Source organism: Sceloporus undulatus, chromosome 1 (genome assembly GCF_019175285.1).
Source record: "Sceloporus undulatus isolate JIND9_A2432 ecotype Alabama chromosome 1, SceUnd_v1.1, whole genome shotgun sequence".
NCBI classification, from domain to species: domain Eukaryota; kingdom Metazoa; phylum Chordata; class Lepidosauria; order Squamata; family Phrynosomatidae; genus Sceloporus; species Sceloporus undulatus.
Window position 1 is genome coordinate 304,509,113 of NC_056522.1, and position 72,089 is coordinate 304,581,201.

Sequence of the window (72,089 nt, forward strand, 5' to 3'; positions counted from 1 at the left end):
AATTGCAAAAACATGGAGCAATGGGACTTTTTGAGTTTTCTTTAGGTGACTGTGGGTGACCTTCTGAGGTCTCCCGGGGTTGTCCTACCATCAGTATAATAGACATGCCTCCTAATGTTCTCCCAGATCTGCTTTGGAGTGAGGGACATGAGGAGGGGGCTGCAGGAGGTGGGAGCAGCAATTGAAATGCCCATTATGTGAGCACAAGTCTGGTTGTACAACTTTGGATTTAGCTTCAGATCACTTTATTAGGCAAGACAGTACTAAAAAGACTGGAACAGGTGGAAAGAGAGGGCGCAGTAGAGTCCCTGAACATGGTGCCATTCGGTGTGGTGCATGCGCCTTCCCCTGTGTCACCCTGCCCTTTCCTGGTGAAGAAAAGGAGGAGATGGCGCACAGCTGGGGGAGCGCGCAGGGGTGGCGTGCATGGGAATGGGGAGCATGCAAGGGGAGTGCGTGGGTGGTTCCTACTTTAGTTCACCCAGACCTTTTTTAAATTAATGTTTCCCCACAGAGCTATTGCTATTAGTGAAAGAAGCCCTGGCTAGTATTGAAGATCTGCTGGACTTATTATTCCCCTTCCCCACTGCCATTCCCTTCCACTTCTGTGTCTTGTCCTTTTAGATTGTAAGCCTGAGGGCAGGGAAATGGCTAATTAACCATTTGTATGCTGCTCTGATAGCCTTTTGGCCTAAAATGGTGAAGGGTCTGGAAACCATGAAACCCTATGAGGAACGCCTCAGGGAGCTGGGGATGTTTAGCCTGGAGAAGAGAAGGTTAAGAGGTGATAGGATAGCCCTGCTTAAATACTTGAAGGGATGTCATATTGAGGAGGGAGCAAACTTGTTTTCTGCTGCTCCAGAGAACAGGACCTGGAGGTCTTTAAGCAGAGGCTGGATGGCCCTCTGTCAGGGATGCTTTGACTGGGAGTTCCACATGGCAGAAGGGGGTTGGGCTGGATGGCCCTTGCGGCCTCTTCCGACTCGACCATTCTATGGTTCTATCATTGCACTGGGAAACCTATGGGTTCTTGAGTGATTGGCTGCACTACAGGCGTTCGGCCGCTGCGCCGCCCTCACAGATTCCAAGCCAAGCAGGAAGCGCGTGGAGGGGGCGGGGCCTCACCAGTCCCCGCCCCTTTGTTGTTGCTGTCCGTGCCGCAGCCCCGCCCCCTCGAGCTCGTTGTGATTGACGCGGGCCAAAGTTTATCCCGGAATAAAGTCAGCACGCATGTGCCGTCACACCGGATGTGAAGGGGCCTCTGCCTTCTCCGTCGCTCCGGGGCTGCCTTCGCCTCTTAACATCCCAACGTGTGTGTGTGTGTGTGTATATATATGTCTGTGTAGATATAGATATATATATAGCCATGACTATAAAGCTGTCTATATAGATGCGCCTCGCAAGGAGGAGCCGAGCCAAAGCGCTCTAAACGGAGGCCTTTGCAGAGAAGGCGCGGAATGGCGGCCCTGGCGACCCAGACCCTTGGAACGAAGGGCGCCACACGCGGGATCTAACCCGGGCCGAACCCGCTCCAAGCGCGCTCTCCCTTCCCTTCCCTTCCCTCCCTGAGGAAGGCAGGGGCCGATGGAGTTCCGCGGGAAGCGCTACGAGCGCGGGAGCAACTGGTCGGAGGCGGAGGTGTGGGCGCTGCTGGGGCTGTGGGCGGACGCGGCGGTGCAGGCGGAGCTGGAGAGCTGCCTCCGCAACCAGCACGTCTTCAACCGGATCGCGGAGGTGCTGCGCGGGAAGGGCGTCCACCGCACGGGCGACCAGTGCCGGGAGAAGATCAAGAAGATGAAGCTGGAGTACCGGCGGGTCAAGGACAACCCCAAGGCCGCCCCGAGAGGAGCGGGAGCAGGGGCCAGGGCCTGGAAGTTCTACGGCGCCATGGACCGCGTCCTCTCCGGCAGGCAGCCCTTGGCCCACAACGGCGGCGGCGGCGCCCTCCCTGCCGGGCCCCTTCCTCCTCCTCCTCAGCGGCCCTCGGGGCCCCCTGCCTCCGCCTCCTTGGCCTTCCAGGCCCCGCAGTCCCCCGTCCAGCTCATGGAGATCAAGTGCGAGGAGGTCGAGGAGGAGGAGGAGGGAGAGCAGGGACTCCGGCCCCAGCCCCCTTTCCCTCCTCCTCCTCCGGGGGACTCGGCCGAGGAGGAGCAGGAGGCGGAGAGGTCGCAGGAGGGCTCCCCGGCCTCCAGAGGGGAGGCCCCTCTCGACACAAGCGTCTCGCCCTCAGGTACGAAGGACAGCCCCTTCCTCAGACTTGGGGGGAAGGGGCTTCTGGGGACTACAGCTCCCAGAATCCCCTAGCTATCATGGTCACTGATAGGGCTTCTGGGAGATGTAGTCCCCCAGAGTCACTTTCCAAGCCTCTGGCCTTCAGGTGGGAGTGGCTCTTCCCTTCATGCCAAAGCCAGAGCTTGGGGAAGTGATTTCTGGGGACTACAGCTCCCAGAATCCCCTGGGGACTAAAGACCTAGTCCCCCAAAGCCACTTTCCCAAGCTTAGCAGAGCCTCTTCTCAAATCTTGAGTAGGCCAAGGTTTACACACCTTGTTGACATATCCCTGTTAGGCAAGTGAGGGGAAGGGAGGATACGAGTCTGTTGACTGAATGGTATTTTGGCACCACAAATTGTTTCACACACACACACCCTTTTTGTTTGGAGTAGATCTGGGTTCGGCCTCCAGTTTCTTGCAGCCAGTTGTTACGGTTCTTCAGCCAAGAAACTACCACTATTAACTGCATTTCCCAATGGAATAGTAGTCCTGTTTGGCTGTGGCAGCAAAAGGCACTGAAGAGTCCTGTGGTAATAAAGGTTAATAATAATAATAATAATAACACATGGCTTTTTCCGGACTGTAGCCTTCTTCGTGGCAGTTCAGGGCTGGGGATTTTGTAGCTCTCCAGAGGTTGAACTTCAGCTCTCAGCCACCTGCTACTTACTCAGTGGTGAGAAATTGCAGTACAACCTTTGGAGGGCTGAAGCGTTCCCACCCCTCAAATAGATGGTTACCTGTTGTCATCACTCACACAGCAACACCATAGCTTTTGGCCCTATGTCTGGTGGATGCAACAAAGAAGGAGAAATATACTGTGATGCCCAGGGGCCTCTTGGGCAGAGATGGACTGGGATTTCTCAGGGTTCAGCCCTGGAGGAAAATCTCTGAACTTGCTGGTTGTATTCTGCAGATAAGGACGAGAGAAATACACTCGATTTGCCTTACTAGTTTACTTGGCAGGTTGTGGTCTGATAGTTCCCATATTGAAATGGAAGTCCCATTATTCCTCATGTCTGTTCTCTTTTGTTTCTGCTGTCCTGTACAACTGGAATTCTGCTCATATTTGCATCTGGGATGAGGTGTAGTAAAAAGCATTATGTGAAACATAGGCTGAGACAGTCTTGACCTCTCTTTCAGCAGCAGGTATAACAGTAGTGGTAGAGGAAATCTTCAGGTTATAATCTGGCAGCCCTCTCTGCACCTTAGTCACTCTTGCTAGTTTGACATTGCAGTTTCATATTTTCCAACATTTCACTTATGAAAACTGGGAAATGTGTTTTGTCATAGTGACAGAATTTAGTGATGAGGAAGAACATACAAGGTAGGAGAGGCTGCAGCTATCTGCACAGTTCTGCCCTTTCTTTCCTCTCCCCTCTGTTGACTTAACTACTTTTTGGGGAAACTACTTTTGCACTTTGAACTCAGTCTGCAGCAAGAGAAGTAAGCTGAGGGAAAAGAGGGAGCATGAAACTGGGACATTTGAGAAACAGCTGAAAAGGGATAGAAGATTAATCAGGACTCTCCCTGCCAAATTGAAACAGTTGAAGGCATCTAGTTCTTTACCTTGAAAAGATGTATCACCTTAGAGTTTTAATTTTATTCAAGCATGAAAAGTGGGAGCTGTAAAACCAGAGAGTATCTAAAACTGAGCTTTTGGTTACTGCTTGAAATAGGTATGACAAGATAATTAATGCCTCAGCGGACATTATCTTAAAGATCTGTGATTTCTTTGGTACAGTAGCCCCTTCGTTGATGAAGTTTGCAACTATTGCACACAGTCATTTTATTTATAGTTGCTATGGTCATTTCATCGCCTTTAGTCTTGAGGTCAAATTAAATTAGATCAAATTAAAATATCCAGTTTTTACACACTGTGGCATGATTTCATTTTATATTCAAATCAGAAACATAGCAATATTGATCAAAACAATATCTATTACTCAGATTATAAAAATGATTTGATTGAGAGTTCCTGCATGGCAGAATGGGGTTGGACTGGATGGCCCTTGTGGTCTCTTCCAACTCTACGATTCTATGATTATATGAAACTCCTCAAACTGCCAATAGATTCCACTTACATTTTTACCTGTGAAGTGAAAGGGGAAGTATCTCAAAGTCACTTTTGAATTCTTCAATATTTATAATAATTTAATTTAAAAAGAAAAAAGAATAAGTACAACATAATCCATTATTTGGTATTGTCCATAACTATGACTAAAGACCTCTGGGACTGTAATATCTTTGAGTGTTAGAAGCACCTTCATGGCTGAGCCACTGCAGCCAGCCCCTGTAACTGAATTATGTGGGGGAGGGCTGCCACTTTGCAAAGTGGCAAAAAAGTTTTCCATTTGGGAGGTACACATCTTATCCTGTAGCATAAAAAGGAGGGGGGGGGAGAAATGTGGCAACACCTTTAAGACTAACTGGGTTTTATTTTAGTATGAGCTTTCATGGATATAAACTCACTTTTTCAGATGCAGTATTGCTGTTGTTATTGCTATAAATGGTTTCTTTTGTCTGTCTACTTTTAGGTTTCAGTGAGCCCAATATGGCTTCTTCCTCCCGGATCCAAAGTCTTGGGCCGCGACCTGGTTTTTCCACTTTGCACTACTTGAGGAAGAAGCGGAAAGCCCAGAGGCTGAGGGATCCCCTGGATGCACTCTTGCTGAAGACCCTAACTGCACAGAGGGAAATGGAAGAACGCTTTTTGCAAATGGAAGAACGTCGACTCCAGCGTGACCTGGAGGTAGAGGAGCGGCGGATGCAGCTGGAGCAGCGTCGTTTTGAACTGGAACGGGACCATGAATTCCGCATGTTCAATGTTTTTGCCCAGATGCTCAGCATCTTAAAACAGAGCAATACTGGTTCCTCTGCAAGTGGACAGCCTCAGGGTATGGAGCTTAACCAAACATTTTCAGAAAGCCCAGGAGCAGGAGAACGGGTACAGGAGGAAGGACAGACCTCACAGCTAGGGCGACCCACTTTGGACAGGACAACCAGTGTATACAGTTTCTACAACCATAATGATTTCCAAAGCAGCCCCTATCTCTCTGTCCGAGGCAGCATTGCTAGCATCTGCTGGGGCTCAACAGAAGAAGGTTATAATGCTTATCATGCTGACAAGTATGATGAAGACAAAAATCCCAACGTGAGTGCCAGTCTTTTTGCTACATGTTTGAAAAAAGTAATTATCACTTTGCTGATCATCCTTTTTAATTATTATTTACACACCAACAGAGGAAGCAACAAAAAAGGCAAGTCTCTCTTATCAGGCAACTATATTTCAACATTTGATTTAATGTTGGTGCAGGGGAGGGAAATGCAGTTATGAGTCTTGGCTCGAAATGGGCAGTGGGGTCCTAACTCAAAGATGTGGTGGCTGTAGGGGTTAGGAATAGGCAGAAGCCTCTTGTTTCAGTCAAACTTGCATTTTGGCAGCATAAACCCCCTCCTGCTGGATGATCTCAGAACTCAGCAAGCAGAAGGACTTACCTGCACAACCACTCTGCAGACTCTTGAGATCAGTCAGCAGAAGGAAAAAGAGTGGGGGGGGGGAGCAAGACACCAGCGAGGGAGAAGAGACGCGCCAAGCCCAAACCTCCCAAGACACAGCTAGTATGCTGGCACAAAGTTAGGCCAGAGTGATGATAGCCCTAAGTAAATTTTAGGAAAATCCGGGAAGAATTTGGATTCATCACAGCTTTAGCTGGTGCCAGTGTGTTCCAAGGCTGTTATTCTGTGTAAACTTAATAATAATAATAATAATAATAATAATAATAATTTGTTTTATTTATATACCGCTATTCCAAAGATCATAGCGGTGAACAGCAAGTAAGCTAATTAGCAAGTAAGCTAATTTGCCCCCAACAGTCTGGGTACTCATTTTAGCGACCTCGGAAGGATGCAAGCCTGAGTCGAGCTTGAGCCCTTTTGCTGGTCTTGGGAGCAAGCCTTATTGAAGTTGATGTCCTGTATTTCTCAGGAACTTTGCCTACTTTGGGGCTGTAAGGGATTAGATTTAAAGTTCCGTGGGGGGAAAGGATTTGCAGAGAGTGAAAAAAGAATGCCTTAACAAAAATGCTGTTTCTTAGTTCCTAGTTGGAGAATCCTAGGAGTCGTAGGAACATGGTTAGCAATCGTTTTTGTAAAATAAATAAAAGTGAGTAGGGGGATGATATTGTTTTCCCGGGAGCCTCAGATTCCCTCTCCCACAAGGTGAAAGTTAGTATTTCAGTATAACTCACATTGGTGCATCTGGTAGCTTCCCCCATGCCTGCTAACTGTCACAATTGGGAAGAATGTATTTTTGCCCATACAGTATTGTGTTTCAGGAGGTAATGATAAAACCTCTCTTCCCTGCACTTTGCAGTCCTGATAAAAACCAAGAGTAACCCCCAGGCATTGTTGCTAGCCACATAATTAAAGTAATACTTAGTTTGGCCCTAATTTTAAATAACATGTAGAATCATCCAAGATATTCAAGAAGAGTCTTAACTTTACCAGAAAATTTACAGTTACATATTCTTAGTTGTGTCTCTGAATAGTTAGCCCTAGTCCAGAAAGACCTCATTGTATGCTATGGCCTCCATTGCTACCTCCATTGCTGAAACTACCTGCTCAATTCTGATTGAAGGGTTGTTTGTTGTGGTCATGATGATAATGCCAGAAACATTTGTGTACACTTTCTATATTACAAAAACTTAGAGGTAATGTGTGCTGCAGAAATAATGCAGATTGATACTGCTTTAACTGCTATGGCTCAGTGCTATGAAATTCAGGGATTTGTAGTCTTCCCTGACACTTATGCCACAACAAACTACAAATCCCAGGATTCCATAGAATTGAGCCATGACAGTTAAAGCGGTGTCAGAATGCATTATTTCTGTAGTGCTGATGCAGCCTTAATCAAAGTAAGGTCCAAAACACATTACAGAAATAATCCAATTTGAGACTGCTTTAACTGTCCTGGCTCTGTACTAGGGAATCCTGGGAACTGTAATTTATTGTGGAAACAGAGCTCTCTAACAAAGGTGGGTTACAGACCGCCCGTTCGGGGTGGTCTGCACCCGCCCCTTTCCCCGGTGTATTGGGGCCTCAGCGGCTAGACCGGCAGCTGCTGAGGCCCCGATCCGCCGCTTTCCGGGCTGTGGGGAAGCGGCAAAAGGCTGGAAAGGGGTGTCCTTGGGGCTTCAAGCCCCAAGGACACCCCATGGCAGCGGGGAGGAGGAGAAAGGGGCTGCTTGGCCCCTTTCTCCTTTGCGCTGCTGGGCGCAGCCGTGTGAAGGCTGCGCCCAGCGGCGCAAACCAGGAAGGAGCCCGAAACGCCCTGGCGCGGAGCAACTAAGGGCCCTGGCGCGGAGCAACGACGTCACGTCCGCGCTGCCCCATATAGAGGCGGCGCGGTCGTGACGCCGTCATGGCAGCGGCCGTGTGGAACGGCTGCTGCCATTTTGTGCGCGCAGAGCACGCACTAGGGTTATGGGGGTGCGGAAGCTCCGCGCGTACTATATGGCCCATCTGTAATGGGCCAAAGAAGGCTAAATGTCTCACAAAACTACAGTTCCCAGGATTCTCTGGTATTGAGCCAGGGCAGGTAAAGCGGTCTCAAGCTGGTTTATCTCTGTAGTGTGTTTTGCATCCAAGTTTCTGCACTCCACTGAAGTTTGAAGGATCCCCCAATTTTCTCTCCAGAATAATATCAACAACATTTTCTCTCACTTCACATGTATTTTGCACATTTAGTTCTTCATTTTTCTGTTCTGAATAGCTCCCAGAGTAGCATGAAGAGGAAAAAACATCATCACCATTTTGCATCCTTCTGAGGTTGCTAAAATGAGTATCCAAATTGTTGGGGGCAGTTAGCTTACATTTTGTAAACCACTTAGGGAGTGCTTAAGTGCACTGATAAACAGTATAGAAATGTACTTGCTATTGCTATTTCCATGCTATTTTAAACTTATCACAGCATTAGTATTAGAGCTAAGGGGGTTTACTCTCATTTTTAGCACTATGTCCTTGAAAGTTCCTCTTTCCTTCACTAATAGCAACCCTGGGCACGTTACAGACGCGCCAAAGGGGCGTATTAGGGTTAGGAAGGGGTGTAGTAGGGTTGAGAACCCTAGTACGGACCGAGTCCGTACAAAATGGCGGTGCCCGTCCACACGGGGGCCACCATATTGACGTAGCGGATGCGTTGCGTCTGCACGTTGCACAGCGCAAATGATGCTGCGAGTGCGCCATTGGTGCCTCACGGCGTCATAACCGCAAAGAGGAGCACCATTTTGGGGCTTCTTTTTGCAGCGCGGAGGAGCCGCGCGATTTGTACGCTTGGGCTCCTCCGCACTGCAAATGGCGGCAGCAGCAGACCACCCGTTTTGGGCGGTCTGTAACGCGCCTTAGTTCAGTATTAATTTCTATTAATAGTTTTGTTATCTGTGATTTGTAATTTCATGATGGTTAGTGTATTTCATCATATTGAATTGGACAGGACAGTCTTGATTTCAAGTGATCTCCTAGCCATGAATCTTACTGGGTCCATTGGGCTGCTCATAATTTCTCCATCTATTCTGCCTCAACTGGGTTGTTGTAAGGAAACAATGGAATAAGCCCATGAACTTTATAGAGATAGGGTATAATATATCATAATACATAATGCTTGTATCTTGGTAAAAGCAGCATCTGGTCTAAGTTACTCTCTCAAAGGAAGATGCTATCTTGCATTTTCTTTTTATATTGTATGAAAAATGAGGCTGTTATGGATGATAATAAATCAGTGGCATGGCATAGCATTAATTGGGAAACATGCATCTGGGCTATATAAATATAGACAAATTAGAACTGAAGTCTCTCATATAATTTATGTAGTGGGATAAATTCTGGAACCCGCCATTGTGGAAAGCTCACTCTAAAACTGATAATAAGTCAGTTACATTCACAAATGACTTGCACAACAAATTACTGGCTATTTACTTTCATACTTGATATTTAAAAGATTCTTCTATGAAGTGCTAATTTGCTCTGCTCCTTTTCAAAAAAAAAAAACAAACCTCTCCTGTTCACACAGAGAATATTTATGAGAATGTTTACTCATTTTCTATGGAAATGACTTTTGAGATAACATTGTGTGATGCCAGCTAATACTGAAGACTTATATGTACAGAGATGGATTGTTTGCCTTCACAAAACCTCTGTGTCTGTCTCCAGGGTATCATTAATTTTGGCACAAGTGAGAATAAACTCTGCTTTGATCTGATGTCCAAGCGGGTAAGACCATTTTAAATGCATTTCAAGCTGTAATTGTAGCTTTCCAGATCACTCTTGTTCATTTGCACTTTAATTCTAATACTGGTTGGATCTTTACTCTTTTGCTCAGGTAGTTTATGAACTTCTCCCATTTTTTCGTTTGGTGGGGGGAAATGGCATCTTGATTGTTTGTTGTCTACCTATATATCCCCTATATCTCTGTCAAAGCTGTGAGACCACTTACTGCCCTGTTTCTCCTCCAAACCTCTACTGTCTCCCTTCTCCCCTGTAGTATGTATGTTTTCAGCTTTTCTTGGAGGAAGTGGGGGGAAACTGCAGGCAAAGGAAGCAGTGGAGAATTGAGAAAGGTGTCTTGACAACCTCCTCCTTTAAAAAAGAGCAGCAGGGATGTCTAGGTAAACATTATCTACTTCCAGAGCTCACATAAAATAGTTCTCAGTGACTGACCCAAATATTTTGAACTTCAGCTCCTCAAAATCCCCAGCCAGCATAGCCAGTGGTCTGGGATTCTGCAAGCTGAAGTCCATAACATCTGAGGACTAACAGTTGAAAAGTGCTGGAAGTGCAAAGGACTTTAAAAATAATCAAGTCCAACATCCTAGAATATTACTTAATCCTTATCCAGAATACAGTAAGGCTGACATCCATGGCTTGGAAATATATATTTTTTAAAATATCCCAAAAAGCAAACCTTGATTTTTCTGTTTTATATAAGAGACATTTTACTGTTTGGTTGTATTTAATGGGACTTGAGCATCCACAGATTTTGATATCCATGGGTGTGGGGGACAGTGTTCTAGAACTAAACGTTAGCAGATGCTAGGGCCCATTGTATCTCACCCTGTCAAAGAAAGGGAAGAGTATTTTTTGTTAACCTGGTAGTTTTTCTTTAAATGTCCAGGATTTGTGGGTGCTTTGATTCAAGGGTTTCAATCCATTGCTTATCCCACAAATTTAATGCTTACATAGCATTTGCCATTTGTAATGATATTCTTATTCCAATGAAATTAAATGGTATGGAGCACTTGATGGAGGTAAAATAGGCCCCATACAGACAAGCCAAAATAAAGCTGCTTCGGGTCACTTTGGAGGTATGCATGCATCCTAAAAGGCCAGATGCCATGCCAAAACCATGATCCAGTCCTAAGGGCTGGAGCACAGCTTTGGCACAGCTTCCGGACACATGCATAATTTAAACAGCATACCTCCAAAGTGACCTGAAGCAGCTTTATTTTGGCCTGTCTGTATGGGGCCATAGTGATTGTTTGGGGGCTTGGCAGGGTTGTGTGTGTGCCTTTTAAAAAATATGTAAGAATAAACCTCAGCTAAAGTCAGAAAGTATTGTCCTAAGTATTAGGTTCTGTTGGTTCATGGTTAGCTTTCCATTTCTGATTATTCCCTTAGTGATAATTTCTTCTCCTTCTCATTGCTGGTAGTTAACGCAAAGTGACATGAATGTCATGGAGCCTCCATGGCTGCAGTATCCAGACTGGAAGGGCCACATGTTGTAAGTATGCTGTGCTCTGAACCTTTGAGAATGTGTTCACCCTTTTTTCTCCATATGTGTTAACTAGGTAAGGAGAATTAGTATTATTGTTCTTGTTGAAGTTCCTTTAAAAATTAAGGGTGAAGATCAGTAGCACTACTTAGAAGCAACAAAGGAAATGTGGTTGTTTTGTTTTGGAAAGAAAACACAGGACATGAAGAGGATTGCAGAGTTTACTAAATTATGATATGTGAGAAAATAATTGACTATCAAAGGTTGACATATGGAGTATTTGACCTTTTGAAGTTTTATCAAATTAGTTTACCTGTTAATAATCATCTATATCTAAACCTTGGTCCTTATGAAGTCAAAACAGCACCACCCAAAAAAGAACTATCAGCTGGTTTGAAGTTCGCAAAAGTACAAGATAGCGCCTACCTCTACTTCCAGGACTTGACTAGTGGGAACACAAAAATAGCCCAGTAAAGACTGGACATACTCAGAACACTTAGCATCTTTTTGGTGGGGAGTGAATGGAAAACCAGTAGAGTAGGGCAATGGAATGGAGGGTATTGTTGTTATGTGGCTTCATGGCAACTCTGACTTATGGTGGCCCTTTCCTAGGCTTTGCTTAGCAAGATTTATTCAGAGGAAGTTTGCCGTTGCCCTCTGAGGCTAAGAAAGTAGGATTGGCCGAAGGTCACTCAGATGATTTCCATAGCTGAGCAAAATTTGAACCCTGGTTAACAATTTTACACAAACCACCACCAGTTTTATAGAGGTGTAATGTATAAAACATCAAAGTTCACTGTTTCCAGGCTAGAAAAATGTGCCAAATGCTCTCCAGAGGTACCAGAAGAGGCAGGAATTGCTGATCTCAAGAGGACTTGGCTGGGATGAGCTGGTTTGGCATTAGGCAATAGTTCCTCTTCAGAGGTGCATACAGACAGAGAGCAAATGGAAAGAACTATGCTCTTCTGCTTTACCTTCTCCAGCAGGCTTCCCAGATGGAGAGTGCACATCAGGAAACACAGAGAGGTAGCCCATCCCCTGCTGGACCTTCTGCAGCAGTTGCAGAGGGCACAATAGAAGAGGCACCACATCTCCAGTACAGCAATCAAATACACTAAAAAGGCCCCCTGCTCCCAAAAGTCATTTACAAAATGCCCACTGAGTTCTCTCTTACCACTCTGTCCTTGCCACAAGATTCTTTGTCATTTTTACTGCTGCAGCATGCTTAGCAAAGCTACCCATTTTGGCCTTGTTTCTATTACCCTTTTGTTTCCTTTCTATCAGAACCCCTCCACCTGAGCAGGCAAAGGAAACTCTTCCTTCCAGCTACATCAAAACACTAAGATTCCAGTTTCTTCTTCCCCCTCACAATACTATTCTAAGCAAGCAAAGGAAAGTCTTTCCTCCTGGCAGTGCCAAGACTGCAATTATTCTTCCCCTCCGCAACTGCCTCAACCTAGGCATGTAAAGAAACCCAATCCAGGCTGCTTATTTTCTTTTCTGATGAGTTGTGCCTTCTCATAATGTGCCCAAAGTATGACAGCCTCACTTTCATTATCTGGGCTTCCAGTGAGAGTTCAGACTTAATCTATTCAAGGACAGCCAAAAGACACAAATAAATGAATAGATCATACTTTGTCATACTTTGGGCACATCATGAGAAGGCACAACTCATCAGAAAATAAAATAATTCTAGGAAAGGTTGAAGATAGTAGAAAGAGAAGAAGACTACACATCAGAGGGCTAGATTCAATTAAGGAGGTCATGGGTATGGGTCTACAAAACCTAAGCAGAGCAGTGGAAGACATGGGGTCATGGAGATGTCTCATCCACAGGGTCACCATGACAACAAAAACCCACCAAACACTGATCCTTTTATCGGGTCAAGCAAAATGCACAATCCTTTGCAATCCAATATGTCTCCATGCTTTGTGAGGCCAGAGGCCCCTTTGTAGGCGGAGGACATTGAATTTCTCAAGAAGCCTTCATGCTTTTGCATCAGGAAAACTTTAGGTAATGTTGAGGTAAAACATGCCAATCCAGACCAAAATTTTGGGGAAAAATTGTTTTACAATTGCAAAAACATGAAGGCTTCTTGAGAAATTCAGTGTCTTCCACCTACAAAGGGTCATGTGGCCTCACAAAGGATGGAGACATATTGGATTGCTAATGAAGTATCCTTTTTGTGTTGCAAATGGATATTAATTTTCCTGGACTTTGAGACTCTCCCTGTAGCCACAGAAGGCTGAGGTTCCATCCTGCAAGAATACCATTCCATAATATCTGAACTAAGAACAAAGATAGCAAAATGCAGGTCTGTGACAAATATCTTCAATTTTTTTTCTTCCTGTATGGTTTTTAACACCTTACCTGCAGAAGAAGCCAGTGTAACTTTGAAAGCTTTCAACATGTATATTGTGCATTTTGGTTGGCCCAATACAGTATTACTGTTTGGTGGGTTTTGTCAACACGGCCACCCTTGATTGTTTTTAGGGTCACTATGAGTCGAGCCTGACTGAAGGGCAATGAACAACAACAATTTGTAAGCCACCTTAAATCCTGATTTGAGGGGAAAGACAAGGTTTGCATAGAGGAGGAAATGGTGATGATGATGAAAAAAACAACAAAAAGTTCTGATTTATAGACCCATGGAATACATCTCTTGTCACTCACTGAAACTGCTAAGAGTCATGCTTCAGGCTTTAAATTTAAGGGGGAAGTCAAAGAGGATAGGCTGACACTTGGCCAGAAGGAGACTGTCATTTCCAGTCACTACTATGTAAATGTGCCTTATATTGGGGAAAAACACACTCACTCTGACTTTAGCTGACTAGGTAGCCTAGTGGTATCTGTTTAAAGCCAATGAACATGTTTTCTGGTTGGTTCAGGAACGATATTTATCATAACCCCTTTTTGATCTTCTATAGTACAGCTTTAGAGCAGAGTCAAGTTTTGCAAAAAGTAATTCAATGGTTGCTTTTGTGTCTCTTTCAGCTTGCGAGAAGAAGTGGCTCGATTTTTGACCTATTACTGTAAAGCACCTGCACCTCTTAAAGCAGAAAATGTAGGTCAACTTACATCCTAGTTTGTTTGTTTGTTCCCAGAAATGTATTGATGTTCACTGTCAAACAGCTTTATCTAAAATAACTATCTGTCACACCAAACACTGAAAAGCTATATTGTAGCCATTAAATTGAATGTTGTGAGCTGAGGTGCTTTGTTTAAATTTATATATAATATACATTTACCTCTGCTCTGACTGCCTATCTACTGGCAAGGTGTAAAAAATAACCAGAGGTTATGTTCATGACCTGACTTATTGGGTTACATTATATTAATACTGGACTAGGTACATATTCTGTGTAATAAATTGTTCTTTTATAATGGGTATTTTTCATGATTATGTAATTAAATGCATTAATTTCTTTTTTAAATTGAATTTTCAAACTTATAACATTATACACAATGAATAATAATACGAATAACAATATTTGTTATTCTTTCTGATTGTCTTATTGACAAAAAAAGAAGTAAAAAATGTTACTTCAAATTGAACTGCCAGGTTTTAACTCTCACAAATTATTAACCTGCATCCCACAAATGTTACTACAGTGGGGAGACAAGCCATATATCCACACAGGTTGTGCTGGTGGGGTAGATGACTTTGTCCTCTTCCAGCTTTCTTGGTTACTGTGATGGACATAGAAGAGCAATGAAGCACTCTGTCTTTGAGAGTCATTCTATAAGTGAGAAATTAGCTCATGTGTAAAGTTTTTTCCCTTCCACTGTTGAGTCCTTGCTCTATTTGCCTTATTTACTCTACACCAGTTTGATTATCATCTCTAGCCTTTGATGAACTCCTGTCTTCCAAAATACTGTCTCCCTCCCCCCACATAACTCAGTTTTAAAACCTCCTGGTCAAGTTTGTGAGACTGTTGGCAAAAACGTTTCTGCCAACTGGTGTGAGGTGCAACCCATCCCTTGCCAGAAGACATCTTGTCAGGCTCACAAACCACTGATTCTGTTCCCCTCAGCAAAGAGTTCCTCACACCACCACCACACACTTCCTCAGAGGCTTGGCAGTGGCTATTCCATGTGGCGGTACTCCCATGGTCCCCTGCACTTTTCCCTGAGAAATGTCCCTGCTGCTCTTCCTGATCATTCCTGTTAAAGGAGAGGGCTTCAAATTGGTTCTATAGCTGCAAGCTCCCAGAACAATCCCTGGGTTCCCTACTACTTGTCACATTCCTCCAACTGTCTACCTCCTGTGTAGTGAAACTGATCTCCCCCCAGAAACTTCCTCTGTGTGTTCCCCATCCAGGACTGTCCATTATGTTCTGTCCTGGAAAACCTCTTGCTTCCTAATATGCTGAAGTGTACATACCTGAGCCTCCAGCTGCTGGACCTTCTCTTCCAACTTGCACTTGGTGCAGAGGAAGTTACCTACATCCATAGGCAAGAACACAAGCCTGCCACAACTGTTGCAGGTGACTGCAGCAGCTACCTCTATGTCCATATTCAGAAGACTTAAGTAGGCACTGAAACAGGACTCTGAAATCCCCCCTCAAAAACTCCCGCATTAAACACCCATGTAAAAGACCTATGTTGGCCTGGCTTTTTCACCAACTCTATCAGCGAGCTGAAGTGAGTGGGGCTATATAGAGAGCTACAATGTAGCTAACTCCTTCCCCAAGCAAGTCTCTGACTCACTTCCCATACTTGACCATGGTTAAACAGTAAATGCTGATGACAACAAGTGGCTTGTCCTCTCAAAATAACACCTTCCCAGTTTTTGAGTTGTTCATATGCTTCAACCAATTTCCTCATGCAGATTGGGGCTCTCTCTGGTTGAGCATTTAAATTTTGATCTGTATAATATGCTGAGTCATTTTCAAGGTTGATATCTCACCTGTAAAGGCTGATCTTGTGAGGGCAGCATTTTCAGTCCATAAGCAGACCAGCTCTTTATTTTAATTTATCTAATTGGAAGCCATGGATTTAAAAAAAAAAGATTTTTGTCCTTGCTTTTCACTGGGAATAACATCTGGCCCAACATCTCTTCTGCAGGTGATTGTGCAAAATGGCTGTGGCTCTCTGTTTTCTTCTTTGGCTACAGTTCTCTGTGATCCAGGAGGTAAGTGAAATTGTTTCAGCAATTTAATATATGTATCAGAAGATAACAAAGGAGGAGCTTTGCAGAGAATAATGATGAAAATTTTGATACTTTCTGTAGCATTTCTGTCAGACTTTGTCATGCATTTTTCTTGTGCATGAAACAACAGACTATTTGTTGTTGTGTGCCTTCAAGTCAGTTCTGCAAGATTTGTTCAGCGGAGGTTTGCCTTTGCCTTCCTTTGAGACTGAGAGAGTGTGACTTGCCCAAGGTCATACACTGGTTTTCCATGGCTGAGGGGACATTCAAACCATGGTCTCCAGAGTCATAATCCAATGCTCAAACCACTACACCACCATGTACTTTCACTAAATAGTTCCTGTTAATCGGAACAGGTTTGGAGAACCTTGATCCTATGAGATACAACTGCTGTAAAATATATTAAAAAGTGGAGGTAATCATATTGGCTCAAAGAGTAATGCCAAAATTTGTATTCTGGTACTACCTTTATTATTAGAAATCTGTATACAGTATGTTGTCCTTTGATCTTACACTCTGTTTTTGGCCTTCTGGGCTTGTAAATCTATCCTTTGTGTAACAATTTTGATAACCGTTAATTTTGTGATATCAAGTGTCTACGCCGATTGGAATTTCATGGAGAAAGTGTGGGTTGCAGGAATAGGTTTTATTGGACTGTGTAACAATAGAAACTCTCCCATTTTTGCTAGCAAATGATGTGTCAAAATTTGGTGATATTTGATCCGGCAGACAGTGGGAAGATAGGGAAGGAAGTTGTGTTCATTTAGATCTTGTTGAAACTGGTTTTGGATCTTTCAAGTTAGTTTTTTAACATCCATTTTATTCAATACATCTAGGGCACTTGAAGTGCTCTCCATCTCCAGAAATGATGGGCAAGGAAGCACTGGAGAGATATTCTTGTTTTCCCCACTGCATTTCTGGATTATGTTCAAATGGAGAACACTGTACATTTTCCTGACACTAAGGATGAATGCTCATCTCCTTATAGGAATTTACACTTCTCCCTTCTTCTGAAGAGACAAAGAATAAGGGGCTGATATTAATGAGTAATATGTCATCTCATTCAACTTTTAAAGAATGTCTAGAGTGCACTAGATATGATTTCCTTATTGCTATTGTTAACATGTTGATTGGATTACCCTTGCACAGCTCACTGTTATCTCTTTTCCAAAATTTCTCTATTTCCTCTTCACTCTTGCTTCATATTGGCTAATTTTGTTGTTTTCTTGAATGTACAACAAAAACTGATCACTTGTCTGAAATGGGATTTTGTGAAAAATATTGGTTCTGTTGCAACACTGTTTAACTGGCTTTATTCTTTTTCTTTCAGAAGCCTTCCTGATTCCCTCCCCTTTCTATGGAGGCATCACCCAAAGTGTGTTTCTGTATGGAAATGTCAAGCTGGTCTATGTCTATTTAGACAGTCAGGTGAGAAAGAGAGTAGATACTTGCCGCACTGTATAATCCTGTAATATTTTCTGCCTACAAATCTTCTAATTTGACAGTACAGTTGGCCCTCTGTATCCATGGATTCTTTATCCACAGATTCAAGCATTCACAGCTTGAAAATGTTTTTTTAAAAGTATAAATTCCAAATAGCAAACCTTGATTTTAACATTTTATGTAAGGGACACCATTTTCCTATGCCATTGTATTTAATGGAACTTGATGATTTTGGTATCCACGCAAGGTCCTAGAACCAAACCCCATCATTTAACAAGGGCCCATTATACACATGTTGGGTCTTCCACTCATGGGGAATATTGTGGTGGAGTTGCTGAACTGGCTAGCACAGGATGTTATAGGCACAGTGCACATATAGGTTGGCATCCTGTTAATGGCATATATAGGTGTAAATTCACCTTATACCTCTGTATGTCTTTTTTTAGTTGTTGCAAAGGCTGGTATTCACCCTCTGCAATGGCCAACCTCCACAACATACAGTTGAGCTGCTGCAGCCTCCACCCATGGCCATTCTGTGGCTGATGCAGAACAAAGAGGATTGGAGAAATGTCTTGCTATGTCCCTTTAGCCATATGCTAAATCAGGGGTAGGCAACCTTTTTGAGCCGGGGGCCGGGTTGCTGTCCCTCAGACAACTGGGGGGCTGAAGCCGGGGGTGGAGCTTCCACCCTCTGGGGCAGAGCCGCATACCGGGGGTGGAGCTTCCACCCTCCGGGGCGGGGCTTTCTCTGCTCCCTTTCCCAACGTCCAGCTGTCTGAGAGACAGCTAGAAGTGGGGGGGAATTGGGAGAGGCGGTGACAGGCGTGGGCCTGTTCCTCCTGCCCTTCTTTGGCCACCAGCTGCCTCTCAGAGATAGCTGGGGACCAGTAAGGGTCCATGAGGGGCAGGAGCAACAGGCGCGCGGCCCCTGCTCCTTTCCTCAGGTCTGCCGAAGCCCCGCAGGGAGGAGGAGACGTGCACGCCCTCTCCTCCTCGGTCCCTTCCTTCGGCTGAACGGGCTCCAAGGGGCCCTTCGGCCGAAGGGAAGGACTTGGGCACCCGTCCCAGGTCCTTCCCTTCGGCTCTTTCCTTTGGGCGAAAGGGCTCCCGGGGCCCTTTCGGCCGAAGGGAAGGGCTTGGGCAGGCTGCCTCCTGGGCTTCTCCACGGCTCTTGCAGCCCCAGGCCTCTCTCTCCGGAGGGAGGCCTGGGGCTGCATGGGCCGAGAAGGAGCCCGCGGAAGTCCTCCTCCTCCTCCTCTTCTTTTTCCTCCTCCTTCCTCCTCTTCCTCCTTCCTCCTCCTTCCTTCCTCCCTCCTCCTCCTGCTCCTTCCTTCCTCCCTCCTCTTCCTCTTCCCCCGCCCCCTTCCTTCCCTGCCTGCGGCTGCTTGGTAGCCGCGGGAATGGAAGGATGGGAAGGAGGAGGAGGACCCCCGCCCCCTTCCTTCCCTCACCGCAGCTGTCTGGCAGCCACGGTAAGGGAGGGAAGGAGGAGGAGGACCCCCGCCCCCCCCTCCCTCCCTGCTAGAGGAGGAGCTCCTCCTCTTGAGGCTAGCTGGCCAATGGGGGCAGGCTGGAGCTGCAACAGCCCGCCCCCTGCCAGCAGCCATTGGCCGGCCAGCCCCAGGAGGAGAAACTCCTCCTATTTAGCCCTGCGCGCAGCCCTGCAGGCGTGCGCAGGGCTACAGGAAGCTGTGGGCGGGTGGCAGTGGCGGCGGTGCACTGTGGGCAGCCCGCCCTCCTCGGCGCTGGGGCCAGTCCTGCTGCCTCGGGGTGCAGTGCTACACGTATTGCCGATGACACCCACATTCACTTCTCTATGTCTCCGACTGCTGCAGTGACTAAGGATGGCATTTCTCCTCTGAATGCCTGCCTTGAGTCAGTAATGGCTGGATGAGGGAAAACAAACTCAAGCTGAATCCAGAGAAAACGGAGGTGCTCGTGATAGGTGCCCCTGGTCTGGGGAAGGAGATTTCCCAACCCATCCTTGACAGGGTCACACTTCCCCTGAAGAATGAAGTTCGCAATTGGGAGTACTCCTGGACTCGTCTCTACAGTTGACATCTCAGGTGGAGATGATAGCCAAGAGTGCATGGTGTCAACTTCAGCTGATATGCCAAATGCATCGCTACCTGACTCAGGGGGACAGTAGTACATGCACTGGTAACCTCTTGTTTATATTTCTGTAATACGCTCTACATTGGGCTACCTTTGTACCAAGTTCGGAAGCTCCAGCTGATTCAGAATGCTGCAGCCAGACTGATCACCAGAACACCGAGATCAGAGCATATTACACTGGTGTTGAAATCTCTACATTGGCTGCCGATTAGCTTCCGGGCGCAATACAAAGTGTCGGTTATTACCTATAAAGACCTATATGGCCTGGGCTGAACTACTTAAGGGAACGCCTCTTCCTACATAATCTGCCCCGCACTCTCAGGACATCTGGCACCAAAATATTAGAACACCCCAAAACCAGGTTGAAAACCACCTCTTGTAAAACGCCCCTAGACTTTGGAACAACCTACCGGAAGGGATCCATCTTATACCTAGTTTAGAAGCCTTCAAGAGGCATTGAAGATAGATCTCTTACAGCAGGCCTATCCAACGGATCTCCTCAAACTGATTTTGAACATCTGAATACGATGACTTAATTCTTACGACTGTGAGCAATACTGTAACAACTCCTCCTTTTTTATTTCTGATTGATGTATTTTGTATTATCTATGTATGTTATGATGTTTTTACTGCTGTAATCCCGCTTCGATCTGAAGGGAGAAGCGGGAGATCTAAATAAAATTTATTATTATTATTATTATTATTATTATTATTATTATTGATTCTTGCTTTTTTGTTGGTGGGATATATTTCCTTCTGTGTATCATTAAAGCAGTATAGACAACCTTTTGTTGGTGTAATATGTCTTTAAACAACAGAAAAAATATTGATAGTTGGAATGTTTGGTTGGTTGAGAGTTATGGCTGAAGTAGCAGTGTGGTTTGACTCCGGTGTGTGGACTAGGTTTGGAGCTGTGAAGCAGATTTTGAAGTTGATTTATTATTATTATTAATTTTATTTTTATCCCGCCTTTCTCCAAAAGTGGGACCCAAGGTGGCTAACAACATATAAAGTAGAAATTGGTTAGAGAACCAAGACCAATACTGGGAGGTGTTTGCTTCCATATCTGCTATGCACATTGATGTTTCACACTATACTCTTATATGCTACTATTCCACTTTCACTGCTCTAGCTGCCCTCCTGTTGCATCTGGTATTGCAGTTTTAAGAGGGGTATTTAGAATTCTCAGGCAGAGATCGTCCTGAGAATTCAAATACCCCTCCTTAAAACTGCAAATCCCAGAATGCAACAGGAGGCAGCGAGCAGTGAAAGTGGAATAGTAGCACTATAAGAGTATAGTGTGATAAACATCATGTTTTTGGCTGTAGCTGGGTGATTTTTACCCTAACTGTGCCAGGGTTGGCCTTGTTCTCAATTATTATTACTGCAGACACCTTAGTATTTTGCTTGTGTTTGAATTAGCAGTTTGTCATCTTTGTATTCCTATTAACACATAAGTGAATATCCAACTCCCCGATAAAAGATGAACTCCCATCCTCTGCTAATAGCTGCTTTTTGTGATACACCTGGAAGTGTTTTAACAAAAATTATCCCTGTTATATATAGTTGAAGGGAGCTGAGCCATGACTTGGCTTCTTGCTGTATGAAATAGCAATAGCTCTTGTTTGGTTCAGAAAAGCTATCATGGGGGAGTCATTTACTGTATTGTTGGTAATGTTTCAGATCACTGGCACTCACACCCGTCCTCCATTCCACACTGTGGATAAGCTCAGGAAGGCCTTGCAGGATGCACATCAGAGGGTAGTTTGAGAAATCTTACATTTTCTGGGTTTACTTCCACATAAAGTGGGAATTGATAGGATCTTGCTAGGAGTGATGTAAAAGTTTTGGATGTACATAGTTTTGAAGTATTTCACTTCCAAGGAATCGTCTAGCTGTTTTGGTAGTGTTTCATGTTTTTTGTGTGGATTGATGGCCAACTACCTTTTACAGGGACGTGTGTGGAATGTTTGCGTGTAAGGGAGGTAGCAACATTGGTCCAGCCCAATTAACTAATAATGCCAAAGAGCTTTTACATCACTCCTTCCCCCGCATTCCTTCTCATAACATACTTTGGCACAACCTTACTGTTAGAGTTCCTGCCATTTTAACAACTTCATTGTTAATAATTGCCACTCCATTAACCATGTGTGTTGCATATATACAAATACACATACAGCATTACATTGCAGGATAAATTATTTTATGTCTGAGGGTGTGGGATGTGGTCTACAAATGTGAATGTGTTGATCTTTAAGAAGCCACAAGATTCTTAGCTGTTTCCCATACAAAGGCTGCTAAATTCTATACAGACCACTCTTCTCTCGGGATAAGGAATTTCTTGATAGGCTATATTATATTTGTGTATATTATAATATATTATATTGTGTGCATAGTTTTTTTTTAATGACTCTGATTATCTTTTTTTTTCTAGGGTGTCAGGGTAAGGGTTTTATCCTTCTGAATTCCACAAAATCCTTGGGGGACATTTATTCTATCTCAGAGTTACATGGCTTCCTGGAGTTTGCCAAAGGTATGAAAATCTCAGAAACCTCAAAAGACGACAATACCTTAGGTTGCCTAATCTGTTTGAAGTGTGTGTGTGTGTGTGTGTGTGTGTGTGTTGTGTACCTTCAAGTTGTTTCAACCATGTAACCCTAAGATGATCTGTCATTCCAGTTCTATCAAAGTTTTGTTCAGAGAGGGTTGCCATACCTCATCTGAAACTGAGAGAGTGTCACTTGTCCAAGGTCAACTAGTAGGTTTCAGTGGTAGAGCAGGATTTGAACCCTGGTCTGTCAGATTCTAGTCCAGCACCAAACTACTATCCCACATTAACACTCTATTGGAAATTTTGGTGAAATACAAATAACTTAGTTGAACTGATGCAATTAAAAATTAAATTTTCACACAGCCTGGACAGAGAAAATATCAGAGATCTTTCCTGCAGGGTGCAACTCTTCCACCAGCCTTAACATAGGTAATTGTAAAAAATGGGAGTTTCAGTAACAGTTTGAAGATCACACTTTGCCCTCCCTGCCCAACCGATATATCTCACTCCTTTTAAACTTGAATAGTTTTCATTAATTTAAGATCCAGCTATTAGCATTGGATATGACAGACCCTGCACTCAGACCTACGCACTGCCTCATTAGTAATTTTTACATAGACAGTGAACATCATAGTGAACACAATAGCACAACCGCTGTGGGACCACAGAAATAGTACCCCAGAATCACATTCTGAAAACAGCTGTCAATTAAAAATACAACCAGTAGAAGCACTGTGCCTAGGTCAGGGGAGAGATTTGAAAGGTGGCACCAAACATATCAAGGAGAGAGTTTCTATATAAAAGGCAGAAAAAGTAAAAGTGAAGGTCATTCAAGGAACAGGAAAATCTCCAGATGTCTGAATGGTGAATTAGAGAAGCAAAAGTGGGGTTGAATGCTGTGATCTTGTGTTTTCTTGTGGGAAAACTAACTATTCAAGGGAGAATTAGATCAAAGCTGCCTGCGTCTTTACCGTGTGTGTCAGAAAAAGAGAATATTTATAGGGAAACCTGATGTGATTGAGGTTTCCTGCAGGGAGAGAGTGACTGTAGCGTGGTAGATATGATGCTTTAGCTCCTTTTGGCTCTGTGATTTGAAATTATTTTCATAGGCAGCTCCAATTCCGGCTACCCAGTAATCTCCCTACCCATTACTGAAAAAATTCCCTCTCTCTTTATCTTTCTGTCCTAGGCATGAATTGCATGTTATTGTGGATGAGATCTACATGCTGTCCAGTTTTGATGATTCTGCCACATTCCACACGTGTGCTAGAAAGGGAGAGTAAATCCAATTTCAGTGTTTAGTCACCTATAGTGACACTTGTCAATATGTTAAACTTGGTGAAAAAAATAGTACTAAGTTAACAGCATTCTGGCAAAGAATGATTCAGAGATGTACAAGGCCCCCCATGTCAGAAATTGGAACTACACAATTTCTTTTGTAAGAACTAGTGTGATACATTCCTTGTAATTTGGGAAGAAATGCTTCCTGTGCTTCTTCACAGAATAGCCAGGGGTAAGCATGGGTTTTCTAACACCATTTGTCATCAGTGTTACCTTTTTCAATTCTAAGGGAGAAGCACACTGTACAATTAGTGATATTTCATCTTTGCATTTACAGGGCATTTGTTCAAGCACTTCCCGCACATTTAGAACAAGGAGGGGAACTGTATAACCCTCCAGATATTGTGGGCTAGAGATCTCATCAGCCCTACCAGATATTCAGTGGTGAGGAATGCTGGGAGATAGAGTTCAGCACCCCCTCGAAGCCTGAACTGTTCTCAGCCTGTGTGTGAAAACCAATTAAGTCTGTAACGTTTGTGTGGTCACGTGTAAACATGTGTGTGTGGTATTTGGTGAGAAACTAAATTAGGTTTTCCATATATGTAAACAGAAGAGAAGCTTGAGCACAGTGGAGATGGGTGGAGGGAGAGTTCCCTGCGTGTGTCCTGTTTTTTGTTTTAAGTACTCTGCTGTTTGTATTTTCAATGGCAGTTTTCACTGAAATGCAAATGTTATATATTATCATTGTTATACATCACCTTTCGCTCAGTATTTGTCAAGGCAGTGTACATGACTTTCTTCCTTTTAGCTTCAGAATAGTCCTGTAATTGTGGTCAGGTTGATAAAGAGTGACCTGCCTCAAAGCCTCCTGGTTACTTTCTTGGCTCAGTAAGGGACCTGAATCTGAATCCCCACATCTCAGTTCAGTACTACTAATCATGCAAACATACTGGCTGACATACAGTTGGAGTGAGTGTTTTGTGATGACTGTTTACTGAAAAGAAAAATGTTCTGTCGTGCTCTCCTTGGACTACATGCACTTTTCTGTATTATCCCATGCACATTAAGTCTAGTTGGCTCTTAAGAATGAAGCCTTATTTTTAAAAACACAGCACAATACACAGTAATGTCATCTGGAGATTGAACTGCGGGTCCATATCAAGAAAGCTCTGCCAATTGTTGCTAAATACTGTTTTAATCCTTTATTTGCAGAGTACCCGATCCACAGAGAACCCATGCATGTGGGAACTACTAAGGTGAGTGCTATTTTCTCAAGTTACAGTGGTACTGTATTATCCAAAGATCTGGACCATGTGTGAGAAACTGAGTAACAAAATATGGTTGGAAAAAGATGTACTCATGTTTAATATGGCGTAATTATTTACCTACTCCACACTGACAGGATTTTGCTATCTCTGGCATTCGGTTGGAACCTTGTACACACTAACAAAGTGTCATCAGTGCGCGTTGCTTCCTTGTGTTTACTTCCATGGAATCTGTGGACCTATGCAATACAAACTTGCACAGTTGTCCAGAGACAGAGGTGAGATACAGGATGCTGAGACCTTCAGTATTTTTTTCTTCCAAGTGACTTGGCTGAAACTGCTGCTTTCCGAACAGTGTTCATAATCTTATAATTGAATAGAAATTCTCAGAGGAGTTTCAGAGAGTCCATAAGCTGACTGCAATAAAAGTATATTTTGTTTGATTTCCCATCCGGTATAAACAAGGGTCATATAGTTCATTTGATTCTCAAGGGATGCAGAACCCAAAAGAGGTTAAAAGCTATGACTCAGAATATATATTGAAGATGGCTGAAAAATTGGTGGAGCGTAAATTTAAAAGATACCCTAATGCAGTCAAGTATAAAATAATCTGTTTATGAAGTCCTGTCCATATGAAAACAAATGCCACAAAGGTATAAGGAGGAAAGCAAGATCGTGTGAGACCATACCCCCAACTTCTTTGCATTCATTCAAATGTATGAAAGGTCTGTTTTTGATATATGGCTGCAACACTATTTGTAACTGTGCGGTACCTACTCAGGGACACTTTTCAGACATCTTGACAATGTGTGGATTCATGAGTGTGTTGCCAACATTGTATTGATACTGTTGGCAGGTCAGCAAGTGCAGCCTTCTCTTAATTCTCCATGTGTTCAGTGAATGAATAGAAGGATCCCTCTGCATGGTATTGGGTGAGAAGATAGATAGTCAATGGTGTGAAACGTGCTTTTTAAAGGGTGCCTTCACCACATTGCAACTCTTTGTGTAACACCTAAACCAGATAATGTCACGGTAGAGACAGACATGTGGTAATAAACAAATAAGACAAGGAAAGATTTTGAGTGATGTTAAGCTTGAAATCTTTGATGATGGAGAAGGAAAAAGGAAAAATAAGAAAGCAGTAGGATGGGTAACTATTCTAATGTCCTGCAGTGTGTGTGGTAGTGGTGGAAATTCTCAATGTATTCTTATCTAACCTGGTTCATATGGTAAGTCCTCATTCGATGGTTACCAGCAATGGTCTGTATATGGGAATGGGTCACAGATCAGATAAAACGAGCAGAATGTGCCCATTTCCTTGTTGTTGTTATTTGCCTTCAAATCAAATTGACTTATGGCAGCCCTATGATGAGAGACCTCCAATAGGAGGTCATCCTTGACCTCAGGCTTGTGAACACTTGGGGCCATGGCTTCCTTAGAATCATAGAGTTGGAAAAGTCATCCATTCCAAGCCACTGCCATGTTGGAATACACAAAGCACCCCAACAGGTGGCCGTGAGCTTGTTTAAAAAAATCTCCAAAGAAAGAGACTTCACCACACTCTGAGGCAGCATATTCAAACTGCTGAACAGCATTTACTGTCAGAAAGTTCTTCCCAATATTTAGGGGAATCCTTTTCCTGTGTTTGCTTGTGTTACTTCTTTCTGGAACAACAGAAAAAAACGTGTCCTCCTCAATATGATATCCCTTCAAACTATTTAAACAGGCTACCTTGTCGCTTCTAACCTGCTCTTCCCAAGCAAACATACCCAGCTCCCTAACCCACTCCCAAAAACTGCTCCTTGACTGAAGTCAGTCCACCTATGCAGTCTCCCCCTTTTTCTCGGCTACTCATCTACTTACCAAGCATTATTTCTTATGAACTGAGTTGTATCATCTCATGAATATGTCCAAAGTATGATAGCCTCACTTTAGTCATTTTCACTTCTAGTGAGAATTCAGGGTTGATTTTCTCTTAAAGCCATTCATTGTCCATGTTATCCATAAAACTCTCACCAGCACTAATTTTCAGATGAGTTGATTTCTTCCTGTCAGCTTTCTTCCACTGTTCAGCTTCACATCCATGCATAGGAATTGAAAATACTATGGCCTGGATGATTCTGGCTTTGAATTTTTCTATGCCTGAAGCATAAGCTTTTCATTGGGGTTATTTCACACATTTAGCTGCAAAATCAACAAGAAACAAGTTAGTATGTGGACGTGTTTGATCCTCCCTAAGTGTCTTCTTTTCTTCTGGCTAGACTGGATCAACCAGGTGTTCTTACGGACCAATCATGACAGGCTGAAAGCGGCCCAACTTTTGTGACAGATGAGCTGAAGACCCTTGGGTTGTCCCTTCCTCATCGCAATGCGGGCCTCTTTGTTGTGATTGACTCCGAAAGGTTAGTAGTCATTAGAGAGAGGTGATCCTCTGGATCAAACCCAAGGGTCCATCTGGCCCAGTACAGTATTCTTTTAAACAAGGAAGACAGATTGTTTTTGTAAGGAAGATAAACACCCAATAGGACTCATCTGTTGTTTTGCATACAAAATCTGTTATTCAGACCATAAAACAATTTTGGCTGGGGGAGTCTGGAAATTGTTTAATTTCAATAATACCTTTTCCATGCTCTGAGTCATGGGTATACGGCACAGAACATGAGGTTTCCACTTTGCTATTATAACAATATGCAATTATAGACCTAGCTATGCTCTGGTAAGCTATTCTGAGGAAAGGAGTGACAGTTAGCGCCCCCCCCCCTTTTTTTTTTCTTTCTTTCATTACTTCTATAACAAGGAAAGCAAGTCAGGAAGACTGGCTCTGTATTGATACTCTCTGTAAAATATTGAACACGGACCGACTTTCAGGGTTTGAAATTGGATGGAGAGCTAACACAGATAGCAGAGGCTCCCATGACAAGCATCATGTGACACCAATAAGATTAATGTTTTAGTATGACATGAGGTTCATGGATGTATACAGTTACTGGTTATGGGTGAAATGAAGACCATGATAGTGACCATTAATATTATGAACAATGTTCAAAGCAAAACACAGACATCCTGGCAATAGGTATAACAGTGACATATGTGATGGAATAAGTATCTATTTCTCGATATGAACATCCATTCAACACATCTTTCTCTTCAAAATCCCTTCACACGGTAAAGCAATGAAGCGATGAGTTTACAGGTGAGAATCGTGGGTTGTTCTGTGCTGCTGAAATCACTAAAAGTCCTGTTGCATCTTGAGTGCTTAGTAACATTGGCCTACACAAAACATGTAATGTCCAATATATTAATACATGACAACTAAGAAACACTGTTTCAATTCATTCCTTGGAAAGTAGCTGAAACAGGAAGAGAGGGAAGTGGGAGAGGAAGGCAAGCACATTCCCACTCAGGGACATAGCTAGGATTTTAGGAAGGGGGGGTCCAGACTAAGTGCCACCATTATGGGGCTTGAGTGCGGCGGTGCAGCCGCACACACCATTCTTTCTAATGGAAGGGGGGGTCCGGACCCCAAGAACCCCCCCCCTTGGCTATGTCCCTGTTCCACTCCTTGGGTGTTTAATCAACAGGAAAATGGAAAGCCAGGATAGAGGGCTTTTCTGCATTAATTGTACAAGTTTAATTGGGCACTGGTTGCCCACAATGGGAAACTGGATGCTAGACTAGATAGACCTTTGCCTAATCACTCAGCTCTTACGTTTTGATTCTTAAAAGGTCTCTGATTTCAGGATGAAATAAAGGTAGGCTGGATTCCTGTTGGGACGGCATCAGCTTAACTCCTGGCTGTGCTTTAAAATCTTGTGTAGGAATAGGTATCTTGCCCTAAAGTGCAATGGACCAGTTACAGACTCACTCTGTGTGGGCACAGCTCTGCCCTCACATGACAAAACAGATGCGATGACCACAGGGTGTGTTGGGAAGCCACCAGGTAAGTGAGCCCTGCTGCCTCCAGCACCAGCTTCTGCTGTCTATGTAGTTATGCTCGCCAGCTTAGGATCATGGCCCTAGATATATACATATATACTCATGTATAAGTCGAAATTTAAATTTAAAAATTGACCCAAAAACCTTAGTCAACTTATCCACAGGTCAATGTAAGTATTGTACTAACTCTTATTAAAAACAAAAACTATCCCCTGGTGAAAGGCAAGAGTGTTATCTGTCCTGGAAGGACTGACTCCTTTACTTCTTATCCATCCAGCCTTTAGTGTGAGCACAAACAGTATGCCTGCTGGAATGTTGTAAGTTCTTTTGCGTTTTTCTTTGCTTCATCGTTTAGATCTTTTGTTATGTGCCCCTACGTTTTACCTTGACTTATCCACAGGTCATATCAAAATCCATAATTTTGTCCCCAAAACTTGCCCTCAACTTCTACATGAGGTTGACTTATAGTTGAGCATAACGGTGTGAGTGTGAGTGTGTGTATTTAATAAGATTTATACCCTTCTCACTTGAGTAGCAGTTTCCAAAATTTATTTATTAAAATAGTTTTTTGTAGGCCTATCCTACCTGTAAATATATAAATGACTTTGTTTAGGTACTTTTTATGAGGCAGTTATGTTGAGTTTTTTGGGTGTGTATTCATATGCACCGCTTTTCTGAATAGATATTATTATTTATTATTATTAAGCTTTATTATATAGCGCTGTAAATTTACACAGCACTGTACATACAATCTTTTAATTAGACGGTTCCCTGCCCTCAGGCTACAGTCTAAGAAGACATGACACAAAAGGGGAAGGGAGTGGAGGATGGAGCCAGAAGCCTTCTGGGAAGGGCCATTTCCTTTGGGGAGCCTGGTGGGATGGCTCACCCCCTCTCCCTCAGATATGATTGCTGTGGATGCTGGATTGCTATGGACTTACATTTTAATGTTTGTGAAGTGTTTTAGTTGGATTGCTTGTGTTGGTAATGATTTGATACTTACCTAAAATTTTGGGAAGGAACCACTTTTCAATGACAAGGCAATATGCTTTCCGTGCAGTAGGTCCCATTTTCAACCATAGATCTCTCCCCCCAAAATGGATCAGATAGCAACTGATAAGAAAGATCTCTGCTTATATTCTGGAAACCATTGTCTGACAGAGGAGACCAGTATTGGGTAGGCAATATATGTGGTCTACGGCATCATCTTTAGTCTACCTGCTTGAAACATCTAGGGATAAGGTGGCAGGCTTAAATACTGAAGGCACCAGATCCCATCTAATTTGGAAGCTAAGCAGGTCAGGCATGTGTAATACCTGGATGGAGGACCACCATGTGATACCATTGCTTAGATTATATTTCAGAGAAAGACATGACAAACCACCCCCTCTGAATATTTTTTTCTGAGAAAATCCTATGAATTAATGTAGTGCCATTAGTCAAAAGTGTTTTGAAGGCACACACGCATTTTGTTTTTAACTACCATCAAGAAAAATGTATAAGAATCACATTTTTTTTCTTTTTAGTTCACAGGAAGAATTTGAAAGTGTTCCCATTTTCTTTAACCCCATTTAAACCAATGTTGCCACATTCTCAAGAACAGGAAAAATGTTTCCTTATCTCTATTAAATCTGTTCTTATCTTTGATGGGCAAGGCCTTAGCATTGCTTGAATCTCACTTCTACTTACCATGTTGAGGATCATAGGTCTTCAGTTTCTCCTGCACAAGAGCAACTGAATATCACTTCTCCTTCTGATAGTTTGTTGACTCTTTATTTTAATGTTAACTGATTCCAGTACCTGCGTAGAAGAACATTTGAAGAAGAAAACAACTCTGGAGGCGCTTCTTGGACACAAGGTCTGCTCTCTCATGGGAAGGTTTGATGCAGTGAGGCCTGGCTGGTTCCGCATCATCTTGCTGACAAGATGGATCGGGCCTTCAGCTAGGTCGTGCTATTCTTCTCACTGTGAACTGATGAGGCAGATGTTAGCCCACCTGTCCGGTATTATAGCTTGATACATCGGACCATTGGCCCATATGCTATCCATTTCAGTACTCTATTGTGTTTGAAAAAGTGGAGTCTAGGGCAGCATGCAGACCCACTCCCAATTGTGTTAGGTCATCAAGGGACCCCTTCCCCACCATTTTTAATTTTTAATTATTAAAAAATAATTTTATTTAAGTTAGACTGAGAATGCCCTTGCCACTCCCAAAGAAGCCGTTTAAAGCGGAAGTCAACGGAAAACCGTGCTTTAAAAAGCTCCTCCTGGAACCAGCATTGCTCCCACATCCCTAACACTTACAATTTAAAAGCTTTGAATAGTGGGAGATACACCAAGGGTTATGTATTACATAACATCTGAGACTACAGGTAATCCCAGCCAGTTCAAACCTGACTGGTAGTAGCTTTGTAGGTATGTTCTTTTGAAAGCTGAAAGTAAACCAACTCTGATTAGTCCTCCCACTCTTCCCCCTCCTCCTCATTAATATTATTTTCCACTGAAAACAGTGATTGTTTATTATTATTTATTATTATATGATAAACAGTATTTAAATTAATGTCCTCATCACCATCACCACCATCGTCATCTTTTCCTGCTCCACCCGCAAGGACTCAAGGCACCTATAAATTAAAACAAAACAATATAGCAAAAATACAAAATATAAATATTTCGTAATTAAACTGTTGCAACATTAAAACAATCAAAACAGTTGATGTGATTAATCCCTCCGACTGCAGTTCTCTTGTACCAGATGAAGTCTCCCACTTTCCTTCCCTTCTGCTCTCCCCCTGTTTTTTTGGTAAACTATGCCCCAGGTAAGAGTCAGACATGTCTGATAGGCTGTGTTCACTGAGAGAGGCCGGAAAGAAAGCGCGTCCGTGGGAGGAGTCACGGCATCGCCCACACGCTGATGCCATGACCCCGCCCTCATGGTGCCATTTGGCAGTGCCCATTTACATGGCACACACCATGATGACACCACTGTGGCCACAGCACCTAAATGGCACAGCGCAGAAGGAGCATCATCATGCGCTGCCATCACACCTGTGATGTCCTCTTCCAGGACGCTAAAAGAAGCTTCTGTGCCTCCGGAGGCCCCGCATGCGGTTGCTGCAGCCCCAGTCCAGGGTGCAACGGGCAGCTACATGCGCCTGCCTTACACCCCAGAGTTAACGATGAGCATACCATTGTTTCCTCATCTTTTTAACATATTTGCTCCCTGCCTTCGGGACTTTTTCTTCCTTTTTGCTACTAGGAGTTATATTAAATCGGCCGGGATAAATCACATAAATCGATGGAGTTCACTTTACAGTAAAGGGATAGATAGACTGGACGAAGAGTTCTGAAAGCAATTGTTATAGGCAACTGGAGGAATCTTAGGAGAATATGGCAAATTGAAACTAGAAAGAAATACAGCATCTTTTTCCCCTCCCCCCACCCCAAAGTTGAGAACCTTTGGCTTACATTATTCTTCGGAATATGCATGTAGGACCAGGAATGTGGGGCAAGCCATAAAGTGGTTAGCTGCAGCTTCTGCACGGGGTTGTGACAGTTTGTTAGGCTTGTTTGATGCTGTCCCCTCTCAGCAGTTTTGGCACTTTAGCTACTCATTCCAATCAACTTTTCTTCTGTCCACCTTTTCTGCCAGGCATGCAGAGGATTCGAGAGGTTCTAGAAGAATGCGAACATGAAATCCTGATTGAAAATAAAGCCCAGTCCTGCCAGTCTGACTCAGAAGGAAAAGCAGACAGCACAGATGAAGTGATCTTTGTGTCCCATCGCCAAGAGCCTGTCTCTAGTGGTAGTGCCACTCTGGGTGATCTTATTGGCCTTCTGCAACAGCAAATGCGTTCATCTGACTGGCTGCAAAAAAACACAGTGGAGCAGTTTGCAGAGGAGAAACCAGAGGTCTATGATGTTTTCAGCAAGTTGGTGGGGAAACAATAGTGAACTCAAGCACATTTTGTGCAGAGACTGTACTGGAAGTTCTTGCTGGATTGACTGATACAATGTTATATTTTCTATAACAAGTGTTGTAGGGAACCATTTTGTAAACCTCCTTCCTTGGCCCTTCTTTCAAGATTGTACTGGATTGGGGCCAGCTATAAAAGGGTGGCTTTTATGCTATTTCAGCTTCTTGTATTTTATATGCTTGTTTCTAATGATCAAGCGCATGTTTTCATGTGGAGAGAGGCAATGTTGTTTGGGATGTTTCAGGTTTCATGTTTTTTAAAGGAAAGAATTTTTGTTTTTGGGGGGTGGGTTTAACAGCTTTTTAAAGCATTCTCTATGGCCTAAATGAAAACAAAATACCAATAATCTAACTTGAGCAGTTCATCAACAAGTCACTTTAATACAGAATGTAGATGCAGGTTTAGGTGGACACAAGCTCAAATATCCTAGTACGGGTAAATAATATTTGTATATTAGTCATGTATTCCATTATGTGTTTGTTACTAAATTCCAGTATTTCAAAGACCAGTATAAGAAGTAATGCTTCCTACCTCTGAGAAATGAATAAGGGACCACAAGCCCAGACATACTCCCTCTGTCTGTTTCATTCTCACATATTAATTGTCTCTCTTTGCTCCTGACTTTAACAATTTTGAGATCCCTGAAGTGACATTATTCATGAAGTAGTTCTTATTCCTACAGTGACCATAATCATAATAAACCATAAACATAGCTCACTTGCAGGTAGGATTTGAAGCAAGTTCTGCTTAGTGTTAACTCTATGTTATCCACTATGTGTTCAACCGGATATAGTGGATAATGTTTAAGGCAAGAGAATCCCCATGAAATGGGGAATGGAATATAGCATCTTGCAGTCCCTTCCTGATTCTTTAAGGAAATGTCACTGTTACGTCTGCATTAACCTGGAAACATTAACACTAGAAACAAATGAAATCTTAGTGGCTTAAGACTGAAAATTCTGAATTATTTCAATTATCTTCAATCCTCAAGAATTCAAGAGTCTTAGAGATAACAAGTGGTGGCCAGTCTTCAGCCCAAATCCTATCTCTTCAATTATTGCCATTCATTTGGGTTTTCCATCTATGGTAGAACTGAAGGGCATTCATTCTCAGTTCAAAGACTGACTTTGAACTGTATTATTGCTTCAATCTTGTATTCTTGTTTCCTGAAAGCTATTTGTAGATCTATGATTATACAGTCATATAATGGACGGTGTCACCTGGTGTAATGGTTGTTGGAGAGGTTGAGGAGAAACCAGGAAATAATGTTTCACTTAAATTACATTGGCCTAAATCCAGCCATTGGGACTTGGCAAGTCAAAATTGATGTGAACTCCACTGATTAGATGGCTCTGCTCTGAATGGAACCAGCAACTGGATTTATGCCACTGAGTGAAATGTTAAAAGGACAAAATCCTTAATATTGATCATAATTAAAGCAGAGAAAATGAAATGGTAGAACTATACCATGATACTTATTACTCCAAAATTTGTGGAAAGACACAATTTTTCTGTTAATTTATTTGTTTCTGGCTCTTGCTGAGACTTTATGAAATATGTCAGCTGAATTGAAAAAAATGTTTTTCAGATTTTCTTTAACCAATTAGGTAATTTGTGGCATTTGGAAATATTTGCAGGAAAAGACAATGTAAATTAGAAAAGATTAGATTAGAATGTATTGTTTTTCAATCTGTCTAATATGTAATACCATTGGCAAATTGTTCTTAACCAATTCTTTAAATTCCAAAAATATTACACAATATCCAGCTTCAATCCCTCTTCTCTATCTGTTAATTCAAATGCTTGGTCCACTTTGTTTTAAATGAAAATGAGTATGATGATCTTGTAATAATAAACCCTTAACTTTTGTTCACCAGTTTACAATCTGAATACTTTGTAATCCATGTCTCTATTTCTCCCCTCCCCTGGTTTATCTCAAAGATAGTATACTGTAAATGACACATTTCAAAATTCTGAGAAAGAGGAGACTAAAATTGATTATTTAGGCCTGGTACACACTGCCAGGACGTGATGTCCTGGCAGTGATAGTAGGGCTCGAGAGCATGCACTGACCGCACACTGAGCGGCACCACCCACACGGGGGATGTAGGGATGATGTGTGGGCATCTCAGTGCCCATGCATCTCTTGCTGGAAGCGTTGCAGCCCTTCTGATGCCACAAAAAGAGGCACTCTAGGTGGCTTCTATTTTACTGTGCAGTTGCACCATGGCATTTGGTTGCTGCAGCACAGCTGTGCAGTTTAAAGGGCCGGCAATTCTATGCTGGTCTGTACTGCACCCTAGATACTCAGTTCTTACATTGAAATGGTTATAGGTCTATAGTAGGCCCAAAATTAAGGATGAAACAAATGAACTGAATTCTGCTGTTCCCCAAAAAATTGGGCACAGGAGATGCTATAGCTTTTCTTTAAAAATACCTGAGTCATTTGGCTGTATAGGAGAAGTAGATTTGATCATGATCCAGGCAGAAGCAGAAACTGTTTACAGTATTTACAGGAGTTTAAATATTGACTGCACTACACAATTACAGCACTTTGATACCACTGTATCTGTCATGGCTGTATTTTATGGAATTATGGGATTTGTAGTTTGGATTGAAGTAGAGGATCCAGTGTGTTGTGGTTTGAGAGTTGGATTCTGATTCTGGAGACCAGGGTATGATTTCCAGCTCAGCCACAAAACCCACTGGGTGACTTTGGGCAAGTCACACTCTCTCAGCCTCAGGGGAAAGCAATGGCAAACCTCCTCTGAACAACTCTTGCCAAGAAAACCAAATGTCTCCTTCTTTGGAGGTCTTTAAGCAGAGGCTGGATGGCCATCTATCGGGGATGCTTTGATTGAGAGTTCCTGCATGGCAGGGGGTTGGACTGGATTGCCCTTGTGTTCTCTTCCAGCTCTACAATTCTACGATTCTATGATTCTGTGAGGACAGATTCACCTTACAATCACCATAAGTCACAAATGGCTTGAGGGCACACAACAGAACTCTAGCAGAGGCTCCTAAGCACCTAATAAAATTATAAATCTCAGGATTCCATAGCATCGGATAATGGCAGTTAAAGCAGAATCAAAGCGCTCTGATTGAGCAGCGTGAAGGGCCCCAAAAGTGACTTCTGGCAGTCTGTCCTTCCCCTACAGAATTTGCTGGGATTAGATTTTTCCAGCCAGTTGCTCTGCTTGTACCACATTTTAGGGACAAAATGGTGTTTGTGTTAAGTCAACAAGAATGTCTGCTTCATAATGCCCTAGTAATAGATGGAACGTGTATGTAGTTTTATTAAAATGCATTTTTCAGCCCATCTTATCCTGTGGAGGTCATAAAGTACGATGGCATACGTGCTCAATATGAACCTGTGTTGCCTAGCAACATCTTCAGGATGAGGGTTCTAGGAGAAGAATGGAAGATCTTGCTTTATTTTGTAGCTCTGCTGATATAAAGCAGCATTTCTCAAATGGTGGCACTGCCAGTAATACTGAGCTCATTTTTCTGTGGGTCAAATATTGCAGCATACCCAGTATTATAAAATCATAGAATTAGAAAGAAACCACAAGGGTCATCCAGTCCAACCAACACTACGCATGAATACGTAAAGTATTTCCTGAAGGAGGAAGGAATGAAGTAATCCAGGATTGATGGAGAATATGTTAAAAGTAAAAGTATGAAAGTAGAAGACAGGAGAATAGAATCAGAATACTTGTGTGAAGTCACTTAAAGCCTCTGGATAAGCAGCCTTTGACCGAAATGTGGAGGCTATACTGATGCTATAGAACTTCTACCTGGATAGAGAATAAAGACCATAAGCGATGTTGACTAGAATCATGGAATCATAGAATTATCGAGCTGGAAGAGACCTTAAGGGCCATTAAGTCCAACCCCCTGCCATGCAGGAACACACAATCAAAGTACCCCCAACAGATGGCCTCTGTTTAAAGACCTCTAAGGAAGGAGACTCCACTCCAAGGGAGTGTGTTCCACTGTCGATGCAGCTGTTTCATTTTGCCTAAGCCTACTGGGAAGGGCAAGATTCTACCTCTTCCTCTCCTCTCCCTTGTTCTGAGCTGAGTGCAAACTGTGTTTGCACTTTGAACTCAGTTTGCAGCAATTGAAGTAAGCTGGGGGAGGGGGAGAGAAAAAGGAGGAGGAGGAGAGAAAAACAGCTGAAGAAGTGGGATAACAGGATTAACTGACTATCCCTGTCAAATTGGGACAGTTGAAGGGTATGGCATGAGGCATTCTGCTGTGCAAACTGATTTACCTACAGTTATTTATGTCCCTATATACAATTAGGTCTATAAAGTAGATACATGAAAAAGCCCAATGAAACAGGCCCAGCAGTATAGAAGGAGCCCCATATTTCATTTTATGGTATGCTAAGTAATGACCAGTAAGCTGTCTGTGGTAGGGTACAATGTTAAAGTGGAAGAGAGGAGTGAAGGCAGAGATATATTCAAATCTTTTACACTAAGTGTCAAGTCAAGTTTCAAGTTTCTACCTTCAAGTCTCAGGTTAAGTCTCAAGTACTTGCAAGATACTTTCAAGTCAAGAAGTCGAGTCTTAAGTTTAGGAGCCAATTTTAACATGGAAAAAATGAGATGATGGAGTGTGTGGAGTGGTGGTGATGGAGTTTCAATAACTGGAAAATCGAGAAGACATGCACAAAGTTAGGTTAAAAAAAATTAAATGATCATAGGCAATTTATCAATTTAGAAAAATGAGGTCTACTCAGCAGCCTGTTCTGCTGCACATCAAAGGAGCCTTCTAATGCTTTCTCTAGGAGCAGCAGGCAAGACTCACTTCTACAGTAATAAATAATAAATAATAAAAATTTTATTTATATACCGCCCTTCCATCAATCAGGGCGGTGAACATTACAATAAAATCAAACACAATACAATAATATACACATATTAAAAACAAGTCAAAACCCCATCAGCCAAACATCTTGCCGACCAAAGAGGGAGGAAGGCCATCAGGAACTCCTTCGGGGAATGCAGCTCAAAATAGGAAGGTTTTCAAGTCCCTTCTAAACTGAGCTAGGGAGGTGGCCGAGTGGAGCTCTGTGGGCAGCATATTCCAAAGGGCAGGGGCAACGCCGGAATACGTCCTCCTTTTAGTGGAGGAGAGTCTGGTCCCTGGAACCCTGAGTAATTGCTGCCCAAACGTTCTGAGGGTGCGGGGCGGAATGTATGGGGAGAGGCGGTCCTTCAGGTATCCTGGGCCCAAGCCATGTAGGGCTTTATAGGTAATCACCAACACCTTGTACTGAGCCCGGAAGCAAATAGGCAGCCAATGCAGATCTTTAAGCACGGGTGTAATATGGCTGGCCCTGGAGGTACCAGTGACCAGCCTGGCTGCCATATTTTGTACCAACTGTAGCTTCCGGGTTTGGTATAAGGGTTGCCCCATGTAGAGCGCATTGCAGAAATCCAATCTAGAGGTTACCAGAGCGTGTACCACCATTTCAAGGTCCCTCTGGGCCAGGTATGGGCGCAGCTGGCGGATAAGCCGAAGCTGATAACAAGTGCTCTTGACCGTTGCATTCACCTGAGATGTAAGGTGTAGCGACGAGTCAAGAAGCACTCCCAGACTGCGCACGGAGTCCTTCACAGGAAGCGTGATCCCGTTCAGGACAGGTGGAACCACCGCCATCCTGGACCAGGGGAACCTATCACAAGTACCTCCGTTTTCTCTGGATTCAGACTGAGTCGGTTTTCCCTCATCCAGCCCATTACCGACTCCAGACAGGCCACGAGAGGAGAGACGCCATCCTCAGTCACTGCGTCAGTCGGAGACATAGAGAAAATTATTTGGGTGTCATCAGCGTACTGATAACCCCGCGCCCCATGTCTCCGGATGATCTCTCCCAGCGGTTTCATGTAAATGTTAAATAGCATGGGAGACAGAATGGCTCCTTGAGGGACCCCAGTTTTAAGGGCCCTCTTATCGGAGCACACGTCTCCCAGCTGCACCATCTGGAACCTCCCAGAGAGGTAGGACCGGAACCATTGGAGCACAGTGCCCCCGATTCCCACCATTACCAGGCACTCCAGAAGGATACCATGGTCTATGGTATCGAAAGCTGCTGAGATGTCCAAGAGCACCAACAGGGACACGCTTCCCCTGTCGATGCCCAGACGGAGATCATCGACCAAGGCGACCATGGCCGTCTCAACCCCGTAACCCGCCCGGAAGCCAGTTTGAAATGGGTCCAGATAATCCGTTTCATCCAAGACCGATTGAAGCTGGATTGCAACTGCCCTCTCGATCACCTTCCCCAGAAATGGCAGCAGCGAGACTGGCCGATAATTACTATGTATCAGGGGGTCGAGGGAGGGCTTTTTTAATAGAGGTTTTACAGTGGCCAATTTCAAATCAGTTGGAAATTGCCCATCCCTCAGAGATGTATTAATAATCTGGCGTAACAATGTCGTTACTGCCAGTCCCCCCTGAGCCGCTAACCATGAGGGACAGGGATCGAGGGAGCAGGTTGTCTTCCGAACACTTCCAAGGATCTTGTCCACATCATCGGTACTTACCAACTCAAACTGATCCAGTTTAATAGAGTCCACGGAGGCTCTGGATGCCTCTAACCTAGGTTCTGCTCTAATGCCGGCATTAAGACCTTCGCTTATCCGAGAGGTTTTATCCGCGAAGAAGTTGTTAAATTGGTCACAGCAGGCCTTTGAAGGTTCAAGGATCTGGTTCGGGGCAGGAGGGAGCTGAGTTAGCTCCCTGACTACCCTGAACAACTCTGCTGGACGCGACTCCGCGGACGCGACACGAGCACCATAGAACGAATTCTTAGCTGCTCGTATCGCCTCTCCGTAGTCCTCCAAAAGGCGGTCTAGGAGAGCCTTGTCGGGTAAGCGTAGGTGTTTCCGCCAGCGGTGCTCTAGCCATCGCAGAACCCGCTTCCTTGCCCGGAGGTCTTCCGTGTACCAGGGCTTATGTTTGGAAGCAGGCCTGAGAGGGCGCTTGGGAGCGATACTGTGTATAGACCTAGATAGACCGGTATTCCAGATACCAGTCAGGGCATCAACAGAGTCGCCGTCGCTTCCAACCATGTGTCCCTCTAGGGCTTCCTGGAACCTTTTGGGTTCCATCAGCCTTCGAGGGTGGACCATCCTAATAGGTCCACCACCCCCGGGGGGGATCTGGGTAGAGACCTTGATTTTTGCCTCCACCAGGAAGTGATCCGTCCATGACAGGGGGGAAATATTAGTTATTTCCGCCCACGGATTTTCCGCATCCGAACAGAAGACCAAATCAAGTGTATTACCCACAAAATGTGTTGGACCCGAAATCAGCTGGGACAGGCCCATGGCCGCCATGGTATCCATGAATTTCCGAGCCGCACCGGATGGAACGTAGCTGGCTGTGAGGGAGATGTTGAAGTCGCCCAGGACAAGTAGCCTGGGCGTCTCCAGCATCAGCTCCACGACCAGCTGTGTCAGCTCGTTAAGGGAGTCCGTTAGAGCACGGGGTGCCGATACACCAACAGAATCCCTAGACTGTCCCTAGCCTTTAGGGTCAGGTAAATACACTCGATAAAGGAAGTCTGCCGGATGTGGTTCCTAGTGAGAGACAAGATGTTCTTATGTATCAAGGCCACACATCCCCCGCCCACCTAACCTGGGCTGGTCCTTCACCGAGTACCCAGCAGGGAGGGCCTGTGCCCACACAGCATCCCCCTCAGGCCCAAGCCAAGTCTCGGTAATGCAAGCCAGGTCGCAGTTAGTGTCCTCCATCAGATCATGGAGGATGTGGGACTTGTTGTTAATTGACCTGGCATTGCACAGGAGCAGCGACAGGGTTTGTGGCACGGTTGGAGTGACCCTCAGGTCCCTTTGGCTGGGAGGGGGACAGGAAGGAGAGATAGATATGACACATCAATCTCGCCTTCCCCTGTAACGCACCTCCGACACCCCAGAGAGAGCCGCCCGGCAGCAGCGTGGCCCCTGGCCCGTCCGGCAGAGCGAGAGGGAGGCGTGTGTGAAGGAGGATCCAGCAGCTGGTTTCAGCGTGTCGCTGCCACCGACACGCCCCTCGCTCCTCTTCCCCCCAGGTTTCCCCAGTCTGGTCCTCCGCAGCTGCCTTGGAGCCGCTGTAAACACTCACAGGGTCCTGTAAACAGTCCGTGGGCGGCCTCCCTGGGGTGTGCGCAGATGCGCACCTCCGACACCCCAGTAGGCAAAAAGCAGTGAGATGGAAGCATTGTTCAAAGAAGGAAAATCATTTTCCATTTTGTAATGCTTCTGGATGAAGTTAGGCCTGCAAGTTGGACACTAAAAATATACAAGTCACAAGTTCAGTCGACTCAGTGCATCATTTATTGCCAAGTCAAGTCCCAGTTGAGTCACTGAAATAAGCAGAGTCTGTCTTGAGTCTGAGTCAATCAATTCTAGCCTCCATCAATGGGAGAAGGCATCTGTTCTGCCCCCTCATTGTTGCCTATTCTTTCCTCTTCTCCTCATTGCAGCTCCTCCCAGTGCCCCAGTTCTTTTTTTGTGCTGGACCTTGTATTACTGATGCATCCTGTCTTTCCACTTCTCCCCGTTCTTCTGAAAATGAGAAGTTGGGCAATGGGCACACTACAATTTTGGGAGGAGCATACTTAGTTTGGGCCCTATTCTGAGCCATATTGTCAGAAATCCCCTGCATTCATATATTCATTTGTCATTTATATATTCATTTGGGGTTTCTGCCAGAGGGATTATAAGTTTAGGGTTTTGTTTAGATATTATTAGAATAAGGTCCTAATGGGTTTGATATATATTAGAATGTACTAGGTGGAGATAGGGTGATGGTTAGCTTCTGTGCTTGCTTATTAGGATTGGAATGTTACAATGTTAGGGAGTTACCCTGCCAGGCAGAGACTGCTCTTGTGTTGGGAGGAGGAGTTAAACCTTAAGAGTTAATGCTATTACTTATATGATGTTACGGTAATATGTTCATGATGTATATATAGGTTGCTGTTATGTTTAAATGCTGTCATATATGTTGGGTTGTGGGATGATGGGATATATAACCATGCTTAAATATACTTATAGGTTGTTAAGGTTCTTTATTACTTAGTCTAGTGGTGAAGGATGTTTGTGCTTCAAGGCCACAGGTGCAAGGAGGAAATAACACCCTGTGAGAACTTAATTGTTTTGAGAGTCTGCCAAAGATCCCGGACTAGAGGACATTACATCATTGGGGAGGAGATTCCTCACTGCGCGGGAAAGACTTATCCAATTAATTTCCTTTATTGCTTTATGGGGGTGGGTATGCTTGTGGGACTATATAACCCATCTGTAACTATGCATCTTCATTCCTGACAAAGAAGTCACTTCTCTTGTATGTGCACTATTTTCAATAAAGTTGGTATTTTTACAGCCCAGCCGCTTATTGGGAAAGGAGACTGCAAGCAGGAGCCTGACACATATATTACTGTATAGCAGGAATGGCAAATGTGTGGCCATGCAGATATTGATGGACTGCAGATCCCCCCCACCCCTCACCATTGGCAGTGCTATCCAACATCTGGAAACCCACACATCTTATAGTCTTGTTGCAAAGGAAGGTAGGGCATACTCAAGCATTTAGACACAGCGTTGCATCCTTTGTGCTATCCTAATGTGAGTTCATGGGTTGAGGATGATGCTAGAGCAGGACAGGCTAGGTTCTGGCTCACCTATGGGCTATGTGGCTTCCTATGTGTTTTGTTTTTCATTACCCAATACACTGTATTTTTCAGGTTGATTGTATTCAGGTTGGTGAGTCATACATCTGTATAGAGTACAGAGACTTGTCTTTTAACTGTGTAACATGGTGGGAGTAGGCTGTATAAAAGAACAACATAAAATGACATTTTACCATGTCCTCAGGTCCAGATTTTTCTGCAATTTCTTGTTCAAAAGAGTTTACTTTTTGTCCTCAGCTAGCTAGGAACATTTATTCATAGTAAAGGACACAAGCAAAGCCAAGCATAACAAAAATATACTGGATAAACCCTGGAAGCAAGTGCTATTTTTAGCTGCTCTGTGTATTCCCTGCTGTTCTCCACTACATTCTGAATGTGTACAGATACATGCACGAGGACTTAGCTATTCTGGGCGAGCCCTCCTTGTGACCTTTCCTTTCTGAACAAACACTCAAATACAGAAAATGTGTGGTGGATTAAAGATGAATACTATGAGAAACTATGACAACTGCCTTTAATTAATCTTTTTTTTTTTTTTTTTTAGATTGCATTTCTGTGGCAGAAAAAGCTAAACACAGTTGATCAGGCAGTTTTACATCTACAGATAAGATACCTAGGTCAGACTGATTTAGGGGCTGTATATACAGCCCTGAAGAGGCAGCCCCCAGCCACCCCTTTCCTAGCTGGATCAGGCTGCGGCAACCTCATGCAGAGGCTCCGCAAAAAGGGTGCCATAGCTGTGTTGCCATGGCTATATGGTGCTCCTTTTGTGCTGCACTGTGTGGATGCAGAGCTGGAGGAGCGCCATTAGGGTGCCCTGGGGGCTGAGTCAGATGTGCATTGTGAGGATGCTACCCTAATCCCACCCCCATGCTGGCCTTAATGGCTGGTGTGTACAGGGCCTTCGCTGATACCATATAAGTTGGGTGTACTTTGGGTTAAACAGAAAAGAACCCCCGAATTTATATGTGTTACATGTTCTTTATGGCTGATGTGGGCCAAACCTCATGTAGCATGAGGCAAACTCTCCTCAATTTGATGCCCTCCAGACATATTGGATCAAAATTTCATAGTTTCCAAGCAAAATGGTTATGTTGGTTGGGATGGTAGGACTTGTAACCCAGTACTTCTGAAGGACATCAGTTTGAGGCAGTTGGCATGCTGTACGTGTGAGTGACAGTGCAGTAGTTTTGTAAAATTAAATTAGGATCTGCTAGATATGTAGTATAGGGAAGTGGTACTATATCATGATCTAAATTTATTTTCTTTTGTTTCTTCTACAATCTTATAGCCAACAGAGGTGTATTATCTAGTATTGGCTTTTCATGTAACTGCCCTCTCAGAATTAATTCAGTCTTAAATTCGTTTTTGATCCCAAATTTGGGAGGAATATTTCTTTGCAGGAGTCCTTGGGAGAGGGCTATATCACATCAGAAATTAAACATTTATATGCATTCCTAGTTTATACTTGATACTTTTTCTGACAGTGATACTGATATTTATTTTCTTCTTGAGGGTAATGTAAATCAGGGCTAGCATGTTATGAGAAAAGACTAGAGAACACCACAGTTTTCTATAGTAATCTTAGTCCTAACCCTACAATACTTCAGATGAAAAGACAACAAGGTGATAACTTTCCGTTTCACTGTACAATATCCTGTCATCATCAGTCCAGCATCACTAAAGATACTGTAGCTAGCTAAGGAATTCCAGCTAAGCCCTGTTGCCATTCTGCCTTCCCCTGCATTTTCAGCTCTATTTAATAACAAGGAACAAATGACAGCCAGTATGCTTCTGCATGGAGAATATAAATGAATGATAGAAGAGTAACTGGCTGCAAGCTGCAGACGATTTGTGATTTGAAACCAATGCTTCACCTCCTTTGTACTGCACATGAACGCAAAAGGGTGGGGAAAAAGCCCTGCTCTGACGCATTTATACAAATTAATAGCTTGTCACCCTGGAGCTGATGAATAATTTTGCAGGATATAAATGGCAAGCCAGAGTCTAAAAATAGACTGGGTTGCTGTAGATCGGTCTGCCTTAGCTACACCACTGGAATATAAACAAGATCCCTTGCTGGGTTTTCTGCAAAGCCAAGGAAATCTCTGTTCAAAAATGTATGTTCCCATTCCCACAAACCTAAGGACATGAAGAACACTTTAAAAAATAATAATTGAATTCTTTTAATTTTATAAATCCCCCCACACACACACACACAGTGAAATTTTCCTTTTTTTACTTGATAGGGTTGAAATTCAATTGCCAAATGTTGCTTTTGTGATAGATCTGACGCATTACTTCTTGAAAATCAGAGAAAATAACAGGGAAGCAGGTTTGTGGGCACTGAATGGGCATCAGCATGGCATGTTCCTTAGGTTATAGTACCCATCTCTGCTTTGCAACCGCACGTAGACTGGCCACGTGACAAAGCTCTTCCCTTGGAGGGCTTCATGACATGTAGTCACTATTTCCACAGATGAGTGCCTCTTCATTCATGAAGCAAAAACACTCAATTCATGATGTAACATTTGTTCTCTGGTATATTAATAAAACAGTCATGCTATGTATTTTATCAATGGAAACTTACTGATCTCCACATGTTGGCACATTTCACATGGAATCAGATTTCTCCACACAGCCATTTCCCACTGCACAAAGGCAGGCAGGACAATCACTTGTATCTTGCAACCACATCTGCTCATGTCATGACATCTGGAAGTGCAATGTCAGAGACCCACAAACGTAACTGTCCACATATTACTGCCTTTATGGAGTTGATCTCCTCCAGTTTGAATGTGATTAAAAGTGCAGGCAAACCTATCCCTTCCTATCAAAGGTAGCCAATTTGTCATGAAAAACAGGAATGGCATGCCTTGTTCTTGCACATTTTAACACCAAATGGATCTCCAGGAACCAGCAGATGACGCTTTACATAGCACGGAGATAAACTATCACTCACTATGTAGCTTCCCATCATGTTGCTGCTGTTAAAGGCACAACATTCAGGATTGGTTGGCAGCTCATTAAACTGAGTATTTACATCACAAATCAGTGGATTGGATTTAGACTTCTCCTTGTCAACCAAGTCAGCTGCGATTGTGCAGGTACTGAATCAGTGTCTACACACTATAATGGATGAGGACCAATACATTGAAGTTAAATCCGGATAAGATGCAGGCAGTGTGAATTGGTGACCTTCTTCTTCTTCTTCTTCTTCTTCTTCTTCTTCTTCTTCTTCTTCTTTTGTAACTGGGAAAGCAACTGGATAGGATTGCACTCTGCCTGAAGGAGCAGGTCTACAGTACTTCAGTACTTCTAGATCCAGATTCTGGCTTTGACTGATCTGGCAGCTACAGCTTTTCCCCGACAGCGATGACTTAGGTGGCACCTGCAGTTCAGAAACAATCCAGTTTGATGCCACTTTAAATGCCATGGCTAAGTTGCAATTCTGGGAACGGTTGTGGCACCAGAGCTCTCTAACAGAAGTTAAACATGTCACAAAATTACAGTGTCCAGAATTTCATAGGATTGAGCTATGATATCAAACTGGATTATTTCTTCAGTGAAGATGCAGCCTAAGGGATAATGTAGTTCGTATACTGGTAACTTCCTGATCAGACTACTGCAATGCACTATACATGGGACTGAACTTGAAGATGATTTAAAAGCTGCGCCTAAGGCAAAAAAAATCAACTGGATGGCTAATTAGAACATCATATGAAATCTATATAACAAGTGTCTGAAAGGAATTGGACTGGTTGCCAGTACATTTCTGGTCCTAATTCAAGATGCTGATGCTAACATTTGAAGACCTAGACAACGTGGGATTTCAGTATTTAAAGGAATGCCTCTTCCTTTATATGTCTGCTCAAAGATTAAGGTTTACTAGAAAGGTATTCCTCTCACTGGTGGGGCAATAAACTCTATGAGGATATGGAAAAGGTTCTGTTGTGACACTCTAGCTGTGGAATGTCCTATCTTTAGAGGCATGATTGGGAACAATGTTGGCCTCAATTGCAACACAAATTAAAACATTTTTTAAAAAATTAAAGCTTTTGGGGGCCCAGTTTGTGCATGTACCTGTGCATGGTTCTATTTTAACTTGTTTTCATTTGTTGTATAGTTCAACATGATAGCTAGTGTGATATAGTGGTTTGAGCTTGGACTATGATGCTGGAGACCAGGGTTGGTTCAAATCCCTACTCAGCTATGGAAACCTGCTCAGTGACTTTTGTTACCCCAAAACCTAGGGTCCTAGGAGGGCACCCACAAATTGAATTCAATGGGGAAATTAATGTAGCTGAATAGGGAGTAGTGGGAGGGCCAGGGTAACTCTAGCTGGGATTTGTGGCCTATACAGTACATATCAGTTCTGAACCCAAAGAACCCCAGAGGTAGGTTCAAATTAGTTTACTTTATTTCTAAAAAGGGGAATCAATACACATGCAAAGCACTTTCTTACACACACATGCAAGAACTAAGATATAAAAAGTGGTAGCAGACAGCGAACAAAAGGATTTGCAATGGGAAATACATACCAGTTCTAGAAGCCATGCTCCTATCTGGAGAAAAGCTGGGAGTTGAATGGGACTCAGTCTGATGCTGTATGGCACAGGCAGCAGTACTGAGGCATCAAGCTTGAATCAGACAGAGTTTCTGTATGATTCCAACTGAACCAAAGTGGGAGGACCCAAATGGGCATATATGGGGCAAACTGTCTTGAGGCAATTTGAGTGAATTTTCCAGGAATATTTGAAACAATGAGGTTCCTAGATGGTTAATGGTTTTAACTTTCAAGTTATAAAAGGAATATTTTAGGTTGATGGTAATGATATTGATTTAATCAAGCAGTGATAAAATCAGGAGAACCCCAGGGAGTTTGGGACAGAATGAGGTTTTAGGAAATACAATGGAGGCTAGCAGGGAGATTGGCTTGCTGCTTTAGGCTGACAGACTTCTTTTATCTTTGACATTCAAGAGAAAATGCACGTGGCAGGGGGTTAGGAAGAAGCAATACTTACACCCATTAAGTTACATGGGTCCTTACACATGCCCTCAGGTCTTATGTGACTACTCATGAGAAGTTCACTTGGCTTTGCAAAGGTCACCATGGCCTCTCCAGCATCGGGCTCTTGGTCTCTATGTAACTGCTATTATAACAAAATATTTGTACCCCAAAATAACACAGAGTATGCAGAGTGTACTAACACCATGGGCAAGTCACGCTGTCTCAGCGGAAGGCATCAGTGCAACACCCTCTCAGCAAATCTTGCTAACCATAGTAGGTTCACTTTAGGGTCGCCATAAATTGAAAGTGTCTTGAAGGCACACAATAACGACAACAGTTCAATACATATCTAGACAAGGGTTTCTCAATCATGATTACTTGAAACCTTAGGGTTCTGCAAGAGATCACTAGGGGTTACACAAGAGAGTGTGATAAAAATGATTTATTTGTCTGTGTATATAATAATTTTTATATAGGGGTTCCCAACATGAAGACTAATTTAAGCGTACCCTGAATTTAAAAAGCAGTGAATGGTTGTTCTAGAATCTAAATTATCTTCTACAGTTTTACACCTTAAATTGTTTTAAAATGTTTAAATTGATTATATCCTACTCTGCCTTCAGATCTTTGGATATAGATCAGGATATAAATATTTTAATAAAATAAATGGTAACAGCTATGCTTCCATCACATCGTCACCAAATAGATTTCAGTGGGGTTAGTCTAAGCATTAGTACCTTTTGCTCCAGCCCAAGTTTCAGAGTTGTGGCCCTGGAAGAATGATGAAACTTAATTAATTAGATATCTATTTAAGAATCAAATAAGAAATCCGAATCATCTTATTTCTGCACTGTCTGTCTAGACACCACTCTCTCATTTCTATCTATCCGTTGTCCCACTTAGCTATCAACATTCTTATTATAATAATGTAAGCACGTTATTTGATATTTGGAACTGCTAGGGAACCCTAGGAACTGTCCTTCTTGCTACTTATCACGTAGACTGGCAGAGCCAGCACATGGAAAAGATCAACTTACTAATGGCATCTACATATAAGATTGTCTACATTTCAAGGCATAGGCATCTGCTGTCATGATGATTTACATCCTATAGACATTTAACTTAGACCTCTTAGTCACAAACATCTTATTCCAGAGCTGATGCAACATCATATAAATGCAGATCCCCTGCCAGCCCTAGCTGTGTAATGTGTAATTTCATCATCCGCATCAGGACAGTCAGTGGGAGCATGCTCCCCAAAATAGCAAGACATAAGTTTAAGATGAGTATTTCTGCTTGTTTCTAACGGCTGTGTAAACGTGCACGTTCCTAGGAAGAGGTCTCAGCAGAGTTCACTTTCCTTTAAGCAAGCTTGGGAAGAGAGCAATATGCTATTCATATAGAGCAATCAGTGTAGCACAGTCCTATGCCTGTTTACATGGAAGTTCTAAATACCATAAAAAGGCACCAGATCCTGTCTGATCTTGGAAGCTAAGTAGGGTCAGCTCTGGTTAGTACTTGGATGGGAAACCACCAACCAATACTAGGTGCTGTAGGCTATATTTCAGAGGAAGGAACTGGCAAAACCAAATCTGAGTATTCCTTGCCTAAGAAAATCCTATGAAACTTGTGGAGTTGCCGTAAATTGACAGATGACTTGAAGACACACACACAGAATCACACAAGTTCTACTATTTAAATTTGTGTAAAACCAGTAACTAAACTAACACGATGAACAAAATGGAAATCAGATCCCAAATATGTGAAAATAACAGCCCTTTGAGCAAACATGATCAATCAGACTGGATGTGTGTACTATACCTCTGCATAAGCATCTCCATTATTCACAGTCCTCAAGTGACTGGCCTATGCTAACATCTCCACTCAGTTTAGTGGAGGTTAGTCCCGGGCTAAAATGCATCAGACTGAAGTCTGATCCTTCAATGCTTAGTTGTGTTTTAAACCACTGTGTGCAATGGGGTTAGGGATTCTTAATTCCATGTGATCAGGATGTTACAAATAAGTTCTTATCTCTCTATGTTTGACAAAAAGTGTCCTAAACACAAAAGTCCAGTCCCAAACCATCCAGATCAACCATGTATCTTTGGCAACTTTCCATAGACGTAACCCCATAGTGAGAGCCATGTGTATTCCACAAATCTGTAATCTGGCACGAAACCATTATTATTATTATTATTATTATTATTATTATTATTATTATTATTTTTCAGCTTTATTTATATAGCACTGTAGATTTACATAAACATGGGAATATTATTTACAGTACTTCACAAAGGTGATGGGTGATCCAAGACAATGATGACTCTAAAAACACCCTGTGAGTTTTTCAATTAAAAAAACTGACCTAAGGACTTTCTAGTAGTTTCCCCTGACTGATCAGCCAGATGTCTCTACATAGCCCATGTACAGAATATAAATGTAGTGAATCTTTCTCACCTTAATTTTTTTTTAAAAAATAACAAGTCAATTAATAGCCACTAATGCTATTAGTGCACTTCTAATGCAAAGAGACCCAGCATGGTGTAGTGGTTTGAATGTTGGAGTATGACTCTGGAGATGAGGGTGTGCCATGGAAACCCAATTAGAGATCCACATAACTGTAGCACTATCTAGCCCACAGTTAACCAGCTTGCCTGCAAGATCATGGGGACCTTGTGAAAAGCCCTACTGAAATCAAGATATAGTACACCCATAGCACTCCCTTGGTCTATAAAGCTTGGCACTTTACCAAAAAAGAGAGAGATGATTAGTTTGGCATGACTTGTTCTTGAGAAACCCATGCTGGCTCTTTAGTAATTGCATAATTCCTCTCTAAGTGTGCACAGACTGACTGGTCGATGATCTGTTCTAGAACCTTTCTTGGTACTGATGTCAAACTAATTCACCAGTAGTTGCATTCTTGGTAGGGCATAGTGCAGGGAGGCAGGTTAAGGGAGAGTCATGAAGAGAATGTGATGGCAGTAGCAGCTCCAGTGGTGCAATTCTGAAGATGTGTCATATTGGCTGCTCTGTATGCGGTATCTTCCCTTTTAAAAATAAATGCACTTAGGATTGCTGTGAGAATAGGACTTGTGTGGTAAAGACTGTAGGTAGGTATTGCTTTACTACTTTATTTATTCTGGTTTGCAGAATGCTTATTGTATGAATTGTTCTACTTTCACCAGTTAGAACACTGTTTTCCTTTTGAGAGAATCTGCCTGATTCATCAAGGACATTTTTCCAAAAAGCCTTTAAATGGTAATCTAACTAATTTATTGATTAAGTGGAGAAGCATTGTGTAATACTGATGGTCTCTAGCTGCTATGTTTATCCTCTAACCCATTTTTAAAGCCATGTTGCTCCCTTTTATTTACAGAGGCCTATGACCATGAATTAATTTGCAGAGTATGGTTTTTTAAATGGGGAGGGGGGTTGCTCCCCTTTCATCCTCTTAATTTTAAAATGGTTTTACACTTTTCAATTCAGTGCAGTTTTGATACTTTATTTAATTGGTTTCAGGGTTTTTAAAAAAATGATAGTATTAAAATTTATTTTAACTGTATTCCATTTTAATTATATTTTCAGGTACTTTAAATCCTGCACAGGGGGAAAGGTGAAGTATTAAATAAATGAATAAATAAATGGGGTCCAAAACTAAAGTTTAGCAATACCTTTATTAGGAACATTATTAAGCCACAATATCTGACCTAATTGTGTTTTTTTTACCTTTTCTGCCCCTCCCCTATTCTCTACATTCTGTAAATCATACCCTGATGAAGAATATGGAAAATCTGAAAACTTGCACACTTTCATGGCATTGGAATTGATTTTAATAAAGGTATTCTCCAATTTTGGATTTTAACCATAATGACTTAAAATAGACTTTCAATAGAACAGCACTGCCCTCTAGTGTTGATGTTCATGCTACAGCCTTAGAAAAACAAAGGTTAGATGACAGACTTGAGGACAATTCATGATAAGTTATTTATTTAATTTACATCCTATCTTACAAAAAAAAAAAAACAACCACCAAAACCATTTTAAAGGCATTTTATAGATAATCTATAGGCAGAGCATAGATTCAAGGCCATGTAAGACATCAAAAATGAAGATGGCATAGGAGAGAAAGGAAACTCATGTGACACCATGAAAAAGAGAAAAGGACTCCTGGCATCTATGTGAAAGAGGGAACTTCAGCAGTTTATCATAAAAGCTGCATGTGCTGAGATTCTCTTTTCTACAAATTTATTAAAGGTACAAGAAAAGGGATATTGTAATACCTTTGGGACTTGAGGGCACAGTTACACAGGGCAAATGAACCAGTTTATCCTGTCCCTCACATCGCCCTGTCTTTACAACACAGGGCCACAGGCTCAATTCAAATGTGAACTATCTTCACATGGGAAGGGCAGTTCTGCCCTGAATCTGGGCCATCCCTACATTAAAATAAATGTTTAAAAAAACTTCCTTTAGCTCCAGATATTCCAATAAAATCCAGAGCACTCTGGAGCGACCCCAGACAGCTGTGCCCAGAGCATCCCACTGTGCCACCTGCTCCCCTGTGAGTTGCTCCCTCTGAAGACAAAATGAGGCACCCAGTGATGTGCTCAACACTGGGCATCTCTTTACCTCAGAGGGAGTGACTCACATCATCAGTGGCAGTGGTGGGTGGCACAGCAGGACATGTGTGCAGACAGCTGCCTGGCATTGCTCCCAAGTGCCCAGGTAATGGGGAATTCAAGGCAGCTTTGGGTCCAGAATATGAAAGAAACATCCTGCAGTATTCTGACCTATGTAGATCCACCCTGAAAGAAAAAAAAAGTTGTCATCTCAACTGACAAATGTCATCTCAGTATCCCTTTCTATACTGATCCAGACTGACACAGCTGTCTTTGAATTGTTCATATAGCTATGCTATTTGAAATAGGCAGGTACCCCTTTCCACAAGTGGTAGAATAAAGCACAGATGTGCTGATGCCAGTTCAAAGTAACTCTGTGGAACAAGTTGTTTTGGGATATGCATGACTATCAAAAGTCAGCTTCATAAGGGAAGATGCTATATGGACAGGAAAGCTAGGCTGGAGAGAGCAACTTTCTTTAGACCAGTGCTATTCCAAGTGGTGGTCCATGGACTGATGTCAGTCTGTGAGCTATTGGCTGCTGGGCTGTGGTAAATTTCCAGGAAAGTAACAAATAGTTGTAGTCAGATATGACACTCTCTTTAACACATTGGTGGAAAAACCTGCCACTCCCTACATCAGATAGGATCATAGAGTTGGAAAAGACCACAAGGACTATTCAGTGCAATTCCCCTACCATGTAGGAGTACACAATCTAACCACCTCCAACAGACGGCCATCCAGCCTCTGTTTAAAAACCTCCAAAGAAGGAGACTGCACAGTACTCTGAGGCAGCATGTTTGATTGTCGACCAGCTCTTACCATCAGAATTTTCTTCCTAATGTTTAGGTGAAATCCCTTTTCCTGTAGTTTGCATCCATTGCTCCATCCTAGTCTCTGGGAAAGCAGAAAATAAACTTGCTCCATCCTCAATATGATAACCCTTCAAATATTTGAACATGGCTATCCTGTCACCTCTTAACCTTCTCTTCCCCAGGCTAAATATACCCAGCTCCCTAATCTGCTCCTCATAGGGCATGGTTTCATCTAGACTATTGTGGTCACCCTCTTTTGGACATGCTTCCAGCTTGTCTATATTCTTCTTTAATTGTGGTGACCAGAACTGTACACAGTACTCAAGGTGACCAAAGCAGAATAGAGTGGCATTATTACTTCCCTCCGTCTAGACACTATACTCCTATTGATGCAGCCAAGGGTGATATTGGTTTTGTTTGTTTATTTGTTTGTTTTGTTTTTGCTGCTACCTCACACTGTTGACTCATGTGGTCTACTAAGATTCCTAGATCTCTTTCACATGTGCCATTGTCAAGCCAGATGTCACCCATCCTATATCTGTGCATTTCATTTGCTCTGCCTCGATATAGTACTTTACATTTCTCCCTGTTGAAATTCATTTAGTTAGTTCTGGCCCAGTTTTCGAGTCTGTGAAAATCATTTTGAATTGTGATCCTGTTCTCTGGGTATTGGCTACCCCTACTAATTTGGTGTCATCTGCAAATTTGATAAGCATGCACTGTATTTCATCATCCAAGTCCTTGATAAAGCTCTTGAATAGCACTGGCCCCAGGACAGAACCTTGTGGCACTCTGCTAGTCACTTCTTCTAAGACGTTTAAGAAACACTCTTTTAAACTACTAAGAGGCTGTACAGACTGGCCATGAAGGCTGGCCTGGGGGTGGAGTCGGGGTGTGGTGTCCACATGACACACACCCCAACTCTGCCCCATGCTGGTGTGACACCGCATGCCACACCATGCAGCGGGTGGTGTCATGGTTCTCCTCTGGTGCTGTATTTAGATGACTCAGAGCCAAAGGAGTGCTGAAAAGCTGTGGTGCAGGGGGCTATGGCCCCCTTTCCATGGCACAGAAAGGTGAGATCAGTGCAGCGGTGTGCAGTTGCTGTGGCCCCAGTCTGTCACCAAAAGCCCCATGGCTGCTGGCAACATGGCTTTTCAATGCTCTTTTGGCACCGCATCATCTAGATGCAGCGCCAGAGAAGCACCGTGATGCCGCCTGCCATGTGATGCGACATGCTGGCCCGGAGGTGGGGTCGGGGCATGTGTCATGTGGATGCCACACCCCAACTCCACCCCCAGGATGGCCTTAATGGCCAGTCTGTACAGCCTTTAAGTCAGGGTGGCATTTATGAGAGATCTGAGTGTTATATACTCAATTTCTACTAAGGTGTAGGTAAAGGATCTGGAGCCCTGGTGGTGCAGTGGTTAAATGCCTATATTGCAGCCACTCTTGAAGTCTGCTTCCACTCTCTCTCTCTCACTGCCCAAACCTCTTCCCAGGTTTGATGTCTGCAGTGGGGCGCAATCTGGCCAAGGACAGGTGGTTCTCTCCTCTGGCCACACCAAGGTCTCTGGTTGTCCATCTCACCGCCCAAACCCCTTCTGGGGATGGTGACTGCGGTGTGGCGCCTTTTGGTTAAGGACAGGGAATATTCCCTCCTCCACCGCGCCAATTCCTTTCAGGATGTCCATCTCACTCCACAGACACCTTCCTGGGGTTGGAGATTGCAGCGGAGCGCATCTGGTCCAGGACAGAGGGATCTCCCTCCTCTGGCTGCACCTGGGCTCTCTGGCCTTTCAGCCCCTTCGGCCAGACATGGCTGGGCTGTCTTGTTCTTTTTTAATGCTGGAGTTGGGCCTTGTTGCCTCACAGCACAGCAGCTTCTGAACTGTCTCTCCCTGCCTGGCTTTGTTTCAGCCATTAGAGAGGCAAAGGGATAGAGAAAGATTAAAGAAAAACATTGCTGTTTTTTGCAGGAGAGAACAGATCATGAATATAAGAAGAATAGAAGAAATATTAGAAGAAATATTAAAGTCTTTAAGACAAAGTCAAAGAAGGAGGAGAAAAGGAAAAACACAGCCTACTCGGAGCGAGGCAGGAAAAAGACTGAGGGATGGAGGGGGTTGCTCCCTCTGGTGGCATTGACTCCTTCAAGTCTGTTTTTTCCTGCCTATTTCGGAGCAAGAGATGGAATCAACCCACGTTATAGGATGTTTCCACCTCCATCGCTGGAAAATTTCAAATAGCACAAGAAACCCTGATGGATTCCAGGAACAGTAATTCATCCTCTTGTTTTACAGGAAAAGGGTAGTCTGGAGGAATTAGGCGGTGTTCAACACCCACAAGCAGAGCCTCAGTGCTTTGCCCATCCCTGATATATACAGCGCACCTGCACCAACCACAGACTTGCCATTGATGGATTTGAACAAAAAAAGCCCCAGCTTTTTAAATGGGTGTGCGTCCACATGGCATCTCGCCCATTGAAAACAATGGCTTTGAGCATCTATGTCTTTTGCTATCCACAAGGGAGTCCAGAATGGCTCCCCCATGGATAGCAAGGGCCGACTGTAGTTGCGGCCATAGTAAAGTCACTGTCCAGGTGTCTATTCCAAGTCGCTATCTCAATGAATACTTGACCTATTTGTGAGCCTGGTCACCAGGAGGACTATGCAGCAAACACAAAGCAGAGGAGCTCCACCTGCTCTAGGATGGTCAGCGGTTTACACAGAAATGCCCAACGTATTTCAGCCACATTAGGCCATCTTCAGGGGCTGAAAACAAATATAAATACACTTAAAACACTATGTCAGGAGAGATGGCATCATTTGTCCCTGCACCCTGTGCCTAGTCCCCAAACTGTGCCCTTTAAAAGATGTTGGACTTCAGCTCCCAGAAGCCTCAGCCATGTTGGCCAAGAGTCTGGGATTCTGGGAGTTGAAGTCCAAAGTCTCTTAAAGGGCACAGTTTGGGGATCTCTATGGTCCTGTAATGTGGAGAGTGGTTACAGCTCCAGTGATCCACGGCAACCACAGTGCTGTCAATCAAAACAGGTTACTTCCGCATTGCTCACGCAACCATAGAGAGGTCCTTGCTAGAGTGTCTCGGGCGCAGGGGAAGTGACGTCTCCGGTGGCCGGAAGCCGGAAGCCCCGGGGCGTGTGTGTATGTTTCTGTGAGTGGGGCTGCGGCGGGTGCTCCTCTGGCAGGGCGCCCCTGGAGAAGAGCGGAGGCGGGGTGGCGCCTGCCGGGGGAGCGGAGCGCGCGGCCGGGAAGCCTCCTCCTCCGCCTCCTCCTCCGGGGCCTTCCCTCTCGGTCGGGCGAGCGGGTGAGTCAGTGGAGGCGGAGGCGGGAAGCAGCCCTTCTCGTTCCGAGGCTGAGTCCAACTGCTCAGCTGTGGTCCCAGAGACACTGCATGAAGGATCCATTTGAACGTCCTTCAGAGCAGGTTTGGACAGAGAGGCTGCAGGAGGCAGAGAGAGCCCTGGCCCTGGCTCTTCAGAGCAGCTTCTTTTCTGCTGCTCCAGAGACTAGGACCCGGAGCAATGGACGCAAGCCCCAGGAACGCTCTCCCTCGGAGCGCAGCGGAGTCTCCCTCCTCGGGGGTCTTTCAGCCGAGGCTGGAGGGCCATCTGCCACTGGGGGGGGGTGCCTTGGGTGAGAGACCCTGCAGGGCAGAAGGGGGCTGGACTGGGTGGCCCTTCTTGGGCTCTCTTCCGACTCTGAGGTTCTGTGATTCAGAGAACCAGGCTTTTCTCTCTGCAGTCACCCCTCGAAGGTGTTCTCTTTGGCTTGGCCTCTGCACTGTGGAGTTGAAGAAAACCTTGGGATAAACAGATACGGAATTTTTAGGCTTTTAGCTGCCCAGGTTCACTGCCAAGGAATCCTGGTCACTGTAGAATCACAGAGTTGGAAGAGAGCACAAGGGCCAGCCAGTCCACCCCCTTCTGCCATGCAGGAACTCTCCATCAAAGCATCCCCTTTGACAGATGGCCATCCAGCCTCTGCTTAAAGACCTCCAAGAAGGGAGACTCCACCAGACTCCCAGGGAGTGTGTTCCACTGTCCAACAGCCCTTACTCTCTGCAGCTTGCATCCATTGCTCTGGGTCCTAGTCTCTGGAGCAGCAGAAAACAAGCTTGCTCCCTCCTCAATATGACATCCCTTCATGTATTTAGACAGAGCTGTTGTTTATTGTGGCACCGGACAGAGGAGTCTAAATATCTCACAAAGCTACATTTCCCAGGATTCCCTAGCACTCAGCCAAGGTAGTCAAAGCAGTCCCAGACTGGGTTATTTCTGCCGTGTGTTTCGGTCCCCAGTGGAGTGATATAAACCCAGGGATGGAAAGTACAGCAGCAGCAGTGCTGAAGAGCATAATGGTCCACTCAGCGCTGTGGAAATAATCCAGGTTGAGACTGCTTCAACTGCCCTGGCTCAGTGCTTGGGAGTCCTGGGAGTTGTAGTTCATTGCGGCCCCAGAGCTCTCTCTGGCAGGGAAGGCTAAACGTCTCCCAAAACTACAATTCCCAGGATTCCATAGCATGGAGCCATGGTACCTAAAGTGGTGTCAAACTGGATTATTTCTGCAGTGCAGACGCAGCCTCATATAATTTTTTAATGTTAATAATTAATTCTTTCACAGGTTTTACTACTATCCCAGTGAGGCATCTCCCACATTGCAGTTTTATTCATAGGTCCAAAGTGCACTGCAGAAGTAATCCCTTTTCAGACTGCTTTAACTGCCCAGGCTCAGTGCTGGGGAATTCTGGGAACTGGATATTTAGTCTTCTCTGTCAGTGCTGTCATAATAAACTACAATTCCCTGGATTCCCTAGCACTGAGCCAGGGCAGTTAAAGCTGTCTCAAACTGGATTACTTCTGCAGTGTGGATTGGATCCTTGTGCTGCTGTACTCAGTTTTCATTCCTGGGTTTGTATCTGCCTGCTTTTGGGCCACCTAACAATTATGGTAAAACGGCTGTGCGTTTGGGAGGGAAATATTCTAGCATACTGTAACTTGCTTGAAGTGGCCATTTGATTGCCATTTACTACTACTAAGCTATGTTTCATATTCACCTTATTATACACATAGCCTGAAGGTAATTTTATACGATGCTTTAAATAATTTTGTACTTGAAGAAAAGTTTGCGTACATCGAATCATCGGAAAGGAAACGTGTCACTAACTCAGTCACCCATGAAAAGAAATGTGATTTTTATTTCAGAATAAGGGAAGTTCAACCTGTAATGCTATTTCTGTAAAGGGCTGTTTCCATAATCTTAAATTATTAGTTGAAGAATGCAAATGCAAATGCACTTCCTTTTTCTTTTTGGAGAAGAAAAATTCACTGTTTTAAAACATAATTCTTTGGTGCTAAAGGGTTCACTGTTGAGTAAACATCCATATAAATATGAATAAGAACTTCCAAGGAATTACGTATGTACTGGAGTCTGAGATGTAAAATATTTTCCTTAACAGCTCAATGTCATAAATGGCCATCTAAGTGCAGGGTCATCAGATGTCATGACCGCAAAGGAGGAGGGCAAGGCACCGTAAAACTTAGGACAGTCAAGAAAAATGGAGGACATTACCAAAGAAAAGCTAAAAACACTCATAAATAGAAGTTCATGTTCCTTAGGCACAAAATGGAGGAGGTTGAAATGGAAAAGAAGGACATCTTGCAGATTGCATTCTCTGTGAATGAAATATGTGATGTTGCATTTGAAGCTCAGAGCCTACCTCTGCCATTGTACCCTGTTTCTTGGCCAAATTACTTGTCTCTGTTTCTTTTGTATGAGATCACTGTTATAGCAGAAGACTATGTATTCAGCATTTTGGTACTTTGGAATTGGGACTTCTCGCCTTGTTCTTACCCTGTATTCCTGTTCTTGAGCAAGTTACTTTTAGCCTCATTAGTTTGGCTTCTGGGACATGAATGTTTTGTGACTGGCCTACTGTAAGAGTCCCAGAACACTATGAAAATGCCAAATGTTCTTGTTGACCCGAAAAGGCTCTTGAAAATATTAAGACTTCCCAATTTAAAATGTGTGACTTTTCAAGTGGTGCAGTTTTTAAACTGAATGGTAATCCAATGGAAACTAGGATTCAAATCTCTTCTGACATAAAGGAGAGGGAGACGGGATTGCTAGACACTTCAGTTTTATCTATGCTGTCTTCTTTCAAGCTAAGTTGAGTCTTTGTACATACTTATAGGATACATCTTTGGTTCCAGCCACTTTGTTATGGCAGTGTTTTACAAATATTGTTGATTGTTATGGCCTGAATCTTACTGTTGATTGCTACTGGATAAGTGGATTTTACATACATGCTGATTCATCATTCATCAGTTGATTCAGTGGATCTGCTTTAGTTGGGACTACCAACAGGATTCAGACTACAGGGACCAGAACACTCTTCGTTGCTTTTGCTGCAACAGACCCCAGTGGAAATTGCTCATATGTTGGGCCTGTCCACCATTATGCCTTTTCTGACATTTTTGAATTTGAGGGCCACTTTGTACGTGATATTTTGTACTTTGATGCCAGTGTTCAGGTACTAAATACTTGTGTAACCATGAAGGATTTCAACATGTATTAATAACTCTTTTTCCTATTAAAATATGCGAACCAAGCGAGCGGCAATTGGGATCTTTCTGGTATGTACAAGGCCATGGTCCTGACTTTACAGGACCTGAGCAGTGCAGTTGAAGACGGGGGGTCTTGGAGATTCCTTGTACACAGGGTCTCTGTGAGTTGTGGTCGACTAGAGGGCAGTTAACAACTTTGAAACAATGCAGTGTAGATTTATATATTTGTACAAGACCCAGTGTAGTGTAGTGCTTAGAACAGTAATGTCCAAACTCTGACCCTCCAGATGTTTTGGACTTCAGCTCCCAGAAGCCTCAACCACCTTGGCCAATGGTCTGGGATGCTGGTAGCTGAAGTCCAAAACTCCTGGAGGGACAGAGTTTGGACATCACTGGCTTAGAGTGTCCAACTGTGACTCCAGAGAACAGGGTTTGATTCTTGGCTCTGCCATGAAACCGACTGGTTGACTTTGGGCAAGTCACATGCTCTCAGCCTCAGGAGGAAACAGTGGCACACTACCTCAGAACAAATTTTGCCTAGAAAACCACATGATAAGTTCACCTTAAAATATATTAATCAAATCCATGAGTTATCAAATTAGTGTATTAGCACTAGTATGCATATATGCCGAACGGTGCATGTGGCTCTTGAATCCCTTTCATGCACTCAGCTTCTTTACCGATCCAGACCCTCTGTGATCTGATCATTTCTTTTACTTGCTTTTAATTTAACATAAGCAGACTATATTAGTGCAAAACCTTTACTAATTGTGAACTGTATTTCAGCAGGCTACTCATATAGCTAAGAGCCTCCGCTGTGAAACAAGAAGTCCTGGCTCAAACCATGATTCTGCTGTGGACTTGAAAGGTGCCTTGGACAAGATATTGTCTCCCGGTGTCAGACCTTCATCACAATATGTAGGCAGTAGTACTAATATACCTCACAGAGTAATTGTGAGGATTATTGAGAAATTGTGTGATTTGCTTTGGCAAGGCCCCAAGCACTCCATATATGTGTTGTTGACATTTTAGTTTCCTCCAGGAAGGGAGGAATAGATACTCATAAAAGTCAGCTATAGAATTGGGATGTGGGATGGTGGACAGTTATGATAAATTGCTAAACCAAAACAAAATTTCTGTCTGACAGATCGGTGTGTTGGAAACACTGTTGCAATCCACTATAGCTAGAGATGTAACAGTTCCAGAAATTTTGAAGCTGTTGTGGAATGTAGATGATTTGTTTGTTGGAAAAAACAGACATGGTGGCAAATTGAAATATGAAACAAGTTGTTTTTCTTATCAAAATTAAATTTATTGTAGGATTTTAGTGGTTAAGATGCCAATTCTGATGATCGGAAGATTGGAAGGCTGGCAGTTCAAGGCCTGAGTGCCGCATGATGGAATGAGCTCCTGTCCCAGCTTTTGCCAACCTATCAGTTCGAAAGCATGCAAATGCAAGTAAATAGGTACCACTTTGGTGGGAAGGTAACAACGTTCGGTGTAGTCATGTTGGCCATTTGATCACCAGATTAGTCTTCGGACAATGCTGGCTCTTTGGCTTAGTAATAGAAATGAGCACCACTCCTTACGATCAGTTACGACTAGACATTCTTGTCAAGGTACTACCTTTACCTTTTTAACAACATACAGTTCTATTTCTAGTTTTAATCTTGTTTTGTATATATTCTTTTCCTCAGAAGCCAGTGGGAAAATTGGCTTGTTCCATTATGTGTGCGTCAGTCAAATATAACACCCGGGGTCCAGCCCTCATCCCAAGAATGAAGACCAAACACCGCATCTACTATATCGCTCTCTTCTCTGTTGTGCTGCTGGGACTTATTGCCACAGGCATGTTTCAGTTTTGGCCCCACTCCATAGAGTCTTCAAATGACTGGACAGTTGAGAAACGGAGCATTCATGATGTACCTGTAGTCAAGATTCCTGCAGACAGTGCCATCCCAGAGCGTGGAGACCGCAGCTGCAGGATGCATACATGTTTTGATGTTTACCGCTGTGGATTCAATCCCAAAAATAAGATCAAAGTCTATATTTACTCTCTAAAGAAATATGTGGATGAATATGGCATGCCAGTCAGCCATACCATTTCCAGGGAATACAATGAACTGTTGACTGCTATCTCTGACAGTGATTTCTACACAGATGATGTCAACCGTGCCTGCCTTTTTGTGCCATCTATTGATATGCTGAACCAGAACACTCTCCGTATCAAGGAAACATCTCAGGCTTTGGCACAGCTCTCCCGGTACCTTCAGAAACCTTACTATGTGTACTAGAGTTAAAATAGGAAATCAGAGATTGGAGACTAAGGGGCCCAACAGACGGCCACCCCTGTGCTGTCCCTAGAAGTACCAGATTGGGGCTGCGGCAACCGTATACCATGGGCCCAGTCTGGCCTTTCTGCAGAGCAAAAAGCAACTCCTTTTCATGCTGCAGAAAGGGCGCATAGACGCCACTGCCACAGCTTTTTGATGCTCCTTTGGTGCAGCATGTTTAAATGCTGAACCAGCGGAGTGCCATGATACCCACTGCTGTGCAGTTGGGCGCATGCCATGATACTGATGTGGGGGTGGCCATCGTGCATACTCCACTCCACGCCCACACCAGTGTATAAAGTTCATCTGTACAGGCTCTAAGGGCCAGAGCAGATGAGCAGGAAAAAACTGCTTGGTTCTGGATATTTTGAAAGCAGGTCAAAACCCCACTATCCACTTGGCCCACTCCCAAGGCAGGCTGGACACCCACAGGCTGTCTGTACCATGAAGCGTTTAGATGCACTGTGCAGTTTTTTTCTTTGTCGCTTGCCCACCATACATAGGCACCATTGAACAAACCTCCCTCTTCCTGCCCAGATGCCATTCCATTGGACACCTGCCCATATTACGAGCCACACATTTGCACATGGAATGCACCGTCTGTATGGTGTGTCAGTGCATTGGTGTGTCCAGTGATGAGGTCATGAGGTTACCAGCGCATGTACCACAGGTAAACATAGTGGGAACACCAAACAAGTGTGAATGATCCGTTAGGTGTAATATTGGCCACATTGTTATCATCTTGGTGATGATTAAGATGATTATCAGGCATGCCAGCTGCAAACTGTTTGAGAGCGACCCTACTTTCAGCCAGATATAGAACTCTTGGCAAAAAGTGAAGCTATGGTGGCCAAAAGTCATGCTACATTATCTCTGTTAAGGTAATGGGAATGACAAAGCCTATGGGAATTCATGATGGTTGGATTATTTTGCTTAGAGGTGTTCAGTTTAGTTTCCTCCAGAGGTCTCTGTACATATCTGCTTCCCCCTGAAGCTCTGGTTCCTGTTAGTGATCAGATTTTTCTCTTCGTTATTCTTTCTTTTTCAGCTGGGATCGAGGGACAAATCACCTCTTGTTCAACATGTTGCCTGGAGGAGCACCTGACTACAACACAGCACTAGATGTTCCAAGGGACAGGTAGGCAATTTGTTGCTGCTTCTTTTTTGAGACCCAGTACAGAATACATGTAGCCTTTGATGCAAGACTCTCCCAGAGTAAATTTTTCTGGGATTTGGAGGGGCATTTTTGGCATCGTCTGGAGGGTTCCAGCAACAGAAACTTGGCCCGAGACCAGCTGAAGTTTCTTACTCCATTTTATTACATGTCAAGAAATAAATTAGATTTAAAGTTTCTGAGACTCCAAACATGAATGTTATGGCTTGGGTAATTCAGCCAGTAGGGAAAACACTCATCTTCTTGGCATTTGTGGATTTGGCTTCTTGTGAAATTTAAGTATGGGCAAATATACTTTGCATTTCAAGCAGTGTTGTATTTTATTTTCTCTATACTGTTTTCTAATAATAATATGCTCTGTGTTTGTGTAGTGTGCCTTCAAGTCGTTTCCGACTTATCATAACCTTTAATTAGTTGACCCGATTTATAGGTAGTGCTAAAGGCCTTGTTTTATTGAAAATTAAAATGTAGATTTTTGTTTAAATTTAATGGCACTCAGAAATAGGTTTCTAGTTTGTGTCTTGTTACTTTCAGTATCTGGGTGTGGTTACATAGAAAGAAAAATCTGGAACCCCAAGAGGATACATCTGCAACAGAATTGCATATCTCAGTGAATTTGTGGGGAAGGTATCTCCTCTCTTTTGATGGTTCTCCTACATACCACAAACCTTGTAAGAAGTTCTCCAGAGTCCATTTCCAATTTATTTGGGGGTGGGGGTATAGTGGAGTTCTGTTTCACTGGCACAGTTGTGCCAGAGTGTCAGTGTTTTTAATTTGAAGGGAATTCTTTTTAGTTGAAAGCAATGGAATTTTTGCCAGTGTTTTCATTATGTGACTAGTATCTATATTGCACTCAAATTATACAAGCATACCAGAAGGTTCTTTAGAGCAGTGTGGCTCAAGTTATCTGATGCGAGGGACTGGCAATTATTTTTTCCTGTGTGCTGCAGTCCAGTATCACATTTATGCCTATTGACTAGAATTGCTTATTTCTTTTCTGGAAACTTGCAATTGAGCAGCAACCAATGGTTCAGGGGCTGGCACTGTTTCAGGGATCAGGGATACATTGAGTATCACTTCTTTAGAGTTACAGCTGTCAATGAGTATGTTTGTTTCACCAGTATTTGCTGAATTGTTTACTTAAAAAAAGATTGTACAGTTGTCCCTCCATATTCGCTAGGGTTAGGGGAACAAGACCCCCCATGAATATGGAAAAACTGCAAATAACAAAAACACTGTTTTTAGCTGAGAGGACACCTCTCTAGGAATCTCTAGGTCCTCCAGTGCAACTCTGTGGTCAATGTCCAACATACACTGACCATAGAATGACACTGGAGTAGCTACAAATGGCCTTTCAGTGCAACTTTTAGTTAAAGTTGACCACAGACTTGCACTGGAGGACCCAGACAGTCCTAGAGAGAACATATTAATGAAATCCGTGAATAATCAAATCCGCAAATATCAAAGCCGCAAATATGGAGGGATGACTGTATATTTTTTAGAAGGGGTAATTGAGTGCAAGCTAGAAAAATGCTGACTTCATGTGCACAGGAAATTTAAAAGTAATAGAATAGGTGTCTTTTTTAATTCTTGGATGTAAATATCAACTGTATAGTGGCCTTCTTTTTAAAAAGGCCCTAAACCTGTGTAGATTTCAGATGTGCCTGGCCTCTAGAGGGCAGTCAAACATTATTTGTCTTTCAATCTTTTTTAAAAACAATCAGAAATAGTCTACCTAAGAGAGAGAACATAACTCCTATGTTTGATCATAGAATCATAGCGAAGTTCATCTCCCTGTCTTCAGCCATGGGAAGCCAAATTTTCCTGGGTTGTTCATGAGCAAGGTGTGATGTGGTTAATATTCTCAGGTGTTTGTCTCATACATCTGTTACTCAAACATTTGTTTGAAAATTATTGAAGAGGATACAAATAGAGCAGGTAAATAAATAATTGGAGAACTGGAATATGGATGTTCCATTTTTATGCTTGTTAGTTGGTAGTAAGGTTGTCTGAACCTTATTTAAAGTTTGTAGTCATTAGTTTAACATGAAGGAATTTATTCTGTTAGTTAATCACAAAATGTGTAAGTAAGTGCTTCCATTTTTGGACATGAGCCAACTACCAGTCAGTTACAGTGGATGATATTGAGATCAAGTGTTTTAAAGTGAAGAAGGTGGAGAAATTATATTGCTCCTCCATCTTTTTAAATTATTTTGTAAATCTTCTAGGTTAGTTTTATATTATTTATTGGATTGGATTGGCCACAATAATTTTTTTTATATTCTTAAAAATATTTATATTGAATTTAATTAATATATATGCATTCATTAGCATGCATAAGTTCTGAATCTTATACAGTGTACATATTTTAAATCTTATACTATTTTATACAATCTTGATCTTATAAAATCTAAATATGCTAAGTCTTTAATACTAACTATATCCTGATTCCCTTAGATATCCTTCCCACGTTATTCATTGATTCTAAGTGCCTTTCTTTATCTTTACTTACAACCTTTTCCTCTTGACTACTAAGTTGTTATCTTACCTAAATTTAACTTATATTTGTGTCTTTACAGCTGAATTGAATAATTACTAATTTCTATATACTAATTCTTTCTTTATTAACATTTCTCTTATATATTATAATAAAATAATATTATTCCTCTGTAGTATATTTTCCTATTCTAAATATATCTTATCTTTATATTTATATCTTCAAATTACCCCCATTGCTCCTTTATGTATGTAGTTACAGCTGACTACTCTGTATCAAAATTTTCAAAGGCTGTTTCTTAATTTTTGTGTCAATTTATCCATTTCACTCATGTCTAATAAATTAAGTTTCCAATCATCAGTCGCTGCTATTTCTGGTTTCTTCCAATTTTTTACGTATAAAATTCTTGCGGTAGTTAGCATATAAAATAAGATTTTACCAACTTCTTTTCCAATTCTCTATTTGTCATACCCAACAAAAAGATCTCCGGTTTGAATCCAACTTAATTTTTAATATATCTTTGATTATTTTATTTATATTATTTCAGTATTTCTTAGCTAAATCACAGCTCCACCAGCAGTGTGTGTATGTCCCTCTTTCTTTACCACATTTCCAGCATTTATGGTTCTGTAATTTATATATTTTAGCAGTTTTGTTTGGAGCCACCTAAAGAACATTTTGAACCAGTTTTCTTTTAATCTTTGGGAAGCCATATATTTGATTCTTTTATTCCAACTATATTCGGATTGGCCACAAGAATTTGACAGAAGGTTTGATAATTGCTGAATAGTAAACAGCAACATCAATAAGAATAGTGAAGAAAACAAGCAATATCTAGTATGGTTTTAAAAATCAAGCATCAGTTAGTCAGTATTAGCTACTGGGTTCCCACTGGCGGTAGCAGCATTACAAATGAAAAGAAAAATACTAGTTCTTCCATCTTGCTAAAGAAGCTGGATATTTACTAAATCTCTGTGGAGGTGATCGCTCAGAGCCTGCTAGTGTAGCATTCACTATTAATGTTACTGCTTTGAGCTGATGTAATGCATGATTGTAAATAACTGTATTAGTATTAAACACTGTTTAAACAGTGTAAAATAGTGTCCAATGAATTGAAATGTATGGGTATGAGGAGAGATAAACCATCATCTCTTGACAATTACCTTTTTAAAAACCCAATACTCTAGCTTTAAGGACAAAATTATTTTTGTTTTATATGAATTGTTTCATAGAGATCCCATAGAATTATAGAGTTGGAAGAGACCACAAGGGCCATCCAGTCCAACCCCCTGCCATGCAGGAACTCACAATCAAAGCACCCCTGACAGATGGCTATCAAGCCTCTGTTTAAAGACCTCCGAAGAAGGAGACTCCACCACACTCCAAGGGAGTGTGTTCTACTATCGAACAGTTCTTACTGTCAGGAAGTTCCTCCTAATGTTGAGGTGGAATCTCTTTTCCTGGAGCTTACATCCATTGTTCTGGGTCCTGTTCTCTGGAGCAGCAGAAAACAAGCATGCTTCATCTTCAACATGACATTCCTTCAAATATTTAAACAAGGCTATCATATCACCTCTTAGCTTTATCTTCTCCAGGCTAAACATCCCCAGCTCCCTATGTCGTTCCTCATAGGACATGTTTTCCAGACCCTTCACCATTTTGGTGGCCCTTGTCCGGACATGCTCCAGCTTGTCAACACCCTTTTTGAATTGTGGTGCTCAGTAAGGCCTGACCAAGGCAAAATAGAGTTACACTATTACTTCCCTTGATCTAGACACAATACTTGTATTGATGCAGCCTAGAATCACATTGGTTTTTTTAGCTGCTGCATCACACTGTTGACTCATGTTCAACTTGTGGTCTACTAGGACTCCTAGATCCCTTTCACACATACTGTAGTCTCGATAAGCCCTAAGTGCAGTACTTAACATTTTTCTGTGTTGAAATTCATTTTGTTAGCTTTGTCCCAGATTTCTAATCTATTACGGTCATTTTGAATTTTGATCGTGTCCTCTGGGGTATTAGCTATTTCTCCGTATCATTTGCAAATTTGGTAAGCATGCCCTCTATTCTTTCATCCAAGTCATTGATAAATATGTTGAATAGCACTGGGCCCAGGACAGGACCCTATGGCACTCCACTAGTCACTTCTCTCCAGGATGAGAAGTTGAGTAGTTACATTTGTCTAGCTGCCCAGAATGCACTGTTTAAAGAAAACGTTTATGCTTTAAAGCAGCAGTTGTTGCTGACTATCTCTGAACTACTCTGATAGAGTTTTATCAGAGCTTCATAAAATTTCTGCTTCCCTAGGCAAATAGTTCCTAGGCAAATTATTTCTGTTGTCCACTGGGCTGTAAAAGGCTGCATGTTCAGGTCTTACCATCACGAAGGTAAGGGTGGTTCCTTAAAAGAATAGAGGTTTTAGGGAGATCAACAAAACAAATGGCATTCTAGGACAAAGAACGAGCATGAATTGAGAAACATTAGTACTAAAATGGAAAAGAAACTCAGGAACTAATAATACATTTATCTTGTTTCAGTGACACTGAAAGACTTACATACTTTCAGAGGTCTAAGAGTTAACCTCTTGGTTCTTCTGGTTTAGAAATGGAAATCCAAGCTGAGGTTCTTAACTGGGTGTTTTCTCCCTCTGGCTTACTTAGGTAGATGCACACCTGTTTCCTCAAGGTTAATGAAGTGTTGTTATGTTGCTTATGAGATGTAAATTAAAACAACCTGGTTACTATTTTTTAAATCAGGAAGGAGAAACTAGGTTTAAAAGTGCAGGAAAATTAGCATGTAAGCCAAATCCATTTTTTTTTGTCCCACACCTCTGAAATTTGGAATGTGATGCTTGAAGGGTAACAGCAGTGTTCTGTAGTGTTCCATGGCATGTCACTGAAATAAATGGAAAATTATGCAAAATAATCAGTTTAGGTTTTAGGATTGAAAATTCATCCAACACTTCTGTCATCCAGTACCCAAACAGCTTATTGTACTGCAGAAATACAGATGTCCTAAGCTGGTGTATTTGGACTTGCTTCTCCTTTTCTAAAAAGAGAGCTTTGAAATGTCAGTTTGCTGTAGCACCTTTCATCTGTAATTCTTGCAGCACTTTTCAGTCTACATGTAGTATTAATTGGTTTTCCATGCCAAAATTAAGCACCTGCTCTTACATTTCTATGCTCAAAATAAGCAGAACAAATGTTCCCATTTCCATATGAAGCAATTATTTGATTTTGTTGGCTGTGGAAATGGTATATAGATGATGGAAGGATTGAATGAAAACTTGACTAATGATCATGTAAAAGAGGAAAGCCCTGTAGTCCTGACCTCCTGAGCATTGGAATTATCATTTTTAGGAGTTAGCTCACAGCTGATTCAGTAGTAAGCAAATTCAGTGAACAGCCACACACCATGACTGGTTTTGCACCTTGCCCATAATGAAAATGATGAATGAAATCTCACAGAACACTAGCTCAAAGTAATACAGTTGCTAGCTGGTTTTATCATGGTTGACAGAGATAATGGCTTGTATCCAGGTTCTTTTCCTTACATAGGAACATCCTGAACAGAGCTTCTAATCACAGAAATAAATAATTGATCCAGTATTTGCTGGTTCTCCCCTTCTTTTATAGACCTCAGCAACACCTTCTCCCTTGCTGTTCCCACAGTCTCACAAACCTCTGGAACAGGTGGGGGGGGGCTTGGAAACTGCTTGGAGAAGGGAAATAAACAAAGATTGCTATTTTTTTCCATTCCACTAGTGGGATTTGTTCACTGGATGAAAAGCCTCCTGTAAACACAAGGGTAAGATTTTGGATCCATCCCAACAAATGCTGCTGCTGTTCAGGAATGTTTCAATATATATCTTGAGGAATTTGTTGTGTTAGCTTCCTATCCATGCAGGAAATCTCAATCAAAGCATCCCCGACAGATGGGCATCAAGCCTCTGTTTAAAGACCTCCAGGGAGGATACTCCACCACACTCTGAGGGAGTGTGTTCCACTGTCGAACAGCCCTAACTGTCAGGAAGTTCTTCTTAATGTTGAGGTGGAATCTCTTTTCCTGGAGCTTGCTTCCATTGTTCTGGGTCCTGTTCTCTGGAGCAGCAGAAAACAAGCTTGCTCCCTCCTCAATATGACAACCCTTCAAATATTTAAACAGGGCTATCATATCACCTCTTAACCTTCTTTTCTCCTGGCTAAATATCCCCAGCTCCCTAAGTCATTCCTCATAGGACATGGTTTCCAGGCCCTTCACCATTTTAGTCGCCCTCCTTTGGACACGCTCCAGTTTCTCAATGTCCTTTTTGAATTGTGGTGCCCAGAATTGGGCACAGTATTCCAGGTGGGGCCTGACCAGAGCAGAATAGAGTGGTACTATTACTTCCCCTGATCTAGACACTATACTTTTATTTATGCAACCTGAAATTGCATTGGCCTTTATAGCTGCCACATTGCAAGGTTGACTCATGTTCAATTTGTGGTCTACTTGGACTCCCAGATCCCTTTAACATGCAGTTTCATTCAGCCAGGTGTCCCCCATCCTATATCTGTGCATTTCATTTTTCCTCCCTAAGTGCAGTACCATACATTTCTCCCTGTTGAATTTCATTTTGTTAGCTTTGGCCCAGCCTTCTAGTCTATTCAAGTCATTTTGAATTTTGATCCTGTCCTCTGGGGTATTTGCTACTCTTCCTAATTTGATGTTATCTGCAAATTTGATAAGTATACCCCCAATTCTGTCATCCAAGTCATTGATAAAGATGTTGAATAGCACTGGGCCCAGAACAGAGCCCTGTGGGACCCCACTGGTCACTTCTCTCCAGGATGAAAAGGTGCCATTGTTGAGCACCTTTTGGTTTCAGCTGGTCAATCAATTACAAATCCATGTAACAGTTACCTTGTCTAGCCCACATTTTACAAGCTTCTTTGCAAGAATGCCATGGGGAACCTTGTCAATGGCCTTACTGAAGTCAAGATATACTATATCCACAGCATTCCCTTCATCTAACAAGCTGGTAATTTTATCAAAGAAAGAGATTAGATTTGTCTGGCATAACTTGCTTCTCTGAAACCCATGTTGACTTTTTGTGATTATGGAATTGCCTTCTAGATGTTCATAAACTCTCTGTAATGGTAAAAACAATGGTACAGTCAAGCTAAAAACAGTGTAAAAACAAGGCAAAAACATGGATTAAAAACACTATATCCTCAACAGGATTCCAACCATTTGCTGTTGGGGATAAAGAATAGAAGAAGGTAATGGTAAAAGTAGTGACGCTACTTGAGGACTGATGTACCTAAAGAAATATGAAAGCAAAATATATATTATGTCCTGTAGTGAAAGACAAAGCTGATAGTCTACATAGGTGTGGTACAGATCGCCAAAAAGAGATGCTGGGGAGGCGCCTCTCTTTGCTCCGCAGCAGCGCCACAGCAACCAAATTGTGTGACGCTGCTGCGCAGCAAAAAAGTAGCGCCCGGATGTGGCTCTTCTTTGCGGTGCAGTTGCGCTGCCACACGCCACCAGAGATGGTGCGATGGCATTGTAGCTGCGCAGCGCTGTTTGGATGCTGCACTGCTGTGACGTCATGGCTATATGCACTATGTAGATGGTGCTGCGCAGCTGTGACGTCCTCATCACATGCTAGGTTTGCGGGACGTGTGCATGTGCCACCACATGGCAACCCTAGCACGTCGCCATGATGCCGCAAAGGGCCCATCTGTCCAGAGCCATAGTTATTTAACTGTATTCAAGACTCTGTATTGTAGTTTGAAGCATTTATTGTGCAGTCTGGTAACTGGCAATAATGTGGCAACAAAAACACTGTCTCCTGAAAAGGTTTTAAAAAGCAACAAGCCAATTAAATTATAACTAAGCAATACTATGCTATGCCTATTTTAATCTCAAATATATTTAACAAATAAGAAAAAAATGACATTGCATGCATTTTAACATAGTGGAAGGTTATTTGCCATGCTGTCTTACATTTGTTCTTTGCTAGCAGTTTTTGAAATCTTCTAGAGCTGGAGTAAGCAACATCTCTCAGTGGGGTTATCGCACTGGACACCCCCCCCCAACACACACACACACACACTCTGGAGGCTGTACCTGACCTATGTTATTGCCAATTAAAGGCAGCAAAATAGCTGGATTTAGCCAGATAATGCATTTGTAAGATTATCACTTTTAACCAGTCTATGCTGCTTTTTTCATAAAAACACAGTGCATAGTGGCAGCACACCATGTATTTAAGGTGGATCACACTCTCAAAAGCATGATATGCCTTAAGAACAAGACCCACAACTTCCATGTTTGTTTGGCTAAAATCAGCTGCCCACCTTTGCTCTAGAGCTAGGCATTGGAAAGCTTTGTGCTAACTATGGCGCTTTACAGACCGCCCAAAAAGGGTGGTTGCTGCATCCGGGAGCTGCAGCGGCCAAACCGCATGATTCCCGGATGCAACAAAAAGAAGCCGAAAAAAGCGGCTTCTTTTTGCGCTGCGGAAATGGCACCCCAAAGCGTCAATGGCGCACTGGTGGCATCATTTCCACCATGTGACGTGCGGACGCTAGGCATCCGTGAC

The 72,089-nt window shown here is 42.9% G+C and overlaps 2 protein-coding genes across 3 annotated transcripts in view; both read left to right on the top strand.

Annotated features, from left to right (window-relative positions):
* Positions 1–1,333: 1,333 nt before the first annotated feature.
* Positions 1,334–32,730, top strand: LOC121926610. Its single transcript, XM_042459721.1, has 12 exons — positions 1,334–2,230; positions 4,807–5,423; positions 9,479–9,538; positions 10,975–11,045; positions 14,031–14,100; positions 16,104–16,170; positions 17,519–17,616; positions 21,430–21,507; positions 22,181–22,189; positions 24,791–24,834; positions 28,662–28,783; positions 32,432–32,730. The coding sequence occupies exons 1-12, from the start codon at positions 1,585–1,587 to the stop codon at positions 32,728–32,730; spliced, it is 2,181 nt and encodes a 726-aa protein (XP_042315655.1). The 5' UTR covers positions 1,334–1,584.
* Positions 32,731–56,048: 23,318 nt separating this feature from the next.
* Positions 56,049–72,089, top strand: part of EXT2 (exostosin glycosyltransferase 2) — a 133,306-nt gene continuing 117,265 nt past the window's right edge. The window contains exons 1-3 of one of the 2 annotated variants that reach the window (XM_042473283.1): positions 56,049–56,234; positions 61,191–61,756; positions 62,875–62,964. In XM_042473283.1, coding sequence (XP_042329217.1) covers positions 61,221–61,756; positions 62,875–62,964 — 626 coding nt within the window. In that variant the 5' untranslated portion in view covers positions 56,049–56,234; positions 61,191–61,220. Of the gene's footprint in view, positions 56,235–61,183; positions 61,757–62,874; positions 62,965–72,089 lie in introns of both variants that reach the window. The other variant, XM_042473291.1, reaches the window with a different exon arrangement.

What these genes read in the sequence shown, in the direction of transcription:
- LOC121926610 (XM_042459721.1), top strand. Translation starts at nt 1,585, where the DNA reads ATGGAGTTCCGCGGGAAGCGCTACGAGCGCGGGAGCAACTGGTCGGAG. An exon ending in CACAAGCGTCTCGCCCTCAG is followed by an intron (nt 2,231 to 4,806) that starts GTACGAAGGACA and finishes GTCTACTTTTAG; the next exon opens with GTTTCAGTGAGCCCAATATG. An exon ending in GTGTGTTGGGAAGCCACCAG is followed by an intron (nt 28,784 to 32,431) that starts GTAAGTGAGCCC and finishes CTTTTCTGCCAG; the next exon opens with GCATGCAGAGGATTCGAGAG.